General features: G+C 40.1%; 2 protein-coding genes across 2 annotated transcripts; both read left to right on the forward strand.

Moving 5' to 3' along the window:
* The first annotated feature begins 5,995 nt into the window (after window positions 1-5,995).
* On the forward strand, window positions 5,996-8,492 carry LOC103697549 (remorin 4.1-like). The gene is made up of 2 exons (XM_008779428.6): window positions 5,996-8,007; window positions 8,081-8,492. The coding sequence occupies exons 1-2, from the start codon at window positions 7,420-7,422 to the stop codon at window positions 8,270-8,272; spliced, it is 780 nt and encodes a 259-aa protein (XP_008777650.3). The 5' UTR covers window positions 5,996-7,419; the 3' UTR covers window positions 8,273-8,492.
* A 10,696-nt stretch (window positions 8,493-19,188) lies between these two features.
* LOC103697548 (translocation protein-like protein) lies at window positions 19,189-28,392 on the forward strand. Its single transcript, XM_008779426.6, has 5 exons — window positions 19,189-19,363; window positions 23,310-23,624; window positions 25,887-26,088; window positions 27,476-27,704; window positions 27,888-28,392. Exons 1-5 carry the CDS (start codon window positions 19,289-19,291, stop codon window positions 28,129-28,131), a joined length of 1,065 nt encoding a protein of 354 aa, XP_008777648.4. The 5' UTR covers window positions 19,189-19,288; the 3' UTR covers window positions 28,132-28,392.
* Window positions 28,393-72,089: the final 43,697 nt, after the last annotated feature.

Here is a 72,089-nt window from a genome sequence, read left to right on the forward strand (position 1 = left end):
AGGCGCATAAGGAGAGTCGACTCGCGCATACTTTGGAGTCGACTCGAGGTCGAGTCGACTCGCGACTCAGAGGAGTCGACTCGCAGTCGGGATCCGACTTTTTAACCCTAGCTCCATCGTTTTCAAAACATTTCTATTCTCCGCCGCCACTGTTCACAAGCCCTAGAGCCGACTCCTAGGTCGTCCCCGGTCGTCCCCAAGCTTTTTCCGTCGACTTTTCACCGTCCATTAGGGCTTTTCCTCCCATTCTAGGTCACTATGCCTCGTAAAGCCGTCGTCCGGAAGAGGCCCCAACCCGAGGCCGGTCCCGAGAGGCGCTCCAAGGCTCGGCACGATCCCGCGAGGTCACAACCTCCGGCTCGTTCCCCGCCGAGGGCGGTTCCCGCGAGGCCGTGCACCGGGAAGGCGGTCTCCACCGGGAGATACGTCGATTTCGACTATCTCTCCCGGGAGGGCTTCACCATAGGTGAGAGATTGCGTGTCCAGGGCTTAGAGTATTTCCTTACATTAGATCTCCCCACTTACCCTGGATTAGTTAGAGAGTTTTACGGTACCGTCCATCGGGGAGATGGGGGTATCGAGGGCACGGTAGCCGGTGTCCCTCTGTTCGTTACGGAGGATCTTATTGCCCACATCCTCCACCTTCCACAAGTAGGGGTGGCTCCCACACACCCCGAGGATAGGACTGAGGCCCTTACGGCCATTCTAGCTTATCCTCCTCAGTCCCCTTTAGACGAGGTATCCGCTAGCTCACTTCCTGTTGAGGTGCGGATCCTCCTGAGTATTTTGTCTAGGTCCATTTTTCCGAAGACTGGCCGCTTCGATTTTGTGTCTGAGAGGGACCTCGCCCTTATGTTTTATATTCTTCAGGACACCCCAATCAACTTCCCCAAACTCATTTATAGGTATCTATGTGAGCCACTAGATAGACCTAGGCTCACCCTTCCCTACGGTATGTTGTTCACTCTTTTGTTTAGGGAGTACGAGATTCCTATTCCTGAGGGGGAACCCTCTCGCGCATTGCGATGGACAGATCGCATGCGTCCGGGGACCCTACACAGGATGGGGTTTCGGAAGGTAGAGGAAACATGGGTTAGAAAGTCATCCACCTCCACACATACCTCCAGACACTCTCCTAGCCCTGAGCCAGATTCTGACTATCCTGACTTTCCCTCCACTTCTGCTCCTACCACCTCAGCCGGACCTTCCTCCTCAGCTCCCCCACCTATGGAGGTCCGGATCGCTCCTGAGCAGCTCCTGGAGTTGCGGCAGGAGATTGTTAGAGACCTGCGAGATGAGCTACTTCGGGAGCTCCGAGGTTCAGTGCCAGCTCCCACTCCTACACCCACATCTTCTGAGTTGGTCCCTTCCTTGACAGCCGTGACTGACATGACGGCCCATGTACGGGAAGAGATCTACAACGTGAGAAGTTTGATTCAGGCTCAGTTCTCCAGTATGAGTGAGGTCACGGGCATCACTCGGAAGATGCGCGATGACATCCGGAAGGACATGAGCACCACTACCCAGGGGGCCGAGCGCTTGTCGAATGTGCTCATCGACAAGCTGGACGCACTGCAGAAGTCGGTCCTCGAGCTCGATACGACACAGAGCAGGGCCATTCAGGCCGTTATCCGACAGCTCGAGAACGTCACCAATGCGGTCCAAGCACTGGTTGAGCGCATGCCTCGGGGAGCCACATCCTCGAGAGGAGGAGATACATCCTCGAGAGGAGGAGATACATCCTCGAGAGGGGGAGCCACATCCTCGAGAGGAGGAGCTACATCCTCGAGAAGACCGTAGCTGCTTTTGTGTTTTATTTTGACATGTACTGTTTTGCTTTACTTATTGTATTCTCAAATGTATTCACATACACATCAATACAATGAGTAGACATCTTATCTTCATTTCTGTGCAATTTGATCTATGGTTGATTGTGTGTTCTGCTTACCTCCTTTTTTTTGATACAATGACAAAAAGGGGGAGAAATATTGAATAGATATGTAAATGGAATCAACATAAAAGAAATCAAAATGAGAATCAAAAATTAAAACATAATTTGTTCTTAGTGGATTTGGTACCTCGAGGCTCATTATCTCTCTTTTGGGGCTCCTAATGGAGTAATCTCCAGAATCTATTCAAGGGATATTCGGAGATTAGTTGAATCCTACTCAAGAACAAATTGACAGATTTTTCCTCTAAAAACCAAAAATTTAAGCTCAAAAATTTCAATGCATTAAAAGGAGATTCAGAGAATCAAAAAAATAGAATGCATATGTTGAGGGGGAGAATCTGAATTTTTTTTTAAGAAAGCCAAATCATTAAATATATATAAGCCAAACAATTGATTGCATGATATGAAGGCTTATATAATTCCAAATGAAAGGGGGAGCTTTAACTCCAAAATTTATTGTTTCACACCTTTCAAGCTTGGATATATTAAATTACCAGACATATGAATTCATTTATGGATTTTATTTCCTTGTTTATTGAGCAATTCACTTTACATATACTCAAAGTTTTGTCATCATCAAAAAGGGGGAGATTGTGGAGTGATTGATTAAAACCCTATTTGATTTTGATGAGCTCAAAGCATTAGAGTATATATGTTATTTACTAATGAATTCAATTGAGTGTTTCAGTGAAAATCTTGTCTAAGTGTCTCAAGACTTGGTTCATAATATTTTGGATAAGTTAAGAAGTCAGTTTGAACCAAAGTCTGAGACTCGAGTCGACTCCAGAGTATTACGAGTCGACTCCAAGCGTATCAGGATCACTGGCACGGGCTCGAGTCGACTCCTGACCATTACGAGTCGACTCCAACTGAGAACAGACAGACAAACAGAAAGCATCAACTCAAAATCTGTCAGCGAGTCGACTCCTGAAGTGCGCGAGTCGACTCCGATGTTTACCGAGTCGACTCCGGAGAAGTATGAGTCGACTCCAAGGAGTTACAGGCAGAAAAGTCAGAGAGCGGTTTTCGACCATGAGATTCGAGTCGACTCCTGTGGAACGCGAGTCGACTCCGATGGTTGGCAGGTCGACTCCAAAGATAGTGAGAGTCGACTCTCAGCAGTACACAAGGCAAAAGTCAGAGAGCGTTTTTCGGACTCTGAGATTCGAGTCGACTCCCGCATTGCACGAGTCGATTCCGAGACACCGCGACCCCAAAGAAGACAGAAGACCAATTTGCTGTCTCTGAGATTCGAGTCGACTCCCAGACAGCTCGAGTCGACTCCAAGGCAGCGCTTCACCAAAAACACAGAAGACTAAGTTTCGGAAACTGAGAGCCGAGTCGACTCCGGAACAGTTCGAGTCGACTCCAAGACTGGACGAGCCAAAAGACAGTAGATCGAGAGTTCGGGCTCTGAGCGCCGAGTCGACTCCCAGGATTGTCGAGTCGACTCGAGTGGACCAAGTTCAAAAATAGATCCACGGACTCCATGGGATGAGCCGACTCCGAAAATGCCAAGTCAGCTCCAGAAGTTGGCGAGTCGACTCCGGGTCAAGTCGAGTCGACTCCCAGTCGAAGAGGCGACTTTAATTCAAATCCGGAACAGTTGCCGAGTCGACTCCAGAAAAGCATGAGTCGACTCCCGCTACAGCCGAGTCGACTCCTGATCGCGCGAGTCGACTCCAACCCACCAACGGACATATTGTCAGGCTGTGCAGAGTGTGCAGAACGGGCAGAAAAAGGTCTCTAACGGCTAGTTTCCGTGGGGGATGGCTTAAATAGCCACAGAAGACTGTAGCAAGGTAGAGAACAACTATTCCACTCAAAGTAATCAAGCTTTCAATCTCTGCAACCTGGTTTTCAACGGAAAAGAGGGAAGAGCAACATTAACTGCATCCACCTACTTCTTTCCAACATTGAAAGAGATCTCCTCCTGCATTCAAGTCGACCAGACATTCAAGAGGAGACCCGAAGTTCAAGAAGCCCTACTCTACTCCAACTCAAACGTTTTTGAGGGCTTCTAACTTCTCTTTTGTTTATATTGTTATTTATCTGCTTTTGAGAAGCTCTGTTTTTTGGTTACTCCTTTTTACTTCCATCTTGTCTTTGCTTGGTTCAATCGGGGGATTGAATCAAGGGTATTGAGGTTGGTTGGTGAGCCGAGTGTAAAACCAACGTGTAAGGGTTCGATTGTGATCCCGGGAAAACAATCGGGTTGGTTCTAGTCGGTGAGCCTAGGAAAACCGACCGAGTTCGTTGTGAGCTCGTAAAACAACAAGTTTGGTTGTGAGCTTGGAAAACAACCGGCTGTAATCCAAGGGGTTATAGTGAATTCCCAAGTGAGACTTGGGGAGTGGACGTAGGAGCAAGGGTTAGCTCCGAACCACTATAAAAGCCTTGTGTTTGTGATTGTTTGTCTCTTTCTTTTACTCTCATTTCATTCACAGCACATAGCAATTAATTAATCATCTTGGTAAAGCATTAATTAGTCATCCACAACGTTTTAAATAGATAAATTCTTTTAAAACCCAATTCACCCCCCCTCTTGGGTTGTCTATCTGGGCAGCAGTTGGTTTGAGTCTGGTTGCTGGATTAGTTTTGTCAAAAGAAAAAGTAAGTAAATTATTGAATTTAATCAAGCATGGTATAATCCCTCGAGTCTCAACAAATATAAAAGTGAAGACATCGTAGAAAATATTTTGTGAAGATACCGATAATAAAACCCAATGATAATAAAATAATAATTATATATTAGTAGAAAATATAAAGTTATAAGCTATGTCTAACAAATTCGAAACTGAAAAAATTGAGGCAAATTCCATATCCATCAACTTAACCACAAATTTATTTTTATACATGTCAAAAAGTCAAAAAACAATCTAAAGAGATAGAGGAAAAGAAATTATGCATAACACTATGATTAATTCAAATATTTAAATGAGCAAAAGCAAATGTTTAATCAAACCTATCCATCAAAAATAGAAAGAAAATTAAAAGCTAAAAGCTGAAAATAACAAAGGAAGATCATTAACGGTAAAACCTGCAATTCGCCTTAACCCCTGTTCTATATCTTCTGCTGAATTGTAGGTGCTTGGGCTGGGATGAAACCAGCAGTGCCTCTTCTCTGTTTGGTCGAGCTCTGCTTTAGTCTGTGATTTGATGGTTGTACATGCTAAAAATCTAGTGTATTTCGTTTCATTTTCTATCCCAATTTTTTGCGACACTTCTGATAGATTTTGCTAGAAGGAGATTCAAATACCATTATACTCTCCTTTATGCAAATATGCAGGCCATCCTATCTTAAATGATTTATTACAATGGAAGCAGGTTTGAAGCTAATAAAATTGCAGATGGGATAGCTGGGAATACATGGGTTAAAGATTCAGATATTGATCCAATGAATCCTATTCCAGCTGAGGTCCAGTTTGCATTAGATATGGATGCCGCTGGTCTGTGTTACTTACGAAGTTCATAATGGCAGGCCGGGGGGCACAGAGATTAAAAGTTGAGCCAGGACTTCACAGTATGCTACGTTGAATCCTTTTATCATCCGCAGCAACAAAGTTCTGTTATTTTGTTTCCTTCCGGGGTCGGTATGACCCTGAGAATGTACCCAAAAAAAAAGATGGCTTCACAAGCTCTGGCATGGAAACGAAGACATCATCATATCATGTCGGCCAACTCAACTCTCACGGTCTCACGTGCCAGATATTTAACCTGGCTCCATGAGCCACAGGTCTCACTCCATGCCAGGTAAACTACGCGTCTAATCCCGTGTACACATCAACACACCCACGAATATTATAGTGGCTAATTGAGACGTTTCAATACTTCTCCACCGCCCAAGATAACACCAAAAGATCACATCACGTCAAGTGGAAACCTCCTCGCTAGCTCAAGGCCCAGGTGCTCCCACTCCATTGGGTCTCCACTAAACGCTAAAAGGAAATGCAGAGGCATATCCTTATCCCATGACTTGGATGTCTCTCTCTCCCTTCTTTCCAATGGAAGACTTGGTTTGTTGTTATATGTAGCAGAGCTTTCATGCGTGGGGTTAGCTGGAGCCCAAGGATAAGAGGAGTCGTACGCGTAATTGAAGCGCCCTCTATGGACCGGCATGGCGCACCTCCCGCGGTGCATGGACCACGCACCCCTTAGACCGAACGACGAGGGAGTGGGACCCCGACGTTCGTGTCCTTCACCCACGTGTCCCGCCACCCTGAGCGGTTCCACCGACTTATACGTGTCCGCTTCATGCACACGTGGTGGACTGGTGGTGTTCTCAATTGTTTTCATGAAAAGGATTGAAGCATTCATGCATGGGAAAATGGTATGCATTCAAAGCTCCTCTTCAAAGTAAATCTAGTCTTTAGCAGTAGTAACACGGCTGTTCAATCGACCGTCCAGTCTGTCTCTTTTTTCCTTTCTATTCCAGACATGCAGAACACGTTAATCCTTTATAGTGCTATCCGCCAAAAAAAAAAAAATTACAATCTTTGCATTGCATGACTAAGCCTTGACCATTTCCAGTTTATTGAGATAATTTATTTTGGATATATGATGATAAGAATACCTCAGCTTTTAATTTATTGGAGATAAATTCTACTACCATTCTCTTTCCATCGGCACTATAAATGAAAAAAAAGAAAATTATACTTTAATAGTACAATAGTTTGTGTGAGATTTCTCTATTATCGAAGCAATAATTTATTACTAGGGTCTCCGTTAATTGGTGCATAACAAATGAAAGTTTATACCATCTTATGAACCACACTAAAGGGCACAACAAAATAAAACCAATTCAAAATATATTTTTTTTCCCATGGTGCATCAATCTAGAACCATTTGAATTAGTATAATTAAAGACTAAAGAAAGATACCCAAATATGGAAGGTACTTCCAATAATGCACACAGAAATAATAATTTTAAAGCACGTTTGATATGGATTGATCATTCATAGGCAATCAGTTAGTGCCAAGCAAGCGAAAGTTGCAAGTGTCTTTGCCTTTTTCATGAAGAATAATAGTGGCCTAGTGGAAACATGATCAATCAATTTAAGGGATTGACATGAGCTACTACCATTCAAAGTGCGATCAAATCAGGAGAAAAGCACTTGTATTACAATAACCGGTTAAAATCAAAAACAATAACATCCCCACCAAAGTGCTTAGTAGTAGGTAGGTGCACAAACTAGTTTCCTCACAAAGAAACAAAGTGCTTAGTGTGCTACGCCATTATTATTTCCCATTCCCCTGCTCCTTCCATTGGAGCCCTCGGTGTTGCTTTCACTCCATCAATCCCTATTTTTATATGTGGCTCAAACCCTCTCACACCATCATCACTAAAGAGTAAAGAGGTGAAGCCTCCCTTTCCCTAAACAAATGGTCACTCGGATCCCTCATCATCTCCACTACTCCACCCACCTGGTCCGGTCTCGTAAGCTCTTCCCTGCACCCTCCACCTTGACATGTTGAATGATCAAAGACCTCACACCGGAGAAGAAGACCCCCCCGCTGCCGATGAGACCGAATTCCGTGACATCCACGCACTAACTCCGTCGTCCCAGCCGTCGTCGAGCCGCGGCCGGAGGAGGGAGTCGTGGGAGGCCAGCAGCCACCGCTCGTCGCCGCTCTCCGCGGGGAGCGACACCCTCAGCGAGCACTTCTCGACTTTGAGCAGGGAGTTCAACGCCATGGTCGTCGCCGGATCCACCATGCAGAACGACAGCAGCACGAGCAACGGCAACCATGAGACGCCGAACCTCGCGAGGATCGGAGAGGATGAGCTCGAGGAGACGAACCCGCTCGCAATCGTCCCCGATAACAACCCCATCCCCTCCCCCCGCCGTGCACCGCCGCCGGCCGACTCCCTCGCCCCCTCCGAGGAGGTCTCGGTGCACCGGGTGAAGAAGGAGGAGGTCGAGTCGAAGATATCGGCGTGGCAGACTGCCGAGATCGCCAAGATAAACAACCGGTTCAAGCGAGAGGACGTCGTAATCAATGGATGGGAAAGCAATCAGGTCGAGAAGGCCACGACATGGTTGAAGAAAGTAGAGGTAATTAATATCACGAAAATTGAATCCGATAATTCTTAGTGAATTGTTGATGAGATGATCATTAATTATATAGAGAAAGCTGGATGAGGAGAGAGCCAAGGCAATCGAGAAGATGCAGAACGACGTGGCAAGAGCGCACCGCAAGGCCGAGGAGAAGAGGGCGTCGGCGGAGTCCAAGAGGGGGACGAAGGTGGCGAAGGTTTTGGAATTGGCTACTTTGTTGAGGGCTGTGGGTAGGGCTCCTTCCAAGCGCTCCTTCTTCTAGCTATGCTTCGGCTCCCTCCCTCTGTTTCACGTTTTGTTATTTCAACAAATACTTTTGTGTTTGATCTGCTGTAAGTTAAGCAGTCCTTGGAACCTTTCAGTTATAGTGAGTTCTGCTGTGATTTGAATGGAGACAGAAATCATCTTAAGGCTGAAGGCCAACTTTGCTGTAGATTAAGAATGCATGTTTGATAATAAATGTGGTGATGAGTTTGGAGCAAGTAGAGAGTTATCTTCTACATTTGTTGATGTTATGATAGGCATGGCATCTGGTATCTTGTGAGAAGCTAAAAATATGGCTAACCTAATGAGGGCTCGGCCATGGGAGATGGCCAGATGTTCATATTGGGATGACAAGGTTGTTTGAGTACTTCGATTTGCGGTGGAATGCTTAGAGCGGTGGTGTTGGCCGGGAAATGTTGGGGAGATGTACAGAGGAAGTATGGAGATTAAAGACAGTAGCCCCCACCATGCTTGTGGCTATAGAGAGGTTAGAAGAAGTGCTAGGTAGCACACAAGTTGGGGAAAGAAACATGCCATGTGACCCAGTACTGCTTGCTTCCCTTATCTATGATCATCCTATGGCCCAATTGCTTGTTAGCTTCGAGCAAGTAGGTCAGTATTAGGTCAATGTGGTTTGTCTTGAGGATTGATTGATTGGTTTATTAAGTTGGTTCTAGAAGAGGCATGGAGAGTGGGAGGTTGGCTTATACTAGACTCCTAGCTTATGGCCATACAGTGTAGGCCCCAATCCAAATAATTCATGAGTGTTATTATGCATACCACATCATGAACTACGAATGAAAGGAAGAGGTTGGAGTGCTTTGAAAGCTGTGCAAAACATGATCCAATGGTTGGCATTATGAAAGAAAATCAATCATTTTTTCGTGCGAAAGATACAACCTAAACCCATCATGAACACCTCTAATAGCATTTCACCTCCAATATCAATATTAATTATTGTTCAAAATTAAACTTTGGAGTTCGATAGGATTCAGACCAATAGCTTTTTTTCTTCTTCCTAAGTTTGTGTCTTGTTTACACACATTACACAAAAGCTCTCTATGATATATAGAACAAAAACTGAACATTTGGAGATAATACCCAAGCATCCATGCATGTGCTGTCTAATTCTTGCTTTATGCTTTCTAAAACGCTAATAAAAAACAAGATTGTTAAGTTAGTTACTATGTGTTCCAAGTAAGGGGAACTCTCTGTTATAATATCACATAATCAAGCGTTTTGGCTTGTTACAACTTCTATGTATACATTGTGCCAACTCTATGGGCAAGGAACCAATTAAGCCACGCAATGAGTTATAACTACTTATTATATCACCAATGTGATGTTGGCTAAATTATGCTATTAAATTAACAAGAGTGGCTGTACTATCAATAAATATATTAAATTTATATTCCCGGTTCTCAAGATACATTGGTATTATGACTCCTCAATAAACATTACAACACTTGGCAAACGTGTCGAGGCACCATCATACGCACAAATCATCTGGCAAATCTGAGTGGCTATGATTATGTGAAACATGTCCTGATCTCATGTTCTCAATGCATATATTGCCCAAAACCTTTTCACCTAATTTCTTGCTCTATATATTTCTTTCTCGGTGCAAACAAGAGGCGCAAGCCCCTAAATAACGAAACAAAACGACTACTTTCTGAGAAAATTGAACTCCCCAAGCATTTAAGTGAACCAAATGCAAGACTTCAACAGGAAAATTAGTCTCATGCAACTCTGCCTCATTTGCCAACCAATCTGCCAGTTTCATTATTGAAGCAGCATTAAAGGTGGTCTCTTGACACTCCATACCCGAGTGGTAATTATCTGTTGCTATAACGTGCTCTTCCTCTTACTCCACATGTGCCATATGGTCCCCGTGTCAGGGCCCTCACACTACTGCAACGCTGCAATGGGCCCATGATACATGACTCCTGGCGTTGCACCGTGGCCCAATGGATATAAAGAGCAGGAAGAGGAACATGCTCTGTGTTGGAAATAATTTGCCTAAAAGCTACTATATCTTTATTTTATAAAAGTATTATAAAAAAGTAATCTACTAGAATAAAATCAGAAAATCGAAAAATGCTTGTCTGAATTGAGGCGTACACTGCCCTAAGAATGTGATTCGTCCCCGACGTGTAGGTTTGCGGCAATCTCGTCCCCAAGGTACAACAACTCGGTTCAGTCTAATCCTTCTCTAACGAGCATGATCGTTGGGGAGGCTTGACCCGATCGACTTTTTTAGATGTCTAGATGAAAAAGAAAACTTGAAAGAGGCTTGGAAGTAGAGAAAAGAAAAAAAGAGAAAAGAATTTTCTGTCTCGTCTTAGAAAAGCAAAGAAGTACTAATCCAAAGCACCGGACCTAGAGCCTGTTTATAGATTGTCCGGTGACCGATATGGTGCGACGTATTTGAAGATGTGATGTTTTAGAAACATCGCATCCCTACGGAAATCGGAACCAACGTTAAAAAAAATGATAAGAATTTTAAATTTAGGAGAAAAGGCTAGTTTATTTAATTTTTAAAATTAAATCTTTTTTTCTAAGTTAAAACTCTAATAATCCCCCACAAAAGAATTAAATTTTTAAAAAAATATAAAGAAGAAAACCTGGAGAACTTATACTGCGTAATGGGTGAGGTGTCTTGTGGACTTGAACTTCACTTAGTGTTAATAGTATCTATTTGAAGGATTCATAGTGAATTAGATCTTGAACTAGGTTTTTTGACTCAGAGTTCTATTTATCACAAATACAATACAGATCAATTGGGTCTTTATGCGGTTAGTGCCATTTACAGACCTTGCACTTAGTAATTTGATTTTTCATGAGAATTTTATTAAGGTTAGCCCAAACCCCTAGTCACGGCCTGTACGACAATTCTCACATAGATAAGTCCTCCAAGGGTATTTGTGACCTAATACCCTACAGATTTCCTATCTTGGACTCATTAAGAGTATAACTCAAGATTTTCACTATATATTTTTGTCACCGATAAGAGCACTCATAATAGGGATAAGATAAGATATACTCCAAAAAATGTGTTCTGACACAATCACTCAATCAGTTTCGTTTCTACTACATTGAACCTCTTTCGTGGGATCTCTAATTGTAGACGTTGGGTATCCACTGTCTAGGATTTGTTTCGGTCATGTCCTGTTTGTCACATATAGGATAGAACGTATGATTTCGGAGCATTTGATTTGATCAACTGGTTCACCTAAATTATTTTTGAGATGAATACTTAGATCATAAGGAGTAGAAATAGATTTTTGATCAGAATAACCAATTTTTTGAATCATTTTCTTGATGGAATAAGCAGGAAGAGGGCTATCCCTTCGAGAGATCTGATCAGCTTCATCCCTAGGATGATATCAGCTTCACCTAAATCTTTCATATCAAAGTAATTTGAAAGAAATTGTTTGATTTCAAATATAATTTTAAGAGAAGTTCCAAAAATTAGAATATCACCGACGTATAAACAAAGGATTATATAATTATCGTCGATGATTTTGAAATACACACACTTGTCATAATCATTGATGGAGAAACCAAAGGAAAGAATTGTTCTATGAAATTTTTCATGCCATCGTTTAGGTGCATGTTTGAGACCGTATAGGGATTTAACAAGTTTGTAAACTTTGTTCTCTTGTCCCTTTATAATGAATCTTTTAAGTTGTTCCATATAGATCTCTTCATCTAGATTTCCATTTATGAATGTAATCTTCACATCCATTTGATGAATGATCAACTTATGAATGGAAGCAATAACAAGAAGGGTATAAGGATAGAGATTCTAGCTACAAGAGAATATGCATCAAAATAATCTAAACTCTTTTTCTAGTTATACCCCTTAGCCACATATCTAGCCTTATACTTTTTTATTGATCCATCACGTCTAAGCTTCTTACGAAATACCCACTTACAACCTAAAGGTTTACTACCTTGAGAAAGCTTAATTAGGATTTAGGTCTGGTTTTGGATAATTAAGTTGAATTCAGAGTTGATGGCTTCCTTCCATAAAGGGGCATCAAGTGAAGATATTTCCTCTGCAAATATGGAAGGTTCATCTTCAACTAGAAAAGTAAAGAAACCTTCAACAAAGTCCTTTTTCTTTCTAGTTCTTGTGCTCCTTCTAGGTTCAGAAGGTCCATGATCAGGGTTAGACCTCTTCCTCTTTCTATAATTAATAAGAAACCTCTGATTCAACAAGGCTAAGGTTAGATGATAGATCAGATTAATTTTGATTAGTTATTTAATTTTTTTTAAAAAAAAAATATTTTCAAAATAAGTAGCATCTCTAGCCTTGATGAGAGTGTTATTAGAGATGCCACTTATTTCGAAATTAATTACAAGAAATCTATTTGTGTTACTATCTAAGGAATACCCTACAAATATTGAATCTATAGTTTTAGGGCCAATTTTTTCTTTTCGTAGGTTCAGGTATACCTACTTTAACTAAGCACCCCCATGCTTTAAGGTAATGTAACCTAGGAGTTCTACCATTCTGGAGTTCAAAAGGTGTCTTATTACTATCCTTAAAAGGTATTATATTTAGGATGTAACAGATTGCTAAAAGAGATCCCCCCTAGAAGCTCTCAGGTGCTCCTGAACTGATTAACACTAAATTAACCATGTCCATAAGGGTACGATTATTCCGTTCCGCTACACCATTCTATTGCGGAGAGTAAGGAGTAACCTCCTGAACGATCCCATGTTCTTGATAGAATAGAATCATTTCTTTCAAGGTATATTCTCCACCTCGATCATACCTAAGTCTTTTAAGAGTTTCTCAGTTTGGGTTTCAGCTTCAACCTTATAGATTTTAAACTTGTCTAAGACTTTTGGGTTTCCTTGAGGGTTGGGGCGGGCCAGCGGGTGGAGGAGGACTCTGCAGTGAGACAGGTGGTATTGGAGTTCTTCAGATCTAGGTGGACAGAGGATGATGGTACACATGCTATAGGTCAGCTCCCCAGACCGACGGTCAGGATTGAGAAGACAGAAAATGCAGCTTTGATTCGGCCAGTATCATAGATGGAGGTGCAGGAGGTAGTATGGAGTCTTGCAGAGGATAAGACTCCAGGATCGGACGGATTCCCACCCTTCTTCTTTCGGAGGTATTGGTGCATTATTCGGAGGCGAGTGGTGGAGGCAGTCCAGCTTTACTTCTGCTGGGCGGTGATGGCAGATGATTGGAAGGTCACTTTTGTAACATTGATACCGAAGCGTCAGGATGCTTCGGAGCTGAGTCACTATAGACCCATTAGTTTATGCACTACCATGTACAAGGTGGTGGCGAGGATCATGGTGGAGAGGATGAAAGATATGCTGCTGAGGGTCATCAGCCAGGAGTAGGGGGCTTTTGTGGGGGGAGGGGGAGGAGTATTTCTGATCACATTTTGTTAGCGCAGGAGATGATGGGGGACCTATTGCGCGCCTCGAGGAGGCGATGCTTGATGACAGTCAAGTTGGACATGGAGCGTGCCTATGACCGGATGCGGTGGAACTTTCTTCGGCGAGCGCTAGAGAGCTTCGGGTTCCACCATATTTGGATTGACTGGATATTGGGATGTGTGCAGAGGCCTAGCTTTTCCATTTTGATCAATGGCACGCCATCACCATTCTTTCGAGCTACTATGGGCTTCGTCAGGGATGTCCTCTTTCCCCGTATCTATTTATTATTTGTTCTAATGTACTCTCTCGTGCTTTGCATGTTGTTTGCAGGAACCGGAAGTTAGTAGCCTATAGTCCAGCCCCTGGCGCCCGCCCCATTTCTCACTTACTTTTTGCAGACGACTGCCTTTTGCTCACCAGGGCGAGAGTAATCGATGCAAGAGCCCTTTAGGGGGTTTTGATAGAGTACTATGAGATGTCCGAGCAGAGGGTCAATCTCTAAAAATCAGCCATACATTTCAGTCCGAGCACGGAGCAGAGGGTGCGACGGGAGGTTAGGGTGATTCTAGGGATGCAGGAGGAGGAGGGGGCCCCGGTTTACCTAGGGTCCCCCTTACAGGGAGGAGCTTGCGGGTGGCGGAGTGTTCTATCTTGTTGGAGAGGGTGCAGAGCAGACTAGAGGGTTGGAGAGCATCATCACTCTCTATGATGGGCAGATTGATGCTGATCAGGTCAGTTTTATGTTCTATGCCCATTTATCTGATGGCACATACTGTTATGCCGAAGACGGTCCTGGATGGGATTGAGAGGCCCAGGAGGAGTTTCCTATGGGGTTCTCATGGGGGGAGGGGGTCATGGAGTACATCTAGTGGACTAAGAGTGAGTATGTTTGCCTCTGAGTGAGGGTGGATTAGAGGTGCAGTTACCTCTGGCGCGGCGCGAGGCTCTTCTAGCATGGCGGGCAGTGTAGGTTGTCTTGGAGCTGCATGGATTTTGGAGTCAGATCATGAAAGCTAGATATGGTCGAGCCGGATTTACTGCGCAGGCGGTAGGCGGTCGGAGGTGTTCTTTCATGCGGCGAGAGATTGGAAGGTACTTGCTGATGGCTTTGGCATATTTCAGATGGTTGATCGGCGATGGACGGAGCATTGATATTATAAAGGATCCATGGGTGGATGCACTACCATTGAGATTATGGCCGACGATGTTTAGTAGTGAGAGGGCATAGGGGCTTCGGGTTTTTGACCTTCTCGGGCCGGGGGTGGCGGAGTGGAGCACTACTTGCAGAGCGAGTGTCGGGGTCGGTGATGTTTCCTAAGCTATGCAGCAGGCGTCAGGGCCGAGTTTAGATTATGGCTGGGTGTGGAGGTTTGGGCTATACCAGAGGGTCGCCCTCTTCCTCTGGAAGGTGGCCTTGGAGCGTCTGCCGACATGCTCAATGTTGAGTAGACAAAGAGTGAGTCTTTCCCCTCTATGCCCGGCTTGTGGGGTGGATGAGTCGGTGGATCATGTGCTCTTCCAGTGCAATTGGGCACGGGGTGCTTGGAGTCTGACTGGGATTCCAGAGGATGCTTGGAGCCGGAGGGTTTGTTTTTTGGAGGTGTTTCGGCAATGGGCTGGTATCCCTCAGATGCGCAGCATAGCTATTCGGGCGTTTTGTACAGCTTATCAGATATGGCTGACCAGAAACGTCCAGGTTTTCGGCGAGGGCAGCCCATCACCACGGTTCGTGATGGAGCGAGCTTGAGCTCAGGCAGCAAAGATCTTGCATGCAGACCTAGCCCATAGACTTTTGACAGCTCGGGACATCGGGGGCCCCTATACTGCTTCGGTTGCTCCACATAGGGTATTCTTTACCTGAGAACCTCCACCCCCGAGCTTCCTCAAGGTCAATTTTGATTGCTCAGTCTTGGATGGAGGTAGCAGAGGAGGGGTTGGCTTCGTCATCAGGGGGCCGAGTTCTGGTGTGGTGGCAGCGGGTGGCTGGCAGATTTTTGATACCTCGGTTCCTGGGGCAGAGCTGCGGGCGGCCTGGATGGGTATGTGTTATGCGCGGCGAGTGCTTCAGGCGAGCTCAGTCCTACTGGAGGGAGATTCGGCCACTATGATCAGTTGGGTCCGAAAGGGCTCGAACCGCTATGGGGGCGTTCACCCCTTGCTCCGCGACATTTGGGAGATGGCGAGGGAGTGTGTTACATTATAGGCCATGCATGTATATCGCGAGGCCAATGGGGCGACCGACTAGGTGGCGGCATATGTTGCGAGCCACTCAGGAGATACCCTATGGGTTGGAGAGAAAGAGATGCCTGGACTACTTCGGAGCCTTTTGTTTTCCGATTCCATTGGGTGTATTCATACCCGTGATGTATGAAATGCACATTCTAGAAAAAAAAAAGACTTTATTTTTAAATTTGATTAGATATGTGTAGCAATACATGGAGAAGTCATCAATAAATATTACAAAGTAACGATTTTCTCCTCAAGTTAGAATTATGGTAGAGTCACACACATCACTATGAATTAGGTCAAGAAGGTTAGAACTTGTATTAATAGATTTTAAAGATTGCAGCAAATAGTTTGCACAGAATTTAAAGCTATAGAAAATCTGTATAAATTTTAAAGCTGCAGTAATTTTCTACACAGATTTTTAATCTGCAGAAATTTTTTGTACTATTTTCAAAATGCAGAAAATTCTGTATAGATTTTAGATATGCAGAAAATTTTCTATACGGCTTTTAAAGTTGCAGAAATTTGTTTGTACAATTTTTAGAGTAATATGACTTTCTTAAAAGGTTGTTTTTTGTGAAGAAAACAACCTTCTGAATGAAGTTAAGACTTTTAAATTTCTATACAATTAAACTAAATCTAATTCTATGCTATCAAATTAAATTTTGATAAACAAATATATATATATATATGAATGATAATTTCTAGTACAATCAAGTTTACATTCTTAGACTGTCGGAATAACTTTGCCTAAAAATTACTATATCTTTATTTTATAAAAATATTACAAAGAAACAATCTAGTAGAATAAAATTAAAAGATTGAAAAGAGTTTGTCTAAATCGAGGCATGTGATATACACTGTCTTAAGAATGTGATTCGCCCCCTACGTACAAGTTTGTGGCGATTTCGTACCTTAGGTACAACAACTCGACTCAGTCTGACCTTCTAATGAGCACGATCACAGGAGCCTTGATCCGACCGACTCCTTCAGATATCCAGATGAAAAAAGAAACTCAAAAATGGCTTGAAAGAAAAGAAAAGAGAAAAAGAGAAAATAGTTCTTTGTCTCATCTCAGAAAAAAAAGAAATAGTAATGTGGACTGGGTAATCTAAAACAGTAGACCCAGGCCTATTATAAACTCTGTTCAATGACCGATACAGTGTAGCATTGTCGAATATGTGAGAAACATTGCATCTATATAGAAACTGGAACCAACATTTTTTTTAGAAGAGTCGCGACTTTTTGAAAGAAGTATCTAAAGAAAATGATAAAAATTTTAAAATTTTTAAACCATCTAAAATTTAGGAAATAAAACTGGTTTATTCATTTTTTAAAATTAATTTTTTTTCTAAGTTAAAACTCCAACCCTCTCTCTGCAACCGTCCGAAACAATCTATTCTCTCCAAACCCTGGTCTAACCCATCAAACTTATTCTCCTTGGTTTGACTGCAAGCTATAAATTTAAAATTTTCAATAAAAAGATCTTATTGAGCTTACAATGGCGAATCTCCATGATTGATTGCCATAAATTCTTGAGGCATGATCACATGCTTGAGCCATAACTCGATGGCGGGCTTCCATATTTGTTTTTCTTCCTCACGGAGGCCAATTTGACTCTCTCCTATGTGTGGTTAACTTTGACTAGTCCAATCCTTAAACTTTTATCCTCTTTAGATTTTGGTTTATGATTAAATTGGATAGATCGAATATCTCCACGCCTTCTCATTGTACCCAACAACACCAATTCAATCATCGATCAAGTTTCTCACATCTAGTGGTCGTACTTTGCGAAACCCTTGCTCCATCGTTGCTCATTCTATGACTAGAGATGAAGAATCAAACGCCCGAGAGGAGTTGGACAGACTAGTATGGATGCCGTCTGGGCGATCTCAGGTGAGGGCCAGGGATATTCACTCTTTTCTGAGCCGAGAGCCAGCCCGGCAGATAGAGGGAGGATGGATCTGGAGGATGCGGGTTCATCCGCGGGTGGCGCTCTTCATCTGGAAGGTGGCATGGGGCTGCCTACCGACCAGGAGCTTGCTAGTGAGGCGGGGCATGAGAATTACTCAGTGTTGTGAGGAGTGCACGGAGACCGAGGAGACGATTGATCACGCTCTTTTGCAGTGTCCCAGAGCTAGGGAGATTTGGCGTCTATCACCATCCGTTTTACCCCACTCAGTCGAGTCGACACAGGACCTGATTCATTGGCTGAGGGTTTCCATGAGGAGGCCTAGCACTGTTGAGGCCGGCATCTGCTGGGTATATCTGGTTTATTCTATTTGGTTGGACAGGAATGCTGGCATCTTTGAGGGTAGGCGATTACCCCCACGGAGGGTGGTGGACAGAGCCATGCTTTATGCCAGGGAGATTACTACAGCTGCCATTAGCTTCACTTCTGAGATAGCCAGGGACATCTGGGGTACTTTTTCAGCTGTCACAGCGCCCAGGTTTGCCCTAGTTTCTTGGGTACCCCCACCCCTTGGTTATCTAAAAGTGAATTTTGATGGTAGTATGTCGGTGGACGGGGTGTCGGGAGGAGCTGGCTTTGTCATTAGAGACTATCTGGGTAGGCTCATTGCTGCTGGTGGGTGCCGTACGCCGGGATTCACCGTAGTTGGGGCAGAGTTGCGGGCAGCCTGGGAGGGCATAGCATATGCGAGGCGGGTACTTCATGCTGAGCATATATGTCTTGAGGGGGATTCCTCTGTGGTGATCGACTGGATACGAGGAGTGGATAGATATGGTGATGGTCATCCCCTCATTCGTGAGACTCGGCGATTGACTCAGGAGATGAGCGATTTCCAGGCATCACATGTCTTTCGGGAGGCGAACAGTGTGGCAGACTGGGTTGCCTCTTTTGTTGCCCGGCACTCTGGGGAGGTCATATGGACATCTGTAGGAGATATTCCTCCCACCCTTTACCCTTTGCTTTCTTTTGATTTGGCTGGATGTACTCAAGTTAGAGTTATATGAAATGCCGTTTCTACCAAAAAAAAAGAAAAAGAATCAAACGCCTCTAGCTTAATTGCAAAACAAAGAGGACGTTCATCCGCTATTCGCAATCACATCCTAAAGTCGTTCCCAAGCACAAAGGTTTGATATGAACGTAGCATTGCAGCCAAAAGATCTCCTACAAAGTATAGAAAGTTTCTAGTAGCTTCACTTGCCGTTCTAGCTGGTTATGATCCGGGACTATAAGCCGAGATGGGCCCTCGGTTCTTGCGACAATTGGATCGGGTGCATCTAATGTTCAGGGCCCGGCTGACGCCAAAACGGCTTGCTTTTAAAGGGTGCGAGGTTAGGTGGTGCGACGGTTCAGGCGTTTTCCAAGGCCCGACACGCACCGAGGGGGGCGAGAAAGTGAACAAAGCGTTGGAAGATGACGAAGTCGGGAACGGAGCGAAAGAGGGTCCGGCGAGCCCCAGTCGGCGGCATCACGGAGACCCCCTCCAAGGTTCTCCCTTTCTTCTCCCTCTGTCGTTTACTTGTTCGAAATTTTCTAGGGTTTCCGTCTTCCATCGCGTTCTCGGCCTTTTCTTCATATCCGAGGAGGGCCTAAACTGACGCCCGTTGTGTTCGATCCATGGTTAATGTCGCATTTTGGGAGGGATTCTCTTTTCCTGGGGATCGAGTCGCGGGTTTTCGAGAGCTCTCCGTTTTTTATCTCGTTTTTGAGTTCTGCTTGTGGAATTTCTGGGAATTAGGTTTTTTTATTGTTCGAAATTTTCTAGGGTTCCGCTCTCCATCACGTTTTCGATCTTCTCTCTATATCCAAGGAGGGCCTAAATTGATGCCCGCTGCGTTCGATCGATGATTTCTGTCGAATTTCGGAGGGACTCTCCTTGCCGGGGATCGAGTTGCGGGTTTTCGAGAGTTATCTTTTCCTGCTTCCGTTTTGGTTCTCGTTTTTGAGATGTTCTTGTTGAATTTCCGGAATTTTTTTCCTTCATAATTTTTCTTGATTTTTTAGATTCCTTTTTTTCCCTGAATGGGTGGGACAATAAGCAGTTGTTCTGACGTAGAAATATTCTTTTTTTCCCCTTGGAAACGAAAGTGTTTGTTCTGGTCTATATTTGAAAAGTCTATCCATTTTCTTCTTTATTTTTTCTGAAAATGGTGGTTTTGTTAGAATTTGTGGCATATGATCCTTCTTTTCCTGTGAGATATCTTTTCTGTGATTCTTCTTGTAGCGTTGATGAGAAACATACTGCACATGGATTTGTCATTGTAAGCATGTCTCAATTTATTTTGTGCTGTACTGTTGGATGTGTGGGCCTAAGCTTTTTTGGTTGAATAATGAAAAGATGTTTCCTGTCGTTGAGCTGGAATGCACTGCCATATTAAATTCTCAACTTGTAGAACTTAGGTACTTGATGTGACTGATAGTTCTTGTAACTGATATCTTATATGTATCCACGTCGTTTTACCAATTTTGAGGAAATAATGATGACCATCCTTTCCTACTCATTGAAATTATAATCTGTCAGAAATGTTGCTTGTTCCAAGGGGTGAATGTGTGAGCTCAGGAATAGATGTGCAGTTGGTTTGATAGCAAGTTGTTCTGTAGACAGAATATTTGATTTTGCCTCACAGAAAATGACTATGAAGTGGAACATCCTTAGGAGGTCTTTTAGCTGTCTTTCTTTTGTTATTAAGATATCAAAACTTCTCCTTCAATTTGGAGATTATTTAGAGTTAGAGAAGTTTCTTTGGTTATTTAATCAAGTAATCAATTTCTGATTCATTTAAGTTGTTGAGGGATTTGGGTGCTGTATGAAGGACTAATGCATGGGCAACTTGCAGAACTAAAATTGTAACATATTATTTGTTATCAATGGATATCTAACATATGGATTCATGTTCATACGCTGTGATTATAGTTTTATGCTGGCTGTCAACCTACTGCAACCCTTCTTCTTTCTTTGGGCTTGGGTCCAGCTATGTACAAAAGGCTTAGTTGAGTTGAGTTTTTGAAAATCTAGCATATGAAAATTTTGTCAATATATAAAGCTCTAGGAGAGTTAATTTTCCATCAAATTCGTTTCTACAGGTTTCTTTGATTTCAGAGTCTCAGTTTAGACTTCAAAGTTTAAAGAATGTTTTGGTTTACTTTGTTCCCTGATAGTCAATTTTGAAGAAAATGATTTTCCAAGTGCTGCTGCTTCTTTCAGCAATTCCACTTGACTTGTTAGTATTGGATTGAGATTTTCCTCTCATTTTTAAGTACCATTTAAAGATGAAGTGAGGTTGATAATATTCATCTCTAAGATACATGCGCAATAAATAGGCAGTGCCACATTGCTATTACAATATTGATTGCTGGTTTGTTCTATATTTTTGATTTATTTCCTCTCAATTTAATATTTTATGTTTAGTTTTTTTTTCCAGAAATCCTTAGAGGTACATGGTATTACTTCCATGAGCCACCATATTAATGGTAGGCTGTGATTGGATTAAGGCTCTAGTATTTGCAGATTTTCTACCTCTTTATATCTAATAAGCAGTAACATATACATCCATTTGAACATGATGTAAATATCCTGTAATGCTGTTCTGAATAAATAAGCAAAACTGGACCCAGAATTTTGGTGTTTATTTTTTCTTTCAACTTTTAAAAGCACTTCGATTTTTTGCTTTACGAAGTTTAGTATGATATGTAGCTTATACGAATTCTTAATCATCCTTCTTTCGTTTCTCTGTTTTGGAATCTTTTATTTTATATGGTTGCTTAATTTTTCTAGCACACAACATTATGTGATATAGTCTCAAGATTCCATCTTATACATAGTTTATGTTTTTTGTTGTTTCTGTATTTTTCATCCAAAGCCATGTTTAGGTTTGGATTTTCAGTCGAGTCATTTACTAGTACTGTCAAGCAAAAAGGATCCACCTAGGTGTGATAGGAAGCCTAACCTAACTCCAAACCACCACACTTAATTGCTTGAGTCTTAGCCTTTCTTCAATGCCCACGATCATCACTCATCTCTAGAAACGGAGAAGGATGGATGATAGTCTTGGAAATAGAATTGTGCATGTATGGAAGAAGGGGGGAAGGAAGTTATAAAAGAGAAAAAAATACGCAGAAATTTGCAAAAACAGCACAAAAAAATATTGTTCACGTGAACAGTAACCCGACCCGTTACTATTCACGGAACAGTAACCCAACCCGGTTACTATTCACGGAACACTAACTCGGCCTATAAAAATACAGGACAATAGCTAAAAAGAAAAGAAGAGAAGAAAAAATCTTAAAAAGATGAGTGCCACCGTGGGCGAAGTCCTAAGAGACCCTTTTTCTTCCACTTTCATCTTGCTTGTTGACCTATTTCTTCTTGGAGTCACCTTCTTGACCCCATCATCCTTCATCTCGATACCTTGGTAGAGCGTGGCATGAAGATTCTCATTGAATTGGAGGGACCAAACTCGCAGAGGTAATTATCCGACTAGTTTTATCACCATCTTTTGTCTAGCCCTTATTTCTTCGTCCATCAATCCTTATCTCCACTCATCATCATTACCATCGTTGTTATCTATCACATCCTTGAAATCCGAGTTTACTGGTAGTATTTTTTTATTGTTCTGTTGTGGTTATTTTCAGGTTGTTGCACTAGTTATATTTCATTGATTAAGTTTCATTAATAAGATATCTATCATGTTCTGTTTTGCGTTCACATATCTTTATGATGTTCTTTTGGTATAATGAGTATTTGCTGAAGTGTCTAATCAATCGCCCCATAATTGATTATTATGAGATCAATCTACACCTATAGTAATCGATTATAGGTTGCACCATTATGCCTAGGTTAGAACATAAGGAGTCCATGTTTAAGAAAGTAACTAACTACATGAATGGTCCATGTTTTATTGTTGCAAGGTGTATGTTGAAATCTGTTAATTCATCTAGATGTTTATTCTCAGCATGAAAGTATTTATTCCATCAAACTAAAGGTTTCACCATGTCAATCAATCTTTGAGTAGGCTTCATCGCTAATTTTGAGTTCATAAGTGCTGAAAATTTCAATGCTTGTTTTTGTTGTAAATAGCTTCTGTTTCAGTAGTTCCTTTGGGAACGTTGGTGTTATATTTCATGAGTGCTGCACCTTCATTGGCTAAAGCAGTAAGTGAGCTAGGGTTCAATGCTCCAACTATTTGTATGAATATGCTCTGGGGTCCTGTATTCTTGCTGAGGGTGGAAGAGTTTTTGGGGATTTTTGTGGCACTCGAGTTACTTATTTCAAGTGTCAGGCGAATGATCCCTGCATACTATCATGGTTTCACTTTGCTTTATTTCAATTCCCCCTTCATTCTGCATTCTTTTTCTTAATCTTGTTAATCAATCAATACCATGAGAAAAAGCAATATCTGTAAGTTTTTGATATGTTTCTACATAATATTTGCAGAAGTCAGCTACAAAGAAAGATGTGTTTCAGTTGTTTTCTGAGAAGGTTAGAGATAACAAGCAACTTGAGTCCAGGTGGGCTATTTTACAAGAAACAAGGGTCGAGTATTTTAGAGGGAAGGATTTCACTTGTTTCTTGAGAAATCATTCAGATATTAAGGAAAGTTTAGGATCAGATAAAGACCTAGAGGCAGAGGATATTGCTAATATACTGCTACAGAAAAACCTCATCGTAAGATGCGATCGTGTGGTGAAAACTGTTAGGCCTGGGAAGAAAAAGTTGTCTTCATGGCCTGCTCATCTGGAGATTCATCCTGTAAGTGCCTCTTCCTCTGTAGGAGGGATATATGAGAAATCTGTTTTCAGTTCATTTTTATTTTTATTTTTATTTTTATGTTTTTACAGTTTTATACTTTTGTTTTTTTGCGAGAATATATCTGAAGCAAATTTGAATATTTGATGGTAAAGCTTTTTTTTTGTACAGTAGACTAGGACAAGAGACTGCATATGATGTAAAACTTCCATATAATGCTAGACTAGCATGAACCTGCATGGTAGTAATGCAATCTCATTTTATCCTGCCTTTCATTTAAAGAATATGCTGATCATGTGTTTTATGATTTGTTAAGTACATATAAAAATCTTATTCAATACTTTGATGAGCTTATCAGTGGAGACATTTTTTTTTCTTTCTACTTATGTTAATAACTATCAAAAACAAGTTTATACTCTATTCAAACAGCATCACTTATGTGAGCTACCATTTACATAATGGCTCTTCAAAATAAGAAAAGATTTGTAGAGAAGAAGAACCCATATGAGCTGCTCTACTTCCGATCCCATCGTGACAATCTCTTTTGCATGGATTATCCTAGTAGCTTGCTCTATGGTTGTTATCGGATTCTTTTCAATACTTAAAAGCCTATGTGATTCAAAATTGGGATACTTAACTGGAAAGAGATAGATGTGATATACCGAGAGAGAGATGGATTGATGCGACATCATAGAAGTTCTTTTTGCAGATCTTAATTTGAAAATGTGTTGGGGAGGGGGTGTATTTCACACAATAAAAGGAGGTTCATATAATTAAGTTGGCTCAGGTGAGGTTGCTTTTTATACTAAGATATATGAGGCTACATACAAACATGAATGACAAAGGCAACAATTAGGCCAGTAATGTTCTTTTGAATCATGATATTGGGAAATGAAGAGAACCCCTGAACATAAGATGAACATAGAGGAGATCATATTGAGCTAGATTGTTGTATAAATACATTTGCAAGATCGGATCATACTGGTAGGAGTCTAGTTGTTAGGTTAAATTAATGGGTCACTCTCTGAGATTATTGATCATTAGGTTCATATCGTAAGTGCTTTATCAAATCCATGCCATGCATCTTCATTTAATGCCAGCATAAACATGACACTCCATTTGTTGAGTTCTAAGCTGCAATGAAGTCTTGCAAATGGCATTTCTAGAATTCTATAAGTTTTAATGTGCCTCAGAACACGGCCGTGACGCTATTCAATGAATTATGTACCTTTGTGCCATTTGTGTCTTCGCTTTTATCTCTTAGTTGTAGCCTGTTTAAAAAGAAATCACTGCCAATCAAGTATACTACATTCTTAATTTATTTCTGTTGTAGTTAAGACACGTACTAGCAATTCAGGCCTTAAATGCTAATTAGTGACTGTTTCACTTTTATCTTGGTGTTTATGATTACCATGTTCATTTTCATGATGACTTGCTAGCGTCTTACAGTTTAAGCGGATTACATATGATGCCAGGGTTACTGTAGTCCATAGTTATAGAGCAAACTTGGTGCTTTGATAGTAAATAATAAAACCTTTAAGTAGAAAGATACCCTATATTGCAAAATGTTGGTGGATGCTAGTAATTTGAAACTTCAATCAATTCCATCTTTTCGAGCATTATTTCTCGACTTATAATTTTATATGAAATGCTGAAACTTTTAAATAGAAAATGTCGGATATTTGCTTTACATTGGAAAATGCCGGTTACTTTTAATCTTAATTGGTTCAGCATTATGTGTGCATGTGTGCACATAAACCATTTGAATCCTGTTCCAGGTGCTTTAAAATGAACAGTGCAATGAACAGTCTATATAGGTTGGTAAGTTGATTATGTGCAGTTTGCATGCATTCTTTGTATCTTTATAGACATGCTGTCTGGTCTGTATGGTTCTTAACCAAACTGAAAAACCATTCATTTTGTGATCACTCGATGCATCAGGAATAAGTTTCCTAAACATTTGAAATTCTGTTTGTTGGAACTTTAGATGTTGTATGTCATGATAAACAGTGTAGCCTGTTAATATGGATGCCCCCACCTTGTTATTTGACTGCAGGGCATGATCCCTTCTGAATATTGCATAACACACACATACATGCGTATATTTGGATTTTTATGTGTTGGAATAGGCTAGAGCTCTTGTGAACTTTGAGCCATATATCCAATTATTGTTGTAATAAAACAGTTCTCACATTACACATTGATTTGCTATTAAGATCATGAAATTATGTCCTTGATTTTTTCCCCTCCCCTGACCTTGTGCAGGAGCAAGTTTTCTCAGAAAATGATGCTTTTTTTGCATGGACATTTATGAAAAGACAGACACTATGGCAGACAATTATTTCCTTCCTTTGGCCTCTGGTGGCGTTAGCAGTGTGCCTGTTTCCTGTTTATCCTTATCGATGCAAGATAGTTGTTCTCTATTCATGTGCCGGTGCTCTACTACTTTTAGTAAGCCTGATTTTATGTAAGTTTCATTTGTCAGAAGAATTTAATCATTTAGTCAACTTTGTAATAATGAATTTTATTAAACATGGATATCACAATATGAAATGTAAATGGAGAATTGAAAAAATCAGGAACTGTAATAACGAAAACGGATCTTTTACTACCTCATACAATCTATATAACTCCCTTACCTATGTTGGTTTTGCAACCTTGTTGTTCTTGAAAACCTTCCCTCAAGCGAAAAATAAGTTAAAAAAGGAGTACTTTGCTGTTTGACCTGTTTCATACCGGTGTCTGCAATATATGCGGCTTCCAACATAACATTTGAATCCATATCCAGATTAGCTGGAATATTCTTCCCAGTGAAAACAAGAGAATCACATACAATCTCAATCACCATTTAGTGGATCTTATATTACAATATTCGTGGATTTATTTGTTCATAAAGTGAACAGGTCAGAACCTGATATTGGTAGAGTGTCAACTCTTGTATCATTGCCTAAGGTTGGATACCTGGTTCAAGAATATAGAACCTGCAGGGTACAATAAGATTATTGAAGTTGGATATCTGCAATGGAGACAGGATATTTGTCGAGATTACATGCCTTGGTCATATGTTACTCATCTGCATGACATATACATGGAATAAAAAATTTGGATTGGAGAGTGCATTGAGATCTTGCGCTGGTAGGTGATGCGTGCTTTATTTACGATAGCTCCAAATATTAGTATTTGCAATATGGTATTAGTATGATATGCAGAAACACTTCAAATATCACTTAACATTTAAATCTTCAATATCAGGAACAAGTGGAGATACATTAAAATTTTTGACCATATCTCCAAGGGAATTTTTACTCCTTCCCAATTGTTGCATGATAAAGTGTCCAAACTTTAGACCACTGTTGGAGCAGGCTATGAGGACTTTGCTCTTGTAATAAGCTCAGTGAACTGCACTGAATTATGCTTCGCTTTACTGTATTTAACCTACGCAAATAGGGGGTATATTCTATGTGATGTATGAGTTCCTTACTTTTAGCTAGTTTTCTGTAGTATATTTTATCCATTTTTTGTTTTCAAAGACCAGCTTTTCAATGTTAGACCAAAGGAAAGTAGAACCCTCGGCAAGTTGCTTGCGGCTTATGAAGTCTATTGACTCTAGCTTTGTAAAAGCATGGTGAATGGCTTTATCTGGAAGCTTTCTGGGGATCCTTTTGTTGTGCCTGAGCTAATTTTTCCTTTCGTCTTTTTTTGTCCTGTGAAACTATTTCTATCTCTATATATGAAATAAGTATGTCATTTCTTGAAGTGAGTTGGTATTCTTGAGTTCTGGAGACAGTATGCCAAAATAAACTAATTTAAGCCTTCTCTCTCATTTTCCATTGATGGCATTCTTTGCTTTGCAGTTAGGGCTACAGTCTTTGGAGTTCTATATATCCTCCTTGGAAAGCGCATCTGGTTTTTCCCAAATATCAATGCTGAGGAAACAACATTTAGAGAGTTGATCCGGTTTTGGCCTCAGAAAGATGAAGGGGAGCCGCCAAAATGGACATCACGGCTTACTTATGCTCTTGCTGCTGTGCTGATCATAATTTTGCTTCGGCGCCATGCACCTGATGAGGCTGCTAGAGCCAGGTGGGTTTTGAATTTCAATAGACCTGAATAAAGATATTGTCCTGGAGCTAATCTTGAATAATCTAGAGAAAAAGCTATTCTCTCTAGAAAAAGCGATTCTAGTGAAACGCATGTTTATGCATTCCATTAATTTACATGCATCATGGACCTGTAACTCTAACAAGCTTTATTTCCCATTTGCAGGTATCAAAAGAAGGTTTCAAACATTATTGATGATGTCCTTGAGTGGTCCCCAACTTTAGCATTATCAGGGATGATGGACAGACAACAGCCTGTGGTTAATGCAACAGAGACGATACATCCTTTGAATGGAAGTACATCCTCTGCAGCAGAAGAGACATATGTTGACAGGGAAGTTAACTCAGATGAAGTTGATGATGAAAGTACTTTTGATGATGAGGCTGATCATTCTAAACATGAGAGCTGAACGGAGAGATTTTAACCTATTGCCTCATTGCTGTCTTTGTTTATTTGATTTTAGACTTTGTGTTGACCATTAGAACTTAAAGAATTTAAAAGTCCCACCCCCAAAATAGAGTTTTTGATTGTTAAGATGGTTATTTCTGCTACCAACATTAAGATGCTTGGCCATGCTGCCTGTGCCTGCGTAGCCCATATGTATTCTGTGCTTTGCCGGAGTAAGCGAGACATGGTTCGAGTCTTCCTATAAAAGGAGATACTGGTTTCAGACCCCTGCCCATATTTTCAGATGGAAAACCAAACAGTTTGCTGATTCATACTCTCTGCTCTTTAAGGAACCCGTTATTTTGTATGCGGCTCCTTCGGTGGATCTTATAGTTTCATGCATAAAATTGGAGCTGCATCTATACTTCCATAACCAATATATCATGGCAGTAACTGCCGCTCTGGAATATCTTGAAGCTATAGTTTATAAGATTTTCCTGCGGACTTGCCTGAATTATTTCAATAATACACTGTTTCTTCTTTATATCCTCAACTTTCTGCTTGATGATAATTTTGGACAATCTAGTTTACCTCCAAACAGTCATCTATAGATAATGGTATTTGTAGCTTGTTTCATGCTGGCATTTGACATAAGGAACTAGAAAGAAGAGATGGTATAATTTCTTCCAAACTTGGGGAATGCTTAAGACTGGGTAGTCTTCTTTTTTAAGCAAGATTTGGTGAAACAATGAGTTTGCAAATGTTTTCTGTTCCGTTAGAAAAAAACAACAGGCAAAGGACTTCCATGTAAAGAAGGAGACAGAGGCTCTTCCATTCCAATTCTTATATATATGGTTGCCAATCGGGACTGCCAACATTCGTTCCTCTGTTTGTAGGGTTTCATAGCCGAGCCACCTTGATATAGTTCAGATAACATGGTTGGTCTTGTAAGATGGGGATTAAACATTTCAGTGCGGCAGTCCTTTACAGCATTGGAAGCCAACTATTTTTGCTGGAAATAGTTCGGTGGATGGCAGGGCCAGGACTGGCTCTCCAGAAGAAGATTGGAATTCCTGATGATATCTTGGTCCTTGACATATATATGACTCTGAAATAACTGCACCATAATAAATCAAACACTCACGCTAACATGTTAAAATTTAGCTCATTATTGAACAACCAGCAGGAGTCAAAGTTGAGTAATTTAAAACGTCCGTAAGTTGTGAAACATACGTACAAAACATACAGTTCATTTAGTGGGAACATTGGGAAAAAATTTCATAGTACATCACTTCAAAGAGCAAGAAATTATACTAATCCAAATGCAACAAAAAATACGGATAGCACATGTTTTCTACACAAGTAATTAAAATTACGTCAAACCAAGCTATTGGGAGAGAATTTCTGAGGTAACAATAGCTGCTGTAGGATATTTGCTATACCATTTTTTTTCCCTCAAAAATGAAAGTCACAAGCTTTTTTGTTGGTTAGTCTCATTATAATAAACATCTTTGAGCCCAATTCTCTTTTCTCTTATTCTCCATCAGTTTTTCTAGAAAATCCTGTGCAGACTTGACATGAGCGAATCACAAGAATGTACGTAGTTGCAATCTGAGATGGAAGCATCTGAGCCACAATCACATGTTGTACTCGCTAAGTCTCCATCATGGCTTCGTAACCCATTGGACCGCCCAACCATGAAAAAGAAGTGATGTTTGTGCTCCATTGCCTAACAATTTCTTAGCTCCAAACCTACCCTTTCGACTTCTAACGTTCCACAGATCTTTCCCTATGTCAATTGTCGATTTCGGTTGGGAGACTACTCTAGAAAGATTGATTCCAAAACTTCTCGATGGGGGAAAGCTTAAGTTAAAAAAGTGGTCAAGCCAAGAAGAATCGGGTGGGAACATTCGACCAAGGCTCATCAATTTCAGCTATTAGAAACCATACCGTTGGTAAAGGGTCCTTGGAAGGAAGGGTCCCAACTTCCTTATTCCAGGGTCAACTTAGAACTGGTCCACGAATGGCACATGTTTCAAGTTCTAGTGATGTAGCTATCAGACTTGCTCCAGCTTTGTTGAGTTCAATAGTCTTCAGGGTCCTGTTTCTCGAGTGTTTTTTTTTCTAACCAGCCAAGTAGAAGAGCTAGGAAATGCCTCTCAAATTATACCAACTCCTTATGTTGCACATTTTGATCATGCTTGTCCTCAAGATATTTGTTATCACTTTTCTAAAACAAAACAGTCCAAGCTAATGACAAGTATGTATCTATCAATTATAGTCTCAGATGTCCGGGATGCTGCACGTCTCAAACTCATATTAGATGCTTATTGCCACTACTCTGGTCGGTTAATGTCTCTAGGTCTTATCTAATCTTTAGTCCACCAGTTCCATTTTTTGCATGGCACGAAGGAGAGGGTGTTTGGAAATATCTGGGGGTCCCAATGGATGACATAAATCTTCGAGATGCTGATTTTAATTTCCTTATGGACAATCTGTTGGCCAAAGTGCCGGGTTGGAAGTGGAGAGTTCTCTACTTTGCGGCGAGAGCAACCCTTCTTCAATCCATGCTATCGTCCTTTTCTATTTATTCTATGTCCTTTCTATTCCAGTAGCGGTGCTGAATGCTATAGAACACAAGTTTCGGACTTTTTTGTAGGGTCTTTGATGCTGTACTGCTACGGGAGTGGAGTGGAGAGAAAGAAGGAGAAGAGAGAAAGAGAAGGAAAGAGGAGGAAGAAGAATAAAGAAGGGAAGACGAGGAAGAAAATAGAAGGGAGGCAATTTTAAGCATTTATCATTATTATCATTCATCAAGTGCATAGACTTGTATATAGAATTATAAAATACAAAAAAATCCCTACAAATAAACTAATTTCATAAAAATCCTAACATAACAATATGTACATAAACCCAATCAACATAAAATAAACTAACACAAATCAGTCCAGCTATAACGAAAGTGGTTGGACCCTCCTCCTGCGACGACCGTAGACCCGCGTAACAGGCGGTCCGGTACTGGTATCCGCACCAACTCCCTCCAGGTTGGAAGAAGTCGACCTTGACGAATGCGGCTTAGTACAGCTCTGGTAATACTCCAAAAGGTTCGGATCAATACACTGAAGCTCCTCTCGTGTAATCCAAGTTGAATCGGACTTTGGGTGGCCACACTAACGAACTAAAAAATGCTGAATGCTACCAGCACTGGATAAAATGGTTTGTTCATCTAAAATAGCATCAATAAGTTCTTTCTGTGCTGGTGGGAGAGGCAAAGGAAGTGGAGATGGTATGGAATCAGGGATATGGAAAGTAGCGGGCTCAAGAGAGGTCTCAATGAAAGGGTCATCAGGGATGGATGGTGGACCCCTGTAAGCAATCAAATCTTCAATATTAAAAGTAGAACTGATACCAAAATTAGAGGAAATGTCAATAACATAGGCATTCATGCCCATCCTATGCAATACCCGAAATGGCCCCGCACTACGAGCTTACAGTTTCTTAACGGTCCCATGCGGAAACTACTCCGGCCAAATACGTACCATAACATAGCCTCTAGGTTAGAATATTTTGTCCCGTCAATGAGAATCGGCATGTAGTTTATATTGAGCATTACTAGCATGGATGCACTTTTGGATTTTCTGATGTAACTTATGAATATGTTGTGCAAATGCATGTGCAGACTCAGAAATTCTAACATGGGGTGATATGGGTAAAAGATCTAAAGATTTTCTAGTTTTGTAATCATGTACGACCTCAAATAGACTCATGCCTATGGACCTATTGATCGAATTATTGTATGCAAAATGTGTGATAGAAAGAACTAAATCCCAGTTACGAGTATGCTCACCCACAAGGCACCGTAAAAGATTACCTAGACTTCGGTTTACCACTTCTGTTTGGCCGTCAGTTTGTAGATGATAAGCAATTGAAAATTTAAGTTTCGTACCAACCGAGTGCCATAAAGTTTTCCAAAAGTAACTCATGAAATATACATCCCGGTCGGACATGATGGTGTGTGGAAGGCCATAGAGTTTAACAATCTCATCAAAGAAGAGTTTGGCCACTTTGGAAGTATCCGAAGTTTTGGAACACGGCATGAAGTGGGCCATTTGGGAGAAACGGTCCACGATGACAAGAATTGAATCGTGTTTTCGGACGGTACGGAAAAGTCCAAGCACAAAGTCCAAACTAATGTCATGCCAAGGACGATCAGGTACCAGTAAAGGGGTATAGAGACCAGTGTTCTATTTTCGGTGTTTGGCTAATTGACACGTTCAACATTGGCCAGTGATTTTAGCAACATCCCGTTTTAGGCTAGGCTAGAAGAATTGACGTTCCATCTCTTCGATGGTCTTATCTCATCCGAAGTGCCGGAAAAGGCCACCGGTATGTACTTCCCACACCAAGAAATCTCTTACTGACGTCCGTGGGATATAGAGCTTCGCTGCCTTAAACAAATAACCATCCTGAAGATAAAACCCATCAATTGGGGATCCTTGTCCATCAGTGATGGTTTTGTAGAGTTCCCCAAAATTGAGGCAAGAGAAGTAGTCATCTCTGAGTCTGTCGAAGCCATAACATGTACGGACATGGTTGAGAGTAGGGTCACTCGACGGCTCAGTGCATCAGCAGCAGTGTTGGAGGCACCCGATGTGTGTTTAAGAACAAAAGTGTATTTCTGAAAGAACTCAACCCATTTAGCATGCCTAGAATTCAATTTCTTTTGGAAGTTAAGGCAGCGAAGAGCTTCATGATCGGAGTAAAGTACGGATTCATTGGGTAGCAGATAATGGCGCCAATACCGGAGAGCTGGACTATGGTATAAAATTTTTATCATAGGTAGAGTATTTTTACTTAGCCTCGTTTAACTTCTCACTAAAGTATGCTATGGGATGACGTTCTTGACTGAGCACCCCACCGATGCCAAGGCTGGATACATCACACTCCACTTCAAACGTCTTACTGAAGTCGGGCAAGTGCATAACTGGCGCCTTCGTCATCATCTTCTTAACATTGTGGAACGCGTTAGCAGCAGCGCTAGTCCAATGGAAGTCGCCCTTTTTTAGGCAATCAGTAATTGGGGACATAAGTGCACTATACCCCTAAATGAAACGATGGCAAAAAGTAGCCAGCCCATGAAAACTACAAATCTCAGTGAGGGTTTTAGGTTCGGGCCACTCGACTAACATAGTGACCTTATCAGGGTCAGCAGACAAACTCTCGGAGAAGATAATATAACCTAAGAAGTTAACATGAGAAGTAAAGAATAAACACTTATTAAGGTTAGTGTTAAGTGCACATCTATGCACATTTTAGCACTCTTTTGGACCTAATTTTCTAAAGTTCTCCTGCATATAACTCTTGAAAAGATGTATTTCTTTATTTTGGCTTCCTTATTGTAATTGAAGGTCCTTCCAGGCCGAGCCCACCTAAAACCTGGGTCACTCCCTATCTTTCCATTACATCACCACGATTCATCCCTATTGTTATGGATAGAAGTTCATCTCAACCAATTGCGATCAGGCATATTTCAGCCATGGATCTCTTCCTTTTACACCACTCTCACTTCATCACAAAAGAAAAGACCTTTTTAGCATCCAATCCCATGAATAATGGCTGAAATTACTATTCATTGCTGAAATCACTGTTCATATGAATAGTGTTCCGTGAAAAAACTGCTCATATGAACAGTGTTACGCGATGATACCGTTCATATGAATAGTGTTACGATACACATTTGTTTTTTTCCACTGTTTTTCTTCTTCCTCCAGCACTCTTAGGTTTTCCAACATTTGCAACCAAGCGTCTGAGCCCACGTGCGATATCCCAGCATCTGTGCGTCCACCTCTTTCCCTGTTTCAAAGATCCCCGCGCTCCTAACATTCCGTAGCCCAAAGAAGGAAATAAGAAGCAGCCTCCCAGCGCATTCACAGCAGCAAATTCTCCCACGTGCGTCTGCAGCTCCTTCCATTTCCAGCACCCCAGCAATTCCGTGGCATCCTTCCTCTTCCGCGTGCGATCCCGGACGATCAACTCCTCCCAGCATCCGCACGTCATTCCGGATTAGCGCCCCATTCTCCGCGATCAGCATCCGCTTGTCATTCCGGATTAACCTCCTCCCAGCTAAACTCCCAGCGTTCCAATCCTTCCGTGGACAAATCGGAAGCATCACAGCTCCCTCCCACGATGCTTGCAGCCCCCGCGTCCGAGCCACCCGGATCTCGCGTCCGGATACTTCCATTTCTTGCCATCAAGGAGCCATTCCAGCCGCGTTTCAGCTCCCCTTGTTGTCGAATTCCTGTTTACCTAAAAATACGCTAAACAGATCGTTGTTAGAACCGACAAATAAAGTTTAATTTAATTATACTCTTACCTTTTCTACTCGAAGAATAGTGGTCGTAAGAGGTCGATCCACAGGGAGGCGGTTGAAGTTGCATAAAAATTAAAACGTTCACTCGGATTCAAAATTGATTTTTGAATAACAAAAGAAAAACATTACGTCGGGGATGTTGACTGATTCTCTGATCTACCAGACAATATTTTCTATTTGAAAATAACGAAAAGACAGGTTCTTAGAAATCGAAGAGCATTTATAAACTTGATGAAAAAAAAAGCTCTGGTATAAAAAAATGGATGAAAACAGTGCTAAGAAGATTGAAGCCTGGAACATAAATTGCATAAAAGAAAATTTAATATATTGCATAAAAAGAAAAATTACAGAATCTGCATAACAAAATAAAAGAACAGAAATTAAAATTGCAATAGAAAGAAAAAAAAATATAAAGCTCTCAAATAAAACTAAAACTAAAACTAAATCCAAGAATACATTGCTCTGTTTTCAAATTTCTTTGAAAACAGAGCGCGGCTTCTTTTTTCTTCTCTTCAAACAGAGCTCTCTTCTCCCAGCCGATGGCCTCCTCTCCCCTCCTCCTCTGTTTCTTGGCCCCCCCCAACCGAGAGCTCCTCTCTCCTCTTCTCGTCCTCCTCTTATAGATCCCCACCAGAGATCAGCCAGGATGGATCCATGATTTCGCGTGGAGAGGAGGAAGAACGCATGCGTGATCGTTGGGGCGGAATGCACGGGATCAGCTGGATCGATAGAGCTGGCCGCGGGATTGCTTGGAAGAAGACGTGAATCCGACACGGAGGATGGCTTGGATCATGGGCTAGAGTGGGTCCTTGATTGCAGATGCTGGTGAATGCGAACGGGAGAAGAGGCGGGGTCATCTGGGATTTGGGAATCTCGAATCCGGAGGAGACGCGGACGGCCGAAATCACCGGAAGCTTTGTGGACGCCGGAATGGAAGCGGGAGGCTGGGAGGAGGACGTGGATCCGCTCCGGAAGCTTGAATGCTGGGGATCCAGAAGAGGGGGACGCGGGATCGCTGATCTGGAAGGGAGCTGGGAGCCTGGGAACGTGGACTTCCTTCTTTAGCCACGGGCTGAGATGGGAAGAAAAACTGATGAGTTTGCTCAAGAAGATGAAGAAGATCCGTGAAGAAGACGGTGGGATGGCAACCGACAGTGACTATGGTTTGATGATGGATATGTATGGCTGAAAACCAGGGGACGGAAGTTGCTAACGTGAAGTGGCTGTTGCGAGGAAGATAGATGTGTTTGGGGAACCAAAGGCGAGCTCGGCGGACGTCGGAGAGGTGCTGGGATTTCCATGTAGAAGGCTGAAGATGCATCGCGGACGATTACTGGCTGCGTTGGGCTCAAACCCAATGTTATTGGATCTCTTGGATTACTTGCACTCAAACACAAATACAACATTAATTAGTAAATTTTATCATTAATGATTAGCTAAAATACTAATTAAGATGGTATGATGATTTTACTTTTATGCTCTCATCACACCCTCCAACTAGCTTATTGCTAGTCTCTAGCAATTTAGTGCAGAAATAAGAGTGCAAAAGTATTAATTATTATTATATATATATAAATATACATGAACTAAGATAAATACTCACTTTTGTAGAGCATTACGATTGCATTTAGCACGTGCAACAAGCCGTTAACCCCTAGGTTACCCTAGTGGACGAGTGTTGTCTCGTGAGGGTTTGCAGTGAAGTTACCCACAAACTTCATCAGTCAGGAATTTCCAATGTTTAACTCAAAATTTGAACAAGTATTATTGTATAAACCTAGAATTGCAAGGACAATAAAGACTTATTGCTATCATATTTAAGCATGCAGGCCCTAACTCAAGTTCCATTACACCCCATCTATCTGCTAACAAGTCAAGAATGAAGTGAGGTGCAAGATAGTATCATATAAATGTGTGGCTCTCACTTACTTTCAACGTGTTTACTCTAATTTTCAAGACTTTCTAGAGTTAAATGGTAATGAACACACAAGATTTAACTTTTAATCAGGCTGAATGCTAAGAAGAATGACTTATGCAATATCTAGCCTTATTAAGCTTTCTAGCTGACCCATGTAGCGAGTGTTAGGCCAATGACTCCCAATCCAGATGGCTCAGGGCACTAGGTGTAAAGACACCCTAACAGGCTTAATAACTCAAGTCAACTAGGCTCCAAGGCCGAATTAGTCACTCAGAGTTTAATCTAAGTCATCTTTACCTTTTTACGCGAACACTCGCTGCTTGCCAGGCAAGAGGCCCGGTTACTCAATGAGAAGACTTAAAATAAACCCTTTTTTTTATTATTTTTTTTATTTTTTTAGGGTGTTCCTCACACATCTAACTTTAAATTATCCAGAAGATTAAAAGTATTCATATTAGTTGCAAGTTTACATACCCCACTATTCATGTGCTTACGTGTACGTGCTAAATTGTCTTCTATCATGTTAGCAAAAGATAGGTGGGACGAAAACTCAAGGTAGAACTGCTATCATATTCCTTAACTCAAAGCTATTGTCAAAGCAATTTCTAGTTTATACAGCCAAAATGATTAGATTTTGATTAAAAATTTAAAATCTCCTTTTTTTTAATCTTTTTAGGTAGAAAAATCAAAAATATTCTCACCTCCATACCTAAATCTAATATTGTCCTTAATGTTAAAGAAAATTTAAAGCAATAATAGGACAGAAGAGAAGTTACCTGATATGGATAGGTAAATTGACAATTGGGGCAAAAACCCCCAAACCTGCATATTCGTAATTTATTGAAATTTTTTTTTTATTATTTTTTAATAATATTTACATGTTGGGTTGCCTTCCAAGAGCGCTAAATTTTATGTCTTCAGCCAGACAAAATGTAGATTCATTTTTTTTTTCAACCATTATTTAAGAATGGTTTTGGAAGAGTCCGAGGAAGAACAGTCGGCTGATGACGATCTATGCTCATAAAAGGAACGAAATTAGGAAGCGCATGCTCGACCCCTTACTCGAAATGGGCAAGGTAAGCCTCTAAAGGGTCCTTACTATAAGTTTGTAAGAAAGTCTTCTGAACCAGACTTTCAATTATGTCAACTTCATTAATTTCTTCATCGTCTGGTGGTTGTTTACTTATGTTGAAGACATTAAGCTCGACTTTCATGTTGCCAAAAGATAACTTTAGCATGCCATTTCGACAATTTATCACAGCATTTGCTGTGGCTAAGAAAGGTCTATCTAAAATGATAGGTGTGTGACTGTCTGGATGTATTACAGGTTCGGTCTCAAGGATAACGAAGTCCACAGGATAGTAAAACTCGTTTACCTTTACTATTACATCCTTTACAATCCCCTTGGGGTGCTTCACCCTCCTATCTGCTAAGGAAAGGGTAATATTTGTGGGCTTTAATTCCCCCAAAGCTAACTTTTGGTACACATAGTAGGGAAGTAGGTTCACACTGGCTCCTAAATCTAATAGGGCTCTCTGGATGATCGTCTCTCCTATTTTTATTTCAATGGTGGGGCAACTAGGATCTTTGAATTTCGGGGCAATCTGTTGTTGAATGAGAGATGAGGCTTGTGCAACCATAACAGCTTGTCTAGGAATGCTGATTTTTCTTTTGACCGTGGTAAGGTTTTTCAAGAATTTTGTATAGGAGGGAATTTGTCGTATGGCGTCGAAAAAAGGTATATTTATTTGAACAGTTTTAAAGACTTCCATTATTTCATCAAACTTAGATTGTTTCTTGGAGTCTTGTAGTCTACTAGGAAAGGGAGCCTTGGGTTTGTATGTTTCCTATCAAAATCAAGTTTTTCTTTTTTCTTGACTTTATTGTCCACTTGCTTGTCAGACCTTAAAGTGGTAATTGCCTGGACTTCATAGGTCGGATTTCCATTAGAATCGATTTGATACTGACCTCTCTCACCTTGATTTTGTTGTCTACTAGGGTTAGGCACTGGTTAACTAGGTAGTTCATCTTTTTTCCTATTCCTTAGAGAGTTTACAATTTGGCTTAGACTAACCTCAAGTTTTGCAATTGCTTGCGTATGGAATTGGTTAGTCTGGGCTTGGGCTATATTGGTCTGTTGTTATTGCTTGATAAAATCTTGTTGTTGTTTCATCATATTAGCCATCATGGTTTCTAATGGTGAAGGTTGCTGTGGGATAGGAGCATTATAAGGAGGTACAGATGGAACCAAAGGTTGGTTCATTTGTGATGGACCTATTCTGGGGAAGTTGTTCTGAAATCTGGTGGACCACCTTGATGCTGAATATGTTCATTTTGCTTGTATGAGAAATTTGGGTGGAACCTATTATCAGGGTGGTAAACTGGGCTGAACGAGTTGGGAGTGGGCTTCTCAAAGGCACTATATGAATTTAGAGCATTTGCTTGCTCGGCCTTTATGGTGGGTAGATTAGGGCAGCACTCCACTAGATGCTTAAGACTGTTAGACAAGATACACAAACTATGTGGCTCGTGTTCCACTTTTATGATGGGATTTGACTCTTTGTATGAACTCGAACTAGTAGAAACAGTGAAAGCATCAAACTTTTTACTTAAATTGTTCACTCCAGTCACCGATTGGACATAACATTTTTGAGATCTAGGTCTGCTTTTATTTCATAATTACCTAGTTTTCTAGATCCGAACTCATCTCTATTTACTTCCTCACCATAGCTACTCTAATTTTGGGCGTTCTCGGCTAAGTCAACAAGAAATTCATAGGCTTGATCCAAGGTTTGGTTCATGAACCTATCCTTGTGCATGGACTCGATCATGTTTCTATGTGCCGGAAGTAGTCCTTTATAAAGAAGTGGACCAGATCAGCCTTATCAAATCCATGGTGTGGGCATTTGACCAACAAGTCATGGAATCGTTTCCAAGTTTGGAAAAATTTCTCTTCAGATTTTTCTCTGAAAGTTCTTATGGCATCCTTAATTTTTTTCTATTTTAATCATGGGGTAAAATTTTGCCATGAACTTCCTAGATAGTTGTTCCCATGTTGTGATGGAATTTGGGGCCAGAGAATATAGCCATGCCGCGGCTCGATCCTCTAAGGTCATTGGGAACAATCTCAATTTTACACTTTCTTCATCTAAATTTTGATTTTTGAAAGTTTGACAAATTATCATGAATTTATTTAGATGAATGTAGGGTTGTTCACTTTCAAACCCATAGAATTTGGGTAGCATATTTATTGTTGCAGCCCGAATTTCAAATTGGGCAGCGTTATTTATTGGCAACACTATACATGTAGGTGGACTAGCGGACGCAGGAGCGAATAATTTATTCAGGGTTCTATATGATCACCCATTGTAGAGATTGTTGGTTGATCAATAATTCGTTGGATGTGACGATAATTTTTTCCAACCTCTGGGTTAAATGGTATTAACTTACCCCTTAATGATCTTCTACCATGCATACATTATCCACACTAATTAGACTTGACTCTTAAACGAAATCCTAAAAGAGAAGAAGAAGAAGGGCTAGACCAAGATGACCACAATCAACACCACATAATGGATTGGCTCTGTAATCTTGAGATTAAAGAAGGTTTAGTGGCTTTTAATCTAGTTGCACAGAGATTTATCAGGTTAAAAAGTTTTTGAAATTCTCTCTAGATTAGACAGCTCCTAATCTTCCTTTCAGATTAAGCTTGAGCTTACCAGTTAAGCGATCCAGTAACCAGTGACCAGAAAAATTCTGGGGTGTGTGGTGGTGCCAGAAGGGATACACCAGTACCACAATACCCGTAACAGTTCTCACTGTTGTAAAACTTTCCTAGACATCACCAATTACTAAATTCTCACTGGAGTGGCTTTCAGCCGCTTCTTTTCAAGAGCCTAATTGAGCTCGAAAATCCTAAGACCAACGTCTAATTGATTTTAATTTAATTTGGCTTAGGATATGTATGCAAGATGGTGATTTTTGGGCTAAGAACAAGTAATGACTTCCCAACCTTATCTTTTTAATGGATTTTGCCCTTAAATTATTTTATGCAAATGCTTAATACTAAATGCAGCAAATAATCAATAATTTTTTTAAAGTTTATGCAATGTCATTAGGTTGTACTGATTAAATGAGCAAGCAAATTTTTTTTCTTTTTTTTTTATATTTATTTTTCTTTATTTTTTTTAATTTTATTTTTTATTTAAATTTTTATATAGGAGTAACTTGAATGTAAACTAAAAACTAATCCTTATGCGTCAGTCAATCTCCGAATGCCCGTTGTATAAGCACTGGAGATTACTCCGTGAGGTGCCCCAATAGAGGTATGATAACCTCGAGGGATTGCACCCTATCAATTACTAGCAATTTTTTTTTCAAATTTTGAATTTAAATTTTTAAATTTTAGAATTTTGGAAATTTTTAATTTTTAATTTTTAAATTTTTTTTCAAAATTTTAAATTCCGAATTTCAAATTTCAGAATTTAATAACTACGAAATTATTAACTAAAGATAATCAAAATAAGAAAAAAATAATAAAAAAAAACTTACTACCGGAGTGCGTTCACTCCAGGCATCCAAAATTTGATTTAATCTTTGTAATCATTCTTGCTTCTCGATTTGCCTCCCCGGCAACGACGCCAAAATTTTGTTGTCGAATTTCTGTTTACCTAAAAATACGCTAAACAGATCGTTGTTAGAACCGACAAACAAAGTTTAATTCAATTATACTCTTACCTTTTCTACTCGAAGAATAGTGGTCGTAAGAGGTCGATCCACAGGGAGGCGGTTGAAGTTGCATAAAAATCAAAACGTTCACTCGGATTCAAAATCGATTTTTGAATAATAAAAGAAAAACATTATGTCGGGGATGTTGACTGATTCTCTGATCTACCAGATAATGTTTTCTATTTGAAAATAACGAAAAGACAGGTTCTTAGAAATCGAAGAGCATTTATAAACTTGATGAAAAAGAAAGCTCTGGCATAAAAAAAAGGATGAAAACAGTGCTAAGAAGATTGAAGCCTGGAACATAAATTGCATAAAAGAAAATTTAATATATTGCATAAAAAGAAAAATTACAGAATCTGCATAACAAAATAAAAGAACAGAAATTAAAATTGCAACAGAAAGAAAAAAACATAAAGCTCTCAAATAAAACTAAAACTAAAACTAAATCCAAGAACACATTGCTCTGTTTTCAAATTTCTTTGAAAACAGAGCACGGCTTCTTTTTTCTTCTCTTCAAATAGAGCTCTCTTCTCCCAGCCGATGGCCTCCTCTCCCCTCCTCCTCTATTTCTTGGCCCCCCAACCGAGAGCTCCTCTCTCCTCTTCTCGTCCTCCTCTTATAGATCCCCACCAGAGATCAGCCAGTGATGGATCCATGATTTTGCATGGAGAGGAGGAAGAAGCATGCGTGATCGTTGGGGCGGAATGCACGGGATCGGCTGGATCGATGGAGCTGGCCGCGGGATTGCTTGGAAGAAGACGTGAAACCGGCACAGAGGATGGCTTGGATCATGGGCTAGAGTGGATCCTTGATTGCAGACGCTGGTGAATGCAGACAGGAGAAGAGGCGGAGGCGGGGTCATCCGGGATTTGGGAATCTTGAATCCGGAGGAGACGCGGACGGCCGGAATCACCGGAAGCTTTGTGGACGCCGGAATGGAAGCGGGAGGCTGGGAGGAGGACGTGGTTCCGCTCCGAAAGCTTGAATGCTGGGGATCCGAAAGAGGGGGACGCAGGATCACTGATCTGGAAGGGAGCTGGGAGCCAGGGAACGTGGACTTCCTTCTTTAGCCACGGGCTGAGACGAGAAGAAAAACTGATGAGTTTGCTCAAGAAGATGAAGAAGATCCGTGAAGAAGACGGTGGGATGGCAACCGGCAGTGACTATGGTTTGATGATGGATATGTATGGCCGAAAACCAGGGGACGGAAGTTGCTAACGTGAAGTGGCTGTTGGGAGGAAGATAGATGTGTTTAGGGAACCAAAAGCGAGCTCGGCGGACGTCGGAGAGATGCTGGGATTTCCACGTAGAAGGCTGAAGATGCATCGCGGATGATTACTGGCTGCATTGGGCTCAAACCCAATGTTATTGGGTCTCCTGGATTACTTGCACTCAAATACAAATACAACGTTAATTAGTAAATTTTATCATTAATGATTAGCTAAAATACTAATTAAGATGGTATGACGATTGCACTTTTGTGCTCTCATCACCCCTCCGCATCATGCGACCCCCTTCTCCGTGATTCCTGCATTCGCGCCGGATCTTCACCCATGATCAGCTCCCAGCGATCACGCATCCTCTCCACGTGCTTGTTGGCTGATGGGATCTATATAAAGAGGCTCTCAGCTGGCGAAAGAGAGGAAGGGGAGCTCACATCAAAAAGAAAGAACAGAGGATGCCCTGTTTTTGAAAAAAAAAGAAAGAGAAAAAAAGAGAGTGTTCCACCGAGAGGGGTTTCTTATTTTTTTTCCTTTGTTTTTCATTTTTTACTCTTGTAATCTTTTTTTTATGCAAGTTATCAATTTTCTTTTATGCAATCCGTTCAGTTTAACTTTTGCAATTTATTTTATGCATTTTGGAATTTTTATTTTATTTGCAAAATTTTCTTTTTTTTTCTTTGTTTATTTTTGAATGAAAAACTAGCTCTGATTGGTTAGAGATTAATCAAATATCCTCAAGGAATTATTATTTTTTAAAATAAACCTTAATGGAGTTTCTATTCTCTATTTGTGTACTCCAATCACCTTCCGTGGATCGACCTCCTACAACCACTATTCATCGAATAGAGGATGGTAAGAGTAATATAAAAGTATTTGTTTGTTGGTTAAGATTTTCACAACGACATCCTTTTTAAGTCATCCTCAGGTCTACAAGAAGAGAACCAACAAAATTTTGGCGCCGTTGCCGGGGAGGCAAGGCGAGTCACAAGGAAGATTCAGCGAACGCCACTAAGATCAGGTATGAAATTTTCAATTTTAGCCTTAATTTATTTTCTTACATTATTTTAATCTTGCCTTATTTAATTCTTCCTAAATTAAAATTAAAAAAACAAAACACAAAAAAAATAAAATTAATAAAAAAATTGCTAGTAGTTGATAGGGTGCAATCCTCCGATGTTATCATACCTCTATTGGGGCTCCTCACGGAGTAATCTCCAGAGCTTATTTAACGAGCATTCGGAGATTGACTGACGTATAAGGATTAGTTTTTAGTTTACATTCAAGTTCTTCCTATATATATATATAAATTTATAAAAAATATAAAATAAAAATTTTAAAAAAAGATTTTCTTAATCATTTAATTAAAGGAATTTAATGTCATGCTATAAAATTTTAATTTTTTTTTTATGATTGTTGCATGTAGTGTAAAGCATTTGCGTAAAATATTCTAAGGGTAGAACCCACTAAAAAGATAAGGTCGGAATTTCATCACTCGTCCTTAGCCCAAAAATCATCACAATGCATAAATATTCTAAGCCTAATCATATTATAAGTAATTAGACATTGGCCTTAGGGTTTTCGAGCTCAATAGGCTCTTGGAAAGAAGCGATTGAAGGCCACTCTAGTGAGAACTTTAGTAATTGGTGATGTCTAGGTAAGTTTTATAACAGTGAAAACTGTTACGGGAATTGTGGTACTTAAGTGAGCTTAGTGCACCACCACACATCCTGGGACTTACCTGGTCACTAGTTACTAGATCTTCTTAACTGGTATGCTCAAGTTTAATTTGGAAGGGAGATTAGAAGCTGTCTAATCTAGGAGAGAATTTTAGAAATTTTTATCTAATAATTCTTCATGCAACTAGATTTAAGAAGCTACTAAACTTCACTTAATTTTAAGACTAATAGAGCCAAATTATTGTATGGTGATGGTTGTGGTCATCTGTGTCTAGGCCTTCTTTTCTCTTAGGATCTCGTTCATATTAGGAGTCAAATCTAATGAATTGTTGATAGTGTATGTATGGTAGAAGGTCATTAAGGGGTAAGTTAATACCATTTGATTATGAGATTGAGAACTTTTCATCACAACCAGCGAACTGTAAGCCAACCGTCAATCTCTACAATGGGTGAACATATTAGAACTTTGAATGAGTTGTTCGCACTCGCATCCGCTAGTCCCTTTACTTGCATAGTGATACCAATTAATAATGCAGCCCAATTCGAGATTCGAGCTGCAATAATAAATATGTTACCCAAATTTCATGGGTTTGAGAGTGAACAACCATATATTCATCTAAACAAATTTTTGACAATCTGTCAAACGTTCAGAAATCAAAACTTAGATGAAGAGGATATTAAATTAAGATTGTTTCCCATGACTTTAGAGGATCGTGTTGCTGCATGGCTGTATTTTCTTACTTCAAATTCTATCACATCATGAGAACAACTATCTAGAAGTTCATGGCTAAGTTCTATCCCATTGTAAAAACTGAAAAAATTAAGGATGCCATAAGAACTTTTAGAGGAAAATATGAGGAGAAATTTTTCTAACTTTGAGAAAGATTCCATAATCTTTTGGTCAAGTGCCCACACCATGGGCTTAACAAGGCTGATCTAGTACATTTCTTTTACAAAGGACTACCTCCAGCATACAGGAACATGATTGAATCCATGCATAAGGGTAGGTTCATGAACCAAACCCCCTGATCAAGCCTATGAGTTCCTTGTTGACTTAGTTAAAAATGCCCAAAATTGGAGTAGCTACGGTCAGGAGGTTGATAGAGATGATTATGGGTCTAGAGAACCAAGTACCTACGGAATAAAAACAGACCCAGATCTCAAGAATGTCATATCCAATCTAGTGAATGGGGTGAACAATCTAAGCAAAAAGTTGGATGCTTTCACTGTTTCCACTAACTCGAACTCACACAAAGAGTCAAATCCCATCATGAAAGCAGAACATGAGCCACAAGGCTTATGTATCTTGTGTAACAGTTCTGAGCATCTAGTGGAGTGCTATCCTAGTTTACCCAACATCAAGGCCGAGCAGGCACATGCTCTAAATTTATATAGTGCCTTTAAGAAACCCACTTCCAACTCATTCAGCCCAATTTATCATCCTGATAATAGGTTTCACCCGAATTTCTCATACAGACATACTGAACCTATTCAGCATCAGGATGGTCCATCAGGTTTTCAGAAAAATTTTTCCAGGATAGGTCCATCACAGATGAACCAATCATTGGCTCCACCTATTCCTCCTTATAGTGCCCCTATTCCTCAGCAATCTACATCATTGTAAGCCATGATGGCTAACATGATGAAGCAATAACAAGACTTCATCCAACAGCAACAACAGACCAATATGGCTCAAACCCAGACTAACCAATTCCATGCGCAAGCAATTGCAAAACTTGAGATTAGTCTGAGCTAAATAGCTAACTCTCTAGGGGATAGGAAAAGAGGTGAATTACCGAGTCAGCCAGTGCTTAATCCTAATAGGCAACAGAATCAAGGGCTGAGAGGCCAGTTTTAGATTGACTCGAATGAAAACCTAACTTATGAAGTCCAAACAATTACTACTTTACGGTCTGGCAAGCAAGTGGACAACAAGGTCCAACTTCCTGTACAAGAAAAAAAAGAAAAGCATGAACTGAACCTCACTCAGAAAAAGGGGCAATAATAGGAAACACAAGTAATAGAGAAGAAATCAGTAGAGACATACACACCCAAGGATCCATTTCCTAGTAGACTACAAGACTCCAAGAAAGAATCTCAGTATGATGAAATCATGGAGGTTTTTAAAAATGTCCAAATAAATTTATCCTTCCTAGATGCCATCAAACATATCCCCTCCTATACGAAATTTTTAAAAGACCTCACCACGGTGAAAAGAAAAACCAGTATTCCTAGGCAAGCTATGATGGCTGCACAAGCCTCATCTCTCATTCAACATCAGGTTGCCCCAAAATACAAGGACTCTGGTTGCCCCACCATTGAAATTAAAATAGGAGAAACCATCATTCGGAAAGCCCTCCTAGATTTAGGAGCTAGTGTAAATTTGTTACCCTATGTTGTTTACATAGAGTTGGGTTTGGGGGAATTAAAACCCACCAATATCACTCTTTCGTTAGCATATAGGACTGTAAAGCACCCCAAAGAAATTGTAGAGGATGTGATTCTAAAAGTCAATGAGTTTTACTACCCTGTGGATTTTGTAGTCCTTGAAACTGAACCAGTAAAAAATTCAGAAAATCACATCCCGGTGATCCTAGGTAGACCAATTTTGGCCACTTCAAATGCTATGATCAGTTGCCGAAATGGAATAATGACTCTAGCCTTTGGGAACATGATTGTTCAGCTCAATATTTTTCACAGTGGTAGTGAGTCAACTGAGATGGATGATTTAGAATAAATTCACATGATCGAGAACATAATTAGCAGTTCTTTTGAAGAGTCAAGTTATTCTGATCCATTAGAAAGATGTTTGGCTAATTTCAATCAAGATTGTGAATCAAGTTAGGAGGTGAATGCATTGTTAGATTTCATTTCTGTGATGGATACTAGCAGATGGGCTACCAAGTTCGAATCATTGCCTATTTCGAAATCTCAGCTAGTGCCATCCAATGTCAAACCTCCCCAGCTAGAACTTAAAGACCTTCCCGAGAACTTGAAGTATGCATTTTTTGGAGACAACAAGACCTTACCTGTTATAATTGCATCGAATCTGACTAAAGAACAGGAAGAGAAGTTGTTAAGTATCCTTCAGAATAATCAGGAAGCTATCGATTAATCTATAGCTGATATCAAGGGGATTAGTCCTTCTGTAGTCCAACATAAGATCCATCTAAAAGAGGATGCAAAAATATCTAGAGACCCACAAAAGCGACTTAATCCAGTCATGAAGGACGTAGTTCGAGCCGAGGTCATCAAGCTTTTAGATGCAGGGATTATATATCCTATTTCTGATAGTCAGTGGGTAAGCCCAGTTCAAGTCGTACCCAAGAAGTCTGGCATCACTGTAGTAAAAAATGATCACAATGAGTTAGTCCCTACTCGAATCCAAACGGGATGGAGAGTATGCATCGACTACAGGAAGCTTAATGCCATGACTAGGAAAGACCATTTTCCTCTACCCTTCATCGATCAAATGCTAGAACGTCTAGCTAGCCACTCTCATTACTGTTTCCTCGATAGTTATTCTGGATATAACCAAGTCCCTATCGCACGTGAAGATTAAGAAAAAACCACGTTCACATGTCCTTATGGTACTTTTGTCTATCATCGCATGTCTTTTGGGCTTTGCAATGCACTGGCTACATTCCAGCGGTGGATAAGGCCAAAGTAGAATTAATTGTTAAATTGCCATCTCCTAAGACTGTTAGAAAAATTCGATCCTTTTTAGGGCATGCGGGTTTTTACCGCCGCTTTATCAAGAATTTTAGCAAAATATCGAAACCCTTATGTGATTTGTTGGCTAAAGATGCTATTTTCAATTTTTCACCAACATGTGTAACTGCTTTTGAAAGACTGAAGTCTGAATTGACTTTAGCACCCATCATAAGATCTTCTGATTAGAGTCGTCCTTTTGAAATTATGTATGAGGCATCTGATTATGCCATAGGTGCCTTCTTGGGTCAACGAGTGGGGAAGCTTCCCCATGTTATTCATTATGCGAGCAAAACTCTGAATGACGCCCAACTCAACTATTCTACCACTGAAAAAGAATTGTTGGTGGTTGTTTTTGCTCTAGATAAATTTCATCCCTACCTGATAGGATCTAAGGTCCTTGTTTATTCTGATCATGCCGCCCTTAAGTACCTTCTCACGAAGAAGGATGCCAAGGCAAGGCTCATTCGTTGGATCCTACTGCTCCAGAAATTTGATCTCGAAATCCTAGATAAAAAAGGATCTGAAAATGTAGGGGCTGACCACTTGTCCAGACTGATTATTGAGTCATCTGCAGAATCCTTACCTATATCCGAAACTTTTCTGATGAACAACTAATGATGATTTTTCATACCAGTGTTCCATGGTATGCTGACATAGTCAACTACCTCGTTACTGAATGAATGCCCAGCTCTTGGACCAAGCAAGAGCAATTTCGCTTCCTAGCTCGTGTGAAGTAGTATTTTTGGGATGAACTATACTTATTCAAATACTGCCCTGATCAGATCATCCGACGGTGCATCCCTGAATATAAACAAAGGAAAGTCCTTTCCTTTTGTCATGACCATGCTTGTGGTGGTCATTTCAGTGGTAAAAAAATGGCTGCAAAGGTTTTACAGTGCGGATTCTATTGGCCCACACTATTTCATGATTCACACGAGTATTGTAAAACATGTGACCGATGTCAAAGACTAGAAAAAATTTCAAGAAAAAATGAAATGCCCCTGAACCCAATCTTAATTATAGAAATCTTTGATGTTTGGGGTATTGATTTTATGGATCCTTTTTCTATGTCGTTTGGGCACTAGTACATACTCTTTCTTGTTGACTATGTGTCCAAGTGGATTGAGGCTGTCGCGTGTAAGACCAATGATCACAAAGTGGTGATCAAGTTTCTTAAAGAGTCTATCTTCGCTCATTTTGGCACCCCTCATGCTATCATTAGTGATGGGAGAAATATTTTTGCAATAGAATTTTTAAAGCCCTTGCTAGGAAGTACAACATTACCCACAAGGTCGGTACACCGTATCATCCACAAATGATGGACAAATTGAGATTTCCAACAGAAAAATTAAGACCATCCTTGAGAAAACTGTCAATCCATCTCGAAAAGATTGGTCCCTTAGGTTAAAGGATGTATTGTGGGCATATCGTACGGCCTACAAAACACCAATTGGAATATTCCCATATAGAATTGTCTATGGCAAGGCTTGCCATTTACCTGTTAAGTTAGAGCACAAGGCTTATTGGGCAATCAAATGTCTAAATTTCGATCTCGATAAGGCGGGAGAGCATAGAAAGCTTCAGCTCGATGAGCTTGAAGAAAGTAGGAACGATGCTTACGAGTGTGTTAAGAAGTACAAGGATCGCATGAAGGTCATGCATGATAAAATGATCACTCGTAAGGAGTTTCACCAAGGATAAAAAATTCTTTTATATAATTCTCGATTACATCTATTCCCTAGAAAACTTAAATCTCGCTAGACTGACCCATACATGGTAGAGAAAGTGCATCCGCATGGTGCGGTAGTAATATGCAATACCAAGGATGGTAGGTCGTTTCAAGTCAATGGACATCATTTAAAACCATACTTGGAGTATCTGAGTCCAGAAGTCGAGTAGACACTTCTGACCGACCCTGTCTATTATGAGTGAATTAGAATTGTCTGGCTGAAGACATAAAACTTAGCGCTCTTAGGAGGCAACCCAACATATAAAGATTAAAATTATTATTATTTTTTAATAAGTTACTAGCATGCAGGTTTGGGGATATTTTTTCCAATCTTCAATTTATCCAGTCATATCAAGGTCCAATATCAGGTAATGTATTCTCTGCCCTATTACTGTTTTAATTTTTCCCAACATTGAGGACAATGTTGAATTTAGGTATGGAGGTAAGAATATTTTTGATTTTTCTATCTAAAAAAATAAAAAATAAAAAAAAGAGAGAGAAAATGGAGGATTTTAAATTTTTAACTCAAATTTTAATCTTTTTGACTGTATAAACTAGGAACTACTTTGACAATAGCTTTGAGTTAAGAAATATGATAGCAGCTCCAGCTTGGGTTTTCATCCCACCTGTCTCCTGCTAACATGATAGAAGATAATTTAGCACCTACACGTAAGCACATGAATAGTGGGGTATGTAAACTTGCAACTAATATGAATACTTTTAATCTTCTAGATAATTTAAAGTTATGTGTATGATAAACACCCTAAAAAAAAATGAATTTATTTCTCCGTGATCCTTGAATCCGTGCCGGATCTTCACCCATGATCAGCTCCCAGCGATCACGCATCCTCTCCACGTGCTCGCTGGCTGATGGGATCTATATAAAGAGGCTCTCGGCTGGCGAAAGAGAGGAAGGGGAGCTCACATCAAAAAGAAAGAACAGAGGATGCCCTGTTCTTGAAAAAAAAAGAAAGAGAAAAAAAAGAGAGTGTTCCACCGAGAGGGATTTCTTTTTTTTTCCCTTTATTTTTCACTTTTTTACTCTTGTAATCATTTTTTTATGCAATCTATCAATTTTCTTTTATGCAATCTGTGTTCTAGGTTCAGTTTAATTTCTGCAGTTTATTTTATGCATTCTAGAATTTTTATTTTATTTGCAAAAGTTTTCATTCTTTTCTTTGTTTATTTTTGAATGAAAAACTAGCTCTGATTGGTTAGAGATTAATCGAATATCCTTACAGAATTATTTTTTTTTAAATAAACCTTAATGGAGTTTCTATTCTCTATTTGTGTACTCCAATTGCCTCCCTGTGGATCGACCTCCTACAACCACTATTCATCGAATAGAGGATGGTAAGAGTAATATAAAAATATTTATTTGTTGGTTAAAATTTTGACAACGACACCCTTTTTAAGTCATCCTCAGGTTTACAAGAAGAGAACCAACAATTAGCATATAGTTTTGCATCTTGCAGGGTTGTACATACCAGTCGTAAATGATCGAAGTGGTGCTCCTTTGATTGGCTGTAGATGAGGATGTCATCAAAGTACACGACTAAAAATTTGCCCATAAAAGGTCGTAGTACTTGTGGCATCACCTGCATAAAAGTACTAGGAGCATTCGAGAGGCCAAAAGGCATGACCAACCACTCATACAGGCCAGCTTTTGTTTTAAAAGCCGTTTTCCATTCATCACCTGGACGGATCCGGATTTGATGATATCCACTTTTTAAATTGATTTTGGAGAAGATCGTGGCTTCTGCCATCATATCCAACATATCATGGAGCTGAGGGATGGAAAAACGGTACTTGACCGTGATTCAGTTGATGGCCCGACTGTCGACACACATCCTTCACGTGCCATCCTTTTTTGGAGTTAGAAGTGCAGGTATGACACACGGACTCAAACTTTCATGAATGAACCCCTTTCGAATGAATTCGTTAATTTGCCATTGTAGCTCAGCGTGCTCAGAAGGATTCATTCGATAGTGGGGTAGGTTAGGCAGGGTAGCTCCCGGAACCAGATCAATAGCATGCTGTATGTCACGCAAGGGCGGCAGGTGATCCGAGAGGTCCTCAGGGAAAACTTCTGAAAACTTCTCAAGGATGAGCTGACCCTCTGATGGTAGCTCACTTTGCGGACTCTGTTGGTTTTCGAGGACAAGTAAAGCGTACACCATAGAACACTAGAGACTTTCATTCAAATTCGGACGGACTCAGGATATGGAGTTCGTTGCTCTTTGGCTCACTTGTCTTCTTGCCCTCGTCAAGTGTCCTGGGCCGTAGGAGATTAAGTTTAATCCTCTTACCCTCAAATATGAAGGAGCAAGAATTAAACCGACCAAAGATGGTGACATCAAGGTCGAACAACCAAGGTCTTCCCAATATTAGGTGACCCACATCCATCGGAATTGTTAGATGTATGCCCTAGAAGCCAATTTGGCTGACACATTGATTGATTCTAGGGACATAATTTTGTACTTGACTGTTTATTATTAAATAAATAAAAGGCATCTTTTTTATTCATATTATTTATGTGTCTATGAATCGTCCAAGAAATTAATAAGATGATGATACATATTCTCAAGAGTTGAGAATTTGAGCCATGTATCATTGGTGATTAATTTCTAAATGCTCCTGATCAATGGATCATCACGAGGACGGTGATCGATCCGATCAGTGCACAGATCACTTTCCTTCTGGATGGACGAGACTTGAGTCCACAGTGTAGGGACACTGAAGTGATAGTGCAGGTGCTTGTTAGAGAACAAGGGTACTGAGCATGACCAAGACAAGAAGTCACTTGGATGTCTATCCACTCGTCAGTGACTTGCTTGATGTTGCAGTAGTGTGACTGGTCCTTTGACCTGCGGTGCTTCGGCTACTCACAGTGAGGTTATTGTAGTTTGACTGCACACATACATGGTCTCTAGCCATATGGGTCCATGCAGTGTAGATTGGCTGCAGTAGGTTCACTGTAGGAGTAGGGTATGTACCTACAAGGAATCTATCGACCTTGATAGAAGAGGAGTGATCCTATGTGATTTGTTAGACTAAGTTCTAAGACCTTGGCTAGGGCAGTAATATAAAGTGGAAAAAGAGTTTTCCACTATCGAACTCAAGTCGAATAAATCTTGACATATGACAGACGATGGGGTTTGACGAGTTGTCCATGACCTCCGTCCTGTAGGGATCCACGATAGTAGGACTGTATCACACGTTAACTGCACCTAGAGGTTCATCATTCTATTCTGCTGGGTAGCCACTACATGCTGCTAGGTGTCACTGGTGGATGGTGGGACTCATAGGGATTATCTTGATGATCGATAAACCCTAATGAGTTGAGTTGGAATCGTTCCAACCCATTGAAAGGAGTTTTCAATGATATTGTGATAGAGATCATAATATATCTCACTACCAGTCAGAGTAGAACCTATGGGGTCACACACACTAGAAGTATTGACCGATCCGATGGTTGAAAAGTGATTATGAATCACAAGTAATCAATTTGATTGATAAGAAGTTGAAGAAGGAACAAAGGGAATTAATTAATTGGACTTAAAACAAGAGTCCTACTTCGGGTAGGATTCCTAGAGTCCTAATTGGATTAGGACTGGGAATCCTAGTTGGAGTAGGACTGGGATTCCTACTTGGAATAGGATTCCTGCAATCCTAATGAGATTAGAAATTTTGAATCAAAATTGGATTCCTACTTGGAGTAGGATTCCTAGAGTCCTAATCGGATTAGGACTTCGGATTCAAATAGAGTCCTAATTGGATTAGGACTAAAATTAAATATGTCCTAATTTGGATTAGGGTTTCTTAAGTCACAATTAATTATTAATCTAATGAATCAATAAGACTCCTAATTGGATTAGGATTGAAGAGTTCAATTGAGTCAAAATTGATTTAAGTTCTAATTGGATTAGGACTTACCTAGATTGGATCCTAATTGGTTCACCCTTGGGCTAAGCCTAATTGGATTAGGGCTTGACCACATTAGGGCATTTCAAACCCTACTTAATGTGGATTAGGGTTAACCATGAGGAGGGGAATATGCCCCTCCCTTTTAGGGCGGAGCTAGCTAGACTCCGATAACATGTACAACAGTGGTTATGATTGAACTAAGCTACTTTTGAGACCATGTGGAGAAGGGAGTGTTGTCGGCGCCCCGCACCGGAACCCACTCACACCAGCGCCGCCACCGACGTCGGACAAGCAAAAGAGATACAAACGGATAAGCACTCTCTCGCTCCCTCGACTCCGGACTCAAGGATCACCTCTTCGCTCCGCCTACGAAGGGCAAAAGATTACCCCGTGGTATCAGTAGGGTAAAACACTTGAGCACCGCAACGGATTATCAAAGATCAAAGGAAGAAGAAGGAAGAAAATAGCAAAGCAAATACAAAAATGTAACGAGGTTCGGCTACAAATAGCCTACGTCCTCCACCGCTCCAAATCTCAATAAGGATGAACTGATTACAGAGATAGCACACATCCGAACGATCACAAGCGATCGATCTACAAGAGATTCACACAGAATTCCCTTTGCACAAGAAGTAGGATCCCAATCCTCTTCTTCTCTAGAACCCTAGCCTCACAAACAAGAGTCTCTCTCAAATATACGGCCAATCACCTTACCCTAGGGCTCTCATGAGTCCTATATATAGTCTCAAGACCTTCAGATGATCATAGCCGTCGAAACGCCACCAAAAACACCAAAAGAAAATCGTCCGTACGATTTTTCGCGAGCCCGAGTCGACTCGGCTGAAGTCCGAGTCGACTCTGGCACGTCTGAACAACTTCCAGTTTAACTGGCACGATCTCGAGTCGACTCCACTGTATCTCGAGTCGACTCGACGATGCTCCGAGTCGACTCGACTGTAGTTCGAGTCGACTCTGACAGTCCAGACAGAAACATGGTTTTTGCGGCTTTCTCCTCTCGGGTCGACTCGACAGACCTCGAGTCGACTCGACTGTTCCCGAGTCGACTCGACTGAAGCTCGAGTCGACTCCGACAGTCCGCCAGACAGAAAACTATGCAGAATTGATTTTTCTTCAATTCTCTTCATCACCAAAGGTCTCCACATACCCCAACAATCTCCCACTTGGAGACCTTGGGTATATCCTCTTGTTACTTGGCTCTCCTCTGTGCTCCCACTGAAACTAAATCATCCTAGTGAAATAGGTACGATGCCTCCTCAACGTCTTCAAGCATGAAGACCAGCAGAAGCTGAACAACTCCTCAGCTTCTCCACCGTGACGACCTTCGTCAACATATCTGCAGGATTCTGACTTGTATGAATCTTCTCCAACTTGACGAGTCCCTGCTCGAGCAATGACCTCACGAAGTGGTACCGTATTTCAATATGCTTCGTCCTTGAATGGAAAGCTGAATTCTTTGCCAGATGAATTGCACTTTGACTATCTGAATATAACATGCAATCCTTCTGTTCCTTCCCAAACTCCTTCATCAAGCCTTGAAGCCATATTAGTTCCTTGCACGCCTCTGTGGCTGCCACATACTCCGCCTCCGTAGTCGACAATGCAACAACTGGTTGCAACCTGGAAATCCAACTGACGGCTCCACTGCCCAAGGTGAACAAGTACCCTGTCGTGCTTCTCCTGCCGTCCAAGTCCCCTGCCATGTCTGAGTCCACATAGCCCTGTAACCGGATCTCAGAACCTCCATAGCACAATGACATGTGCTCAGTGCCTTTCAGATACCTCAGTATCCATTTGACTGCGCGCCAATGCTCCAAGCCTGGGCAGCTCATGAAGCGACTCACAACTCCCACTGCTTGAGCAATGTCTGGTCTCGTACACACCATAGCGTACATCAAGCTCCCCACTGCCGATGCATACGGGATTTTTGACATATTGAGCTCCTCCACCCGCGTCTTCGGACTTTGCCCTTTTGAGAGCTTAAAATGGGCACCCAGCGGTGTGCCAACAGGTTTGGCACCCTCCATGCAGAATCTCCTGAGTACTCGGCTGATGTACTCCGCCTGAGATAGTCTGAGGATATGTTTAGACCTATCTCTACTGATCCGCATCCCAAGGATCTGTTTTGCTGCTCCTAGATCCTTCATTGCAAATTTTCTTGACAGCTTCAGCTTCAATTTTGCAATCTCATGCATGCTAGCTCCTGCAACTAACATGTCATCAACATACAATAGCAAGATAATGTAAGATGTACCGAAGTCCCGGAAGTAGCAACAGTGATCCTCCTGACATCTCCTGTATCCTATCTCAAGCATGTAACTATCGAACTTGAGATACCATTGTCTGGGTGCCTGTTTCAAACCATAGAGGCTTTTCTTTAGTTTGCAGACTAAGTCACCCGTGCCAGCTGCAATGTATCCCTCCGGCTGCTGCATATATATCTCCTCACCGAGATCTCCGTGGAGAAAGGCCGTCTTCACATCAAGCTGCTCTAAGTGAAGATCCTCTACTGCCACCATGCTCAGCACCGCTCGAATAGTACTCATCTTGACTACAGGAGAAAAGATCTCTGTGAAGTCGATACCTGCTCTCTGCTGAAATCCTTTTACAACCAGCCTGGCCTTGTATCGCTTCTTCCCGCCTTGCTCTTCCTTCAGCCTGTAAACCCATTTGTTTGACAGTGCTTTCTTCCCCTTGGGCAGATCCACCAAATCCCACGTTTGATTCTGCTCCAATGACTTCATCTCATCATCCATGGCCAACTCCCACTCCTTCCTGGTATCAACCTCCAATGCCTCCGTGAAGCATTCAGGTTCGCCATTATCTGTGAGCAGCAAATAACTAAGAGTCCCATCATACCTTTGAGGAGGCTTCCCATGAGTACTACGAGTGGACCTTCTTAGTTGTGGAGGGGGTGCCAATGCTTCAGGTTCTTGCTCTGACTGAGTCTTCTGACCAGAATTTGTAGACTCCTCTTCAGGATCCACAAAACACGGCTCAACAGGTTTTGTTTCTGATTCAGTGCTCTGCTGCATTTTCTCATTGAATACCACATCATTACTACGAATGATCTTCTTGTGTTCGGGATCCCAAAGCCGGTACCCAAACTGTTGACCTCCGTATCCAACGAAAATACACTTCTTTGATTTGGCGTCTAGTTTGCTTCTTTGACTGGAATCAACATGGACATAACTGGTACAATCGAATACTCGTAAGTGCGCCAAATCAATCTTCTTCGCTGTCCATGCTTCCTCAGGAATCCCAAATTCAAGTTTCTTTGATGGCCCTCTGTTGATCAAGTAGGCAGCAGTGTTAACTGCTTCCGCCCAAAACTGCTGTGGCAATCCAGCATGTATCCTCATACTCCTGGCACGCTCATTAATTGTTCTGTTCATCCTTTCAGCAACTCCATTTTGTTGTGGTGTTCCTGGAACTGTCCTTTGCCTGACGATCCCAGCATCTGCACAGTAGTCCTCAAACTCCCTGCTACAATACTCACCACCGTTGTCCGATCTCAGGCATTTCAACCTCTTTCCTGTCTCGAGTTCTACCATCGCCTGCCATCTCCTGAAGACCCCAAATACCTCTGACTTGTGCTTCAAGAAGAACACCCAAAGCTTCCTGGTAGCATCATCAATAAAAGTAACATAGTACTGAGATCCACCAATGGAAGAAACTGGTGCAGGCCCCCACACGTCCGTGTGCACGAGATCTAGCTTTTCTTGCTTCCGAGGTTTACCTTCTTTGTTGAATGAAATACGCTTCTGCTTTCCGAGAACACAATCCTCACAGAAGTCCATCTCAACACTCCTGAGACCCTGCAGCTTTCCCAACTGGTGCATCACCTCCAGTCCCTGATAACTCATGTGCCCAAGTCTACAATGCCATAACTTGGTGTCCACATCTGCTACAACAACTCCAATAGAGTTCTCCGTGCCGTTGGTGACATAAAGTGTCCCAACCTTCTTGCCACTAGCCACCGTCAACGAACCTCTGGATATCTTCCACTGATCAGCTGTGAAAGTAGCCTTGTACCCCTGGCTCGCCAACTGTCCAACAGAAATCAGATTCCTCTGCAGTTGAGGTACGTGCCGTACGTCCTCAAGCTCAAGTGAAGATCCAGAAACCAACTTCACTTCCGCGCTTCCCCTTCCTTGTATGGTGCAAGGCTCTCCATCCCCTAGGTAGACTTTGCCAAAGTCTCCCTTCTCATATCCTCCAAGAAGCTTCCGTTGGGATGTAGCATGGAAAGACGCGCCCGAGTCTATCACCCAAGACTCGTCACAGGTAGACAAAGATAGAACGAGGGCATCCATATCACCGTCTTCAGCAAGATTTGCCAGATCCTTGCTGACTCCTTCGGTGTGGTCGCCTTGCTTCCCTTTAGGATATTTGCAATCCCTCCTAAAGTGCCCCGTCTTCCCGCAGTTCCAGCACTTCGCTCCCTTGTTCTGAGGTGCTCGAGACCTGCTGGATCTCGACTTCGAGTCGCTTCGAAATCGACCGTCCTTCTTTTGTCTTCCCCGGTCAGAGGTGTTTAGTGCACTTCCAGACGACTCCGTAGCTCCAGAAGATTTTCTTCTTGCTTCTTCACTCAGAAGCACTCCCACAACGTCATCAAAAATCAACTTCCCCGTTGCCGAAGAGTTGCTCACCGCCATCACCAGGCCCTCCCAGCTATCAGGCAATCCGGAGAGGATTAGCAATGCCCGAATCTCATCGTCAAAACTAATCTCCACTGACTCCAACTGGGCCGTGAGTCCATTGAACTCGTTGAGGTATTCTGCTACGCTGCCGCCATTTTTCATACGAAGATTAAACAACCTCTTCATGAGAAATACCTTGTTTGATGCTGAGGGTTTCTCGTACATCCGCGACAATGTTGCCATCAACTCCATCGTCGTCTTCTCGTTTTTGATGTTGAATGCCACTTGGGATGCAAGTGACAATCTGATGGTGCCGAGCGTCTTCCGATCGAGGACCTCCCAGTCTTCATCGGACATCTTCTCTGGTTTCTTTGCTCTACCTCCAAGAGGTAAATAGAGATCCTTCTGGTAAAGGTAATCTTCTATTTGCATCTTCCAAAATCCGAAGTTCGTGCCATTGAACTTCTCAATTCGCAACTTCCCTTCATCCGCCATTGCAGAATAACCAATAGCTCTGATACCAATTGTTGTCGGCGCCCCGCACCGGAACCCACTCACACCAGCGCCGCCACCGACGTCGGACAAGCAAGAGAGATACAAACGGATAAGCACTCTCTCGCTCCCTCGACTCCGGACTCAAGGATCACCTCTTCGCTCCGCCTACGAAGGGCAAAAGATTACCCCGTGGTATCAGTAGGGTAAAACACTTGAGCACTGCAACGGATTATCAAAGATCAAAGGAAGAAGAAGGAAGAAAATAGCAAAGCAAACACAAAAATGTAACGAGGTTCGGCTACAAATAGCCTACGTCCTCCACCGCTCCAAATCTCAATAAGGATGAACTGATTACAGAGATAGCACACACCCGAACGATCACAAGCGATCGATCTACAAGAGATTCACACAGAATTCCCTTTGCACAAGAAGTAGGATCCCAATCCTCTTCTTCTCTAGAACTCTAGCCTCACAAACAAGAGTCTCTCTCAAATATACGGCCAATCACCTTACCCTAGGGCTCTCATGAGTCCTATATATAGTCTCAAGACCTTCAGATGATCATAGCCGTCGAAACGCCACCAAAAACACCAAAAGAAAATCGTCCGTACGATTTTTCGCGAGCCCGAGTCGACTTGGCTGAAGTCCGAGTCGACTCTGGCACGTCTGAACAACTTCCAGTTTAACTGGCACGATCTCGAGTCGACTCCACTGTATCTCGAGTCGACTCGACGATGCTCCGAGTCGACTCGACTGTAGTTCGAGTCGACTCTGACAGTCCAGACAGAAACATGGTTTTTGCGGCTTTCTCCTCTCGGATCGACTCGACAGACCTCGAGTCGACTCGACTGTTCCCGAGTCGACTCGACTGAAGCTCGAGTCGACTCCGACAGTCCGCCAGACAGAAAACTATGCAGAATTGATTTTCCTTCAATTCTCTTCATCACCAAAGGTCTCCACATACCCCAACAGGGAGAAGAGAAAGGTAATTACTCTAGGGCTCCTAGATTGTAGGAGCCCTAGATGGTTATAAAAAGGGGCAAAGGGGGCCGGCGCCCTAGAAGAGCTCTCCCTCTCCTCTTCCAATTCGTGGCCACCCCTCTCCCTTCCTTGGTTCAGCCGCCATCAGCAAGGGGAAAAGAAGAAGAGGCGTGCACCTCTCCTTGGCCTCCTTCCTTGGTTCCAACGCAGGGAAGAAAAGAAGGCTGCGTGGGGATTCTTCTTCCTCCTCTTCTTCATCCTTCTTCTTCCTTCTCTCAAGTGCAATCAAGAGTTGATTGAAAGAGAGGAGATCAGCCATCAAAAGAAGTCTTTGCAAGGGAGCTAGCACCCCGGGAAGACAAGAAAGATTTGATCGGTCCTCTACTTCGTGTGGATACCCGTAGAGGCCGGACGTTTGAACGGCTTCAAGCGAACCCTCTTCCAAAAACCACGAATTCAGATTTGCGGTGATCATCTACCCGCGCAAGGTGAAGATCTGATCTTCCTAATAGTTTTAAAAGTTTTAATTCTTACCTAATTACGAAAGGTCTCGAAACAACGTTCATGCGATGAACGTTGATCCCGCACATGCCCCCTTTCCGCTGCCATCTGATTTTTGTTTTGAAATATCAGTGGCATGGGCGGGTTCCAACAGTGGTATCAGAGCCTAGGCTTCGTAGATTAAGGTAAGAATTAAATATCTAAAGGCTTATTAGATCTGAAAATTGAATGATCATGCATGCTGAAAAATTCTGCATGCAGATTTTTCAGGGGTGCTGATTTTTGCATGCTGATTTTTATGTGATAAAATGATGATTCTAATTGCGTTGTTAATGAGATTACAAAGTTTAGAATCATGATTAGCATGATCAGCAACCTAAGTCATGACATAATCAGTTAGTTTTCAGATCTGAAAATTATAATTGTTGCATACGGTGATGATCATAGGATTCAAACCCTTTTGGTATCAAATATAATGACCTGCGATGTGATCTGCGATGTCATGTAATTTTTTAGATGCTTGCATGCATCTTAATTTATGTTTTGAGAGGTCTGCGTGCCTCCTAAAAGGGAGATGTAATTTATTTTATTTTTATTTTATATCTGGTTGTATTTCTGTGATGTGATGTACGTCAACGATCAAGTCAAAGATGATGCATGAGATGAGCAGGGGTCTAAGCGGTTGATGGCGATTGGATCAAGAGTTGGTCAAGGATCGAATCAAGGAGGCTTGGAACCAATTCAAGAGTTGAAGACCAGTTGATCGATTGACGTGCATGTGCTTGTAATACGACCTAATTAGAATCCATGATCATCACCTATTTAAAGTTTAGCTTTAATTTGATGCTGCGATTATAACTGCCTGTGATGTGCCGTTTGCATGTGATGTGAATGCGAGTCGGATAGATAGGTTTACATGTGATGTAGCAAACCCAATTGAGACCTAAATCAAAACCTCCTCAATCAAGTCGAGAGTGAACCGACATGAGCAAGTCATATTAGATTAATTGATCTAATTGGTGTCTAGGAAAGCATGAAAGGTGGTTACTTAATTAGGACCTTACTCTCTGAGTAAGGGGAGCCTCCCACCTGCTTACCTGGCCAATTGTTCGATTACCTCTTATGAAGAGCTCAAGTTGCAAACACTAAGACCTGATTAACCAATATTAAGTCAATAGGTCTTCCATTGTAGTAGAGCTGCTAAGGCCTTTCTGATGTTGATTTGTCTCGGCTGGACACAGTGGTCAAGTTGCATCGGGGGGCTGGACCTCTCTATAGACATGAGATGTTGTAGGGTAAAGGTGGGGTTGGGCACCAATAACTGTTAGGTGAGAACCCAATGACGACTTTATTCCTACGGTTATACGGTGGGTCTGACTTAACTAAGAAATGGGACCAATAACTGTTAGGTGAGGTTTTCATGGCTTAGAGACCAAGTTACACTGCAACATGCTTGAGAAGCATTGTACAAGAGTTGTACATTCATCAATCTATGTGTCACCAATAACTGTTAGGTGAGGTGGCATGTAAATCGATGGGACCGCAGTACCCACTAGAAACCCTAGTCGTGTGGGATTTCCGTTTCCCTACCAGGGGAGTGTGAGGGATTCGAGAAAATAGTGGGAGTTACATTTGTTCTAAAAGACCTTAGAACAGATTAGGATCAAGTACAAAAGTCTAACTAGAATCTTTACTCTCTGCAGATACAATGTCAGCTTCAAACCCTTTGACCCGTATTCTTGAGACCAATCGACTGACCGGAACCAATTACAAAGACTGGCTTAGAAACCTCAAAATTGTTTTGGACTGTGAGAAAATAGGCTACATACTCGATTCAGATATCCCCACACTACCAACACGTCCTACTGATGTTCAGCGTGAGATGCATAAAAAGTGGTTGGATGATGACATTAGAGTAAAATGCTATATGATGGTATCCATGTCTAATGAACTCCAATGCCAGCATGAAAATATGAAGACTGCTAGGGACATACTGGCACACCTGCAAGAGTTGTATGGTGAGCAGAGTCGCACAGCTCGTTTTGAAGTGTCCAAGAGGCTCTTCAAGACAAAGATGCGCGAAGGGCAGTCTGTCCATGATCATGGTCTGACTATGATCAAGGACCTAGAGGAGCTTGAGAAGCTCGGAATGAACATGCACAAGGAATTGCAAGTGGATTTGATCCTACAGTCACTTCCTGATTCATTTGGTCAGTTTATAGTAAACTACCACATGAATAAGATTGAATGCACTAAGACTGAACTGATCAACATGTTGGTAACTGCTGAGGGAGCCTTGAAAGGTTCAAGGGGCAATGTCCTTGCTGCTGAGTTGACTTCTGGTTCCAAGAGAAAGTCTACTTGGAAGAAAAAGAAGCCTGCTAAGAAGCAGAAGAAAGACAAGAAGCCAAAGAAGGAAGTTCAAAAGAAAAAGGCTAACGACAAAGAAAAATGTTTCCACTGCAATGTCGAAGGCCACTGGAAGAGAAACTGTCCTTCATACCTCGAGAGCCTGAAGAACATGAAAGGTGACAAACCTTCAGAAGGTATAGATTTGCTCATAATTGAAACTAATCTAACGGTTTCTTCTACTTCTAGTTGGGTTATAGATTCTGGTTCTAGTGCTCATTTGTGCACTACCATGCAGGGTCTAAAGGAAAGTAGAAGGCTGGCGGAAGGTGCGGTAACCCTTCGGGTTGGCAACGGGGCAAAAGTTGCTGCTGTGGCTGTGGGCACCTACCATCTGCGACTACCGTCTGGATTTAGTTTATTACTGTTGCCCAAGGTGACAAGCCAAGAGGGGGGGGGTGAATTGGTTTCTTTTAAATTTTGGTGTTTTAAAAGTTTTCTTAATTAAGTGCGGTGGATGCTTTCTTAAATTATTTGAATGAGTTAAACTAGAACAAAGATGGAAGATAATGCAAGAATAAATGTAAGCACATGCACAACACAAACACAACAATATATAGTGGTTCGGTGCTCTCCTTAGCACCTACGTCCACTCCCCAAGCGACCCCTTGGGAATTCACTATAATCTCGCAGATTACAGTTGGATTGTTTTCCGGGCTCACAATCCAAAAACCTTTGTTGGTTTTACGGGCTCACCAACGAACCTATACACTTTGGTTTTCCGGGTTCACCAAAAACCTTTGTTGGTTTTGCGGGCTCACCAACGAACCTTTACACTTTGGTTTTCCGGGTTCACCAAAAACCTTTGTTGGTTTTGCGGGCTTACCAACGAACCTTTACAAAGTGTTTAACAAATGAAAAGAAAAGATTCAAACTCCTAAATGAGCATATGAAACAATATAAACTACAAAGAAGAGTTAGAAGGTATTTATCGCTTTGAAGTCGCTTTGCTCTTCTTTGTCAAGGATGCTTCACTCTTCAAGGGAGGATGGAGCTCTTGATGACTTTTTGAATCTGCTCAATCCCTTTCTTTGATTCTTGAATGAAGCCCTTGGATGAAGCTTGCCTTGCTAGGGTTCTCTCTTGAATGCACTTAATGTATTTTCCCAAAAGCTTGCTTCCTCTGATGAATACTCCCTCTTAAATACTTCTCCAACCTCCAAATAGTCCTTTCTGACCATTGGATTGAAGAAACTAGCTGTTTATAGCCGTTGGGAGTCCAAAAAGCATTTCTGCACAACTAGCCGTTATGTTCAGCCCGTGTTTGGGTCGGCTCAACCTGTCCTTGGGTCGACCCAACCTTTACTTAGGTCGACTCAAACATTCCTTGGGTCGACCCTCTCAGAAAACACAGAAACTTGAAATTCAGCCTTCTGTTGCCTTGGGTCGACCCAACCTTTCTTTGGGTCGACTCAAACCTTGGGTCAGCTCAACATTTTTCTTGGGTCGACCCAAGGTCAGCTTCAGAAAATTCAGAGCCTTGAATTTCAGCCTTTCTTCACTTGGGTCGACTCAACCTTTCTTTGGGTCGACTCAAGCTTGGGTCGACTCAACTTCATCTTGGGTCGACCCTCTCAGTAAATCCAGAGAACCATTTTTGCTTCATGTTTTGAGGTTCTTGAAGTTTGGGTCGACTCATGCTTACCTTGGGTCGACCCAACCAACTGTTCATCTGTGCCATTTTTGCAGGAGTGTGCCAAATGATTTCTTGATGTGCCGGGGTCGACTCAAACAATCTTTGGGTCGACTCAATCCACACTTTGCTGCATTCTCAAGGTTAGATCCATTCAAATGAACAAGAACATATATATATTTTCAATTTAAACAAATATACTGAGAGTAATGAACTTATAAATGAAGTATCAATTTAACTTATAGCATGCTCTAGATAATTGCTTGTTAATCATCAAAATAACACTATCATCCTCAATCTCTCCCTTTTTGATGATTACAAAATAAAGAGTATAAGCCTATTGATACTTGTCTTTAAAATCAGTTTATAAAAGGGATTAAGTTGCTGAATTTCAGCTTTTCATATATCCTTGTGAAATCTCCCCCTATATCATTCAAATATTGCCAATTTGACTTTTTGAATTGCTCCCCCTTTCATTTATAATTCATTAGCAATGAAACTTCAAAAATTTGAGATAAAATATGAGTTTCAGCTTATGTATCGGGGTGCTAGAGGTGCGTGCCAAATTCTGAATTTTTATTTGCCAAATTCTGAATTGTGATAGAAATTTTTGATTTGATGATTTTCATTGTTACAAATTGCTCCCCCTTAAATGTATAAGCTTTCTTATATGATTTCCAATTTGTTTGCCCATTTATTCCTCTTTTCTTAACATACTCTAAACACTATTTTTACTTCTCCCCTTTTTGTTATACATATCTTTACTTCTCCCAAAATTAATACTCTTTCTCTACTTCTCAAATGAAGTGCTCTTTCTTTTCTTAAATTGAATACTCTATCTTTTCTTCTCCCCCTTTATATACTCTTTTCTTCTCCCCCTTTATATACTCTTTCCTTCTCTTCTTCCCCTTTTTGTTATCATCAAAAACATATATATGGGAAAGGATGCAATAAGGAACAAACTTCAGACTTCATTGATCAAAATAGGAACATTTTCATACATTAATGCCCAAAATAAAGATAAGTACAATGTTCCTCAATCAAGATTTAAAGATATAAGGGAAAAAACAAGATACATATGGGAAAAAGCAAGATACATATGAGAACTAGATATCTAGCCTAGGCTCTAAACATAGATCGTGAGACTCTCTCGGATTGCTTGGCTACGGCTCTCTCGGATCCCATTTCTCCAAGATATTGAAGTAATCTACTATTTGGAGATGATTGGAGAAGATTTGAGAGTGGGAAATAGGGTTTTCGGAAGAAGACAAAGGGTAAACAGTGCCCTAGATAGCTCACGGGTCCCCCTTTTAACAGTGGGATCCCGACGTTGGGTCGACTCAAGAAACTTCTTGGGTCGACTCAACGTTGGGTCGACCCTATTCTGGGTTGGGTGGACCCAAGTGCAGAATTTTTCTTTTCTCTTCCTTTTTGCTTCTAAAAATTTTTCTTGCTTCCGATCCTTATAAATTCTTTCTGGGACAATGATACATGAGTAAGGAATCTATAGATAACAAGTTTGACTCATGTTTCATAGATTTTTAGAAATTGGAGGAATGTATCATGAGACTACTTGCTCCCTTTTATATTTCTTCAATAAAAAGGATCACATATACCTAATTCTCTCCTTAGCGTGCAGAATCTATCTTCACTCAAGGGTTTTGTGAGTATGTCGGCTAATTGTTTTTCAGTGCATATATGCTCAACACATATGTTTCCATTTTGCACATGATCCCTAATAAAGTGACATCTTATTTCTCTTTGTTTGGCTTTAGGAATGAGATATTTACGATGTAAGCCGGAAGTGATCTCTAAATGTAGATTCCAAGGATAGTTTTGAAATCAAGTGTAGATGGAATCTTTTTCAAGTTATTTTAGGGAGCATCAAGAATAATATTCAAAGAAAGGCACGGATGAAAATCCAACATTTTTTTTTTAATATATTAAGTATATAGCAAAATGAGAGCAATCTAATTAATTTTCAGAGTATAGTATAAGATCAAATAAAGATCAAACCTTATATACTTGAAAAACATAAGATTATGTTGAATCCTTAATTCTTAATGACTTTAAAGTTCTTTCATGATATAAAAGTATTGGGGCATAGACACCAAGACATGAATTTATGCAATGTAGGATATATAAAATTCAGGGCTTTGAAAGTTCTTTTAAACCTCTCTTAAAGACTTTCTTTTACTCCTTTAAAGATCATAGCATCAAAATCAATTAAAATGAATTGGCTCATGATTGAAACACTAAAGTGCAAGCCAATAAGAGCTCATTAGTAGATTCCAAAGTAAATTTCCAATACTAAGACAAATGGAATCCTTTTCACTTAGTTTTCAAAACAAGTGATTTACCAATTAAGTACAGATGAAAATCCAACTTTCAAAAGATATTCAATGAAGCACAAAGTTTAATACCACTTTACATTTAGTATTCTTTCTCTCATCTTTAGTTGTGAATTTACATGATTAAGTTCTATATGATCTCTTACTCTGAAATTTTCTTTCTCCCCCTTAATTAATCATTCCATTTGAGAGTTTAGAGTTTGAAGATAATTTTCAATAAAAAGATTGAGTATTTAAAGCTCCCCCTCAAAAGATGCATTTTCTTTCAAACCCTTTTTTTTTTTGTTCTTCTATAATATCAAGAATGTAGAGTGATCTAGAATTTTTCAAAATTTATAGCAATCACTCTTTTTAATCTTTCAAGAATAAATTATATTTCCTCTTATTTTTTTTGAATATGTATGGAAATATTAATCAGAAAATAATTCTTTTGAGGCTCAAATTTCTTTCAAAAGTAATTACATTTTCTTTCCTATAGGAATTATTGAAGTGAGTTGAAATATTCTAAGCTTTAGGATCATTAACTCTCTTCTTAAAAATAGCTTTTCTTTTTAATGATAGAAGCATTTAATTATGTAGGAGTGTATATTCAAAATATTAATTTCTTAGTCATAGTTTTTCAGCAATGTATATATGAAGCACCATAAATCTTTTTAATATCAAAATAATATCATATGTTTAGAACCATTTATTTGCAATCAAGATCATTGAAAAACGCATCATTTAGACTAATTTTAATAAACTTATAAGATAGAAAATGATATGTTTCAGATGCGTATCGGAGCAAACAATCAAGGCATCAAAATTAATTCTATTTTTCTTAGACCGTAGTTTTCATCCAGGAATCATATTGAGTTATTCCTCAAAATGATGCAATCATTGAAGCATATAATGAAAGTTACAAAAATGCAATGATAGAAGCATTTTTTAAATTAAGTTTAAGCTTTTATACAAAATCAGATTCTGAATTTTATAAAAATTTTCAAGGAGGCTTTCATGATTATAATTTGAGATATGCATCTTCTACATTGTAGCTTATCTTAAATTATTAAGATTGAAAACACATATTTCAAGAACATTAGAGCACATCCAGAATCTTTGTAATCCATATTGAATTTTGGTACAAATTGGAGGACATTATGTACTAATGTTAGGCAAGATAAAAGATAAATCGGAATCAATTCATTTTGCCTAATTTGCAAATTCAAATTATTCTTTTCTTTTATTTTTCAAAATATATTCATTAAAACAAAATGATGTTGTTGTTGGTAATAACATGTTTCAATCAAATTTTATAGGCATGAAGCATTATAAGTTATATTTAGGAAAGATCTTTGTTATTTGAATATTGAAAACATATAATTCAAAACATCATGTGACATGCAAAATATATTATGCATTAAAATATTAAGAACAAGCATGTCAAGGATCAAAATCAATTCTTTTCAAATAAACTCCCCCTATTTAAATATAATCTTGTACTGATTTCATCCTTAAAGTGTGTTTTCAAGTGATTAAAAAATTTGACTTGATTCTTCTTATATACTTTCATTTACTTTGTCTTTCATTTTTACCTTCTTACGCTCTATACTCTATTTGCTCCCTATCCGGTAGAGTTGGAAGGGGCACGAGGTACTACCACTAGCCTCCCTCTTGTGCCGTCCCTAATATACCCTACACCGAATAGTTGGGTCAAATAGTGCCGGGTACTACCACTAGCCTCCCCATTGGCACCATCCCTATGATGAGCAATATAGAAATGTTAAAATGTTCACTTCAAACTCTCCCTGTTTAAGTGTAATTTATTATGGATTTTATCCCTTTCACTAGTCTCACAAATGTGCCGAATGTATTATGCTTGTTTTGCTTTTCCTAAAGATTGGAGTATTTGCCTTTACTTAGATTTTACTTCCCTTGAATAATATCCATTTTCTTTTCTTTATCTCTCTCTCTTTTTGTTATTCTCAAGTAATTTACATGAAAGAGCAGAATAAAGAAATAATCTTATATGCTGCATATAAATGTATATCATGCAAACAGCATTTTCATTATGCCCAATGATTCATAGCTTATCACAAGTTATTTTGAATTAGAGATTTGAGGCATAAACTTGTGTATTTCATGGTTATGCATTATAAAGGAAAAAGTAAACTTCAATTTAATCACACCATGAAACAATCATCACTAGCATGAGAATGAAGCATGATATCAAGATGATCAGCAATTAAAGGTTTAATCATGCTACCATATAATTTCAGACTATTGATTTTGCTCAACTAACTCACAAGAGAAGAGTTTAGATTACCAGTGCATTTAGCATTCTTCAAGCCAAATACCTTTTAGATTTTTTACACCCTTGGCTGAAGAAAATCTTCCTCTTTTTTTTGTTTCCAAGAGAATGTTTATTGTATCTTTCATCGAGGTGTCCTTCAAGTTGAAATTTCTTGCTCACAAATCCTGTATCATTAACAAAATCTTTTTCTTTTCTTGAAGGCAATTCATTAGGTTCTCTAGGATACAAAAACATTCATACAACATATTTCTTAACTAGATGACTCAATATAAGATATGACAATAATTGAATATTAAGTCACTTCACTCAAGAGATTGTCTAAATATAAGCAAGCACAAGTCACTTGAACTAAAGAGATAACTTCATTAAGTAAAATGGTTCAAGGACAAGCATGTGAGGTAATAGAAGGATTCATCAAGATCAAATCAATTTTTTTTTTTATTTTCAGAATTAATTTAGCTTAGATTCTATTTGCTTAAGATAATTATCAATAAGATATACAAGTTGAGTTTTAATCAAATTATCTTAAACAATTGTTTCTATCAAAATTCAGATTGTTACATAGAATCAAAGTGATAAACTATATTCTCAATAAAAGATCTAGTTTTAATAAGAATAATATAAATTGATCTTTCGACAACTAGTATCTTTTCATTGAATATTCTATATGCATTGTTCAAAGAGTAATATCCAAAGAAATACTTGTTTTATCAGATTTGGCATATATTTCATTCTTGAGAACATAATATGTATAACTGAAAAACATGAAGGTATGCAACATTTGATTCTCTGTTTTTCATGAGTTCACATGGGGTTTTCTTTAAAAATAGATTTAATAGAAACCTTATAATATGACAAGCTGTGATGATAGTATTAATCAACTGCTATCACAAAGCATTGTCCTTACACAACAAAGGTTCTATTTTTTTTTTATATATATTTTTATAACCCCTATATGCAATAGTGTTCTTGGTGCAAGCACAATTGTATTCAATACCATTTTATCAACAAATTGGTTTTCAAGGCTGTGCCATGAATTTTCACAGTTTGCAAACCTTTTTCATTTGAAACCTTTTGTAAGTTTGTGCCAAAGCAGAAAATATTTCAATTTAAGTGCCAAGAATAAAACCAACATTAGCTTTGAGAAATCATTCATAATTACAAAATTAGAGAGCTTATCTCCTAGGTTCACAATCCTAGAGATCCAAATAAGTTCTTATGAAGAGTTTTCAAAGGCTAAAAGGTGAAAACAATATTTTCAGATTTAGAAATGATTCTAGTTTGTTTTTCTAGATGACATACATAGCAAACTTTGACCTTGCAAAGAATAATCTAAGTGAACCAATGACAAGGTCTTTTGAGATCAAGTCCATACTAGTATGAGTTGATTTTATATGCCAAAACTAGACTCTTTAATCTTGGTATTCTTAATGCATATATTTAAAAAAAAATTATACCAAGTAGACATTCTTATGTTTGTGATCAATAGAAGATAATGTCATGGATAAGACCTCTCAATCAAGCATATAGAGAATTTAAAGAGTTATTCTAAGAGTATTGATTAAGCAAGTTATCCATCAATAACTGAAGCATAATATAGAAAGATGGAGTGATTTGGATATATTTTCTTTTCATGCCAAAAGTATCACTTATATCACAGAAATGATTAATACCTGCAATTTATGTTTTAATTGGATACTAAGGCAAAGAGAATGATGATATGCAAGGATTACTAATTTCATTATTCTTTTCATTTCAATTACTTTTCTTAAGTATATTTTAAGTTTCATTCTTTAATATATGTCTAGAGCACCCAATGTCTAAATTAACATCTTTTGGTTGGAGCTTTGAGTGCTAGATACACTTACAGAAAATATTCAGATTTTCAACTTAGGAATCCAAGCTCTTTTGGGTCCTTGTAGGTTAGCTATTATTGTTCCTTTTGGAACCCATATTTTCTTAATAGCTATTTTGTCCATAGACTTGCAAATTTTAGGATTACAAGGAGTGAATTTCTGCATCATCTTGTTAAATTTCACAAACATAGATTTAACATGAGTAGTAGATAAACTTACAATTTTCTGTTTTTGCCTATTAGGTTCATCAGATAAATTAGAATCTGTTTTAGGACAGATAGTAGAGGATTTAACACACATGTCATTAAGGGATTTTTGTGTGTACCAAGATTGATATCCTAATCCATCCTTTTCAAATTCAGCTCTTTGATTATTTATCATTAAGTTCAGCTTTTCAGAGCTAATAGTAAATTTTTCAACTATAGGCTTAAATTTGTTAACTTCTTTAGTTAACCTTTCATTGTCTTCTGAAGGCAATTTGTTATTTTTCTTAAGTTTATCATAGCTTTCAGTGAGAAGTTGGTTTTTCTGATTTAGTTCTTTATTTTTCTCAATTAAGATTTTAGTTTCATTAGTATGTTTCTTAATTAGTGTTTCATAATGATTAGACAGTTTCATTTTTTCATTTACTAGGATTTTCTTTTCATTCTTCAGGTTCTTATTTTTACAAATGAGTTTCTTATGTTCTTTCATTAGATCAAGAAATGCATCATGTAACTCATTAAGTGTAAAATCATCTTCAGTTTTATCATATACTTCATATTCAGAAGAGGAGACACTTTGTGTTTCAACACATACCTCGTTCTTGTGTGCCACAAGGCATAGGTTTTCAATATCTGCTTGCCTCTCATCTTCTTCAAAGCTAATTTTTGATTTGCTAAAAATGTTAGTGCTTTCATATTTAACCTCAAGCATATTCCATATGTCTTTAGCAGTTATGCAAGAAGATATGTAATTAAATTCACTATCATCTAATACACAAAATAGAATATTCATGGCTTTTGCATTTTGCTGAGCCCTTTCTTTATCATGATTAGTGTTTGTGTGTAGCCCATTGACTATGATACTCCATAAATCGTAGTCATGTGCTTGAATGAAAATGCGCATGCGTGCTTTCCAATATGTGTAGTTTATACCATCAAATAGTGGAGGTCTATCAATTAATTGTCCCTCACTCATAGAACATCCCACTTGGGTTGTCATGATCTTTAACTCTTGATTGTGAGATCAATGAGTACTATTAGAGCACCTTGCTCTGATACCACTTGTTGCCCAAGGTGACAAGCCAAGAGGGGGGGGTGAATTGGTTTCTTTTAAATTTTGGTGTTTTAAAAGTTTTCTTAATTAAGTGCGGTGGATGCTTTCTTAAATTATTTGAATGAGTTAAACTAGAACAAAGATGGAAGATAATGCAAGAATAAATGTAAGCACATGCACAACACAAACACAACAATATATAGTGGTTCGGTGCTCTCCTTAGCACCTACGTCCACTCCCCAAGCGACCCCT

Source organism: Phoenix dactylifera, chromosome 1 (genome assembly GCF_051530095.1).
Source record: "Phoenix dactylifera cultivar Ajwa chromosome 1, Ajwa_hap1_PhDact_Kaust_v1.1, whole genome shotgun sequence".
NCBI lineage: Eukaryota > Viridiplantae > Streptophyta > Magnoliopsida > Arecales > Arecaceae > Phoenix > Phoenix dactylifera.

Excerpts from the sequence above, each read along its gene's own strand:
- LOC103697549 (XM_008779428.6), top strand. The coding sequence starts at position 7,420 with ATGTTGAATGATCAAAGACCTCACACCGGAGAAGAAGACCCCCCCGCT. Across the intron at positions 8,008-8,080 it reads CATGGTTGAAGAAAGTAGAG|AGAAAGCTGGATGAGGAGAG; the intron begins GTAATTAATATC and ends TTAATTATATAG.
- LOC103697548 (XM_008779426.6), top strand. The coding sequence starts at position 19,289 with ATGACGAAGTCGGGAACGGAGCGAAAGAGGGTCCGGCGAGCCCCAGTC. Across the intron at positions 23,625-25,886 it reads CTCATCTGGAGATTCATCCT|GAGCAAGTTTTCTCAGAAAA; the intron begins GTAAGTGCCTCT and ends GACCTTGTGCAG. Across the intron at positions 27,705-27,887 it reads GATGAGGCTGCTAGAGCCAG|GTATCAAAAGAAGGTTTCAA; the intron begins GTGGGTTTTGAA and ends TCCCATTTGCAG.